Genomic DNA, 69,648 nt, shown 5'->3' with positions numbered 1-69,648 from the left:
TCGGCATTAAGGGCAGGCCTTACGGGGCCTGCTCTACTGTACCTCCTTGCCCGTACTAATAAAATATTGAAATATTGATCATTTATTTGACCGAGACGCGCACCGACAGAAAGATGCATCAATCTCAGATAAAGCATCCGATCATGCAAAACATCGCCCCTCTGTCTCAGTATGTGTAGACCATGTATCTGATGCTGTCTGGACAAAAAGAGTATGGCATGTCATACTATTTCTGGCCAGACAGGATCAGATACATATGCTACAAACAGTGGATTCAGAAAGTATGTAGACCCCTTGACTTTTTCCACATTTTGCTACGTTACAGCCTTATTCTAAAATTGATTTTTTTAAAAAGTGAAAACAGGTTTTTAGACATTTTTGCAAATGTATTAAAAATAAAAAACAGAAATACCTTATTTACATAAAAATTCAGACCCTTTGCTATGAGACTTGAAACTTAGCTCAGGTGCATCCTGTTTCCATTTATCAACCTTGAGATGTTATTACAACTTCATTGGAGTTCACCTGTGGTAAATTAAATTGATTGGGAATGATTTGGAAAGGCACACACCTGTCTATATAAGGTCCCACAGTTGACAGTGCATGCCAGAGCAAAAACCAAGCCATGAGGTCAAAGGAATTGTCCGTAACGCTCCGAGACAGGATTGTGTCGAGTCACAGATCTGGGGAAGTGTACCAAAACATGTCTACAGCATTAAAGGTCCAGAGAACACAGTGGCCTCCATCATTCTTAAATGGAAGAAGTTTGGAATCACTAAGACTCTTCCTAGAGCTGGCTTCCCAGCCAAAGTGATCAATCGGGGGAGAAGGGCCTTGGTCAGAGGGGTGACCAAGAACCCTCTGTGGAGATGGGCGAACCTTCCAGAAGGACAACCATATCTGCAGCACTCCACCAATCAGGATTTTATGGTAGAGTGGCTCGACAGAAGCCAGTCCTCAGTAAAAGGCACATGACAGCCTATTGGAGTTTGGCAAAAGGCACCTAAAGACTCTCAGACCATGAGAAACAAGATTCTCTGGTTTGTTGAAACCAAGATTTAACTCTTTGGCCTGAATGCCAAGCATCAGGTCTGGAGGAAACCTGGTACCATTCCTACTGTGAAGCATTGTGGTAGCAGCATCATGGGAGACTGATCAGGATCAAGGGAAAGATAAACAGAGAAAAGTACACAGAGATCCTTGATGAAAACCTGCTCCAGAACACTCAGGACCTCAGACTGGGGCCAAGGATTCACCTTCCAACAGGACAACGACCCTAAGCACACAGCCAAGACAACTCCGGAATGGCTTTGGGACAAGTCTCTGAATGTCCTTGAGTGGCCCGGCAGGAGCCTGTACGCTCCCCATCCAACCTGACATCACTTGAGAGGATCTTTGTTTTATTTTTATTATTTTGTCATTTTTTATTTCACCTTCATTTAACCAGGTAGGCTAGTTGAGAACAAGTTCTCATTTACAACTGTGACCTGGCCAAGATAAAGCAAAGCAGTGCGACAAAAACAACAACAACAACGGAGTTACACATGAGATAAACAAATATACAGTCAATAACACAATAGAAAAATCTGTGTACAGTGTGTGCTAATGAAGTAAGGAGATAAGGCAATAAATAGGCCATAGTGGCGAAGTAATTACAATTTAGCAATTAACACTGGAGTGATAGATGTGCAGATGAGGATGTGCAAGTATAAATACTGGTCTGCAAAAGAGCAGAAAAACAAATGTGGGGATGAGGCAGGTAGTTGAATGAGCTATTTACAGATGGGCTGTGTACAGCGGTAAGGTGCTCTGACAGTTGATGAATAAAGTTAGTGAGGGAGCTATAAGTCTCCAACTTCAGTGATTTTTGCAATTCGTTCCAATCATTGACCAGTGAAATATACCTGCTGGAGCGCGTGCTATGGGTGGGTGCTGCTATGGTGACCAGTGAGTTGAGATAAGGCGGGGCATTACCCCGCATTTAAGAGCAGTTGGAGGCCATGGAAGGAGTGTATGGCATTGAAGCTCGTTTGGAGGTTTGTTAACACAGTGTCCAAAGAAGGGCCAGATGTATACATAATGATGGTGTCGTCTGCGTTGAGGTGGATCAAAGAATCACCCTCAGCACGAGCAACATCATTGATATATACAGAGAAAAGAGTTGGCCCGAGAAGGGGAGGGGGGGGGGCTTGGGGCTTGGGCCAGTTGCTGCAGGGGTTGCAGAGCTGTTGGCCGGGGTTGGGCTAGCCAGGTGGAAAGCATGGCCAGCCGTAGAGGAATGCTTATTGAAATTCTCGATTATTGTGGATTTATCGGTGGTGACAGTGTTTCCTAACCTCAGTGCAGTGGGCAGCTGGGAGGAGGTGCTCTTATTCTCCATGGACTTTACAGTGTCCCAAAGCTTTTTGGAATTAGTTCTGTAGGATACAAATTTCTGTTTGAAAAAGCTAGCCTTTGCTATCCTAACTAATTGTGTATATTGGTTCCTGACTTCCCTGAAATGTTGCATATCACTGGGACTATTTGATGCTAATGCAGTACACCACAGGATCTGCAAAGAAGAATGGGAAAATCTCCCCAAATGCAGGTGTGCCAAGCTTGTAGCATCATACCCAAGAAGACTCGAGGCTGTAATCGCTGCCAAAGGTGCTTCAACAAAGTACTGAGTAAAGGGTCTAAATACTTATGTAAATATGATATTTCAGTCATTTAAAAAAATGTTTTTGCAGAAAAATACAAAAAAATGTGTTTGTGCTTTGTCATTGTTGGGTATTTTGTGTAGATTGATGAGGGAAAAAATATAGTTAATACATTCTAGAATATTGCTGTAACGTTACAAAATGTGGAAAAGTCAAGGGGTCTGAATACTTTCCAAATGCTCTGTATACTGAGACAGTGGGGCACTGTTTGGCCCGCACGGATACTTTCTCCGGTGATGGTTTCAGCAGAGAGGAAGAGGCGAAGCGAGAGGGCTCACTCTTGCCAAAATCTGCTCAGAATACGCCCAATGCGTTTTTATGGGCATATTATGTAGACCTAAGCTTGTTGCCGGCCTTCCTGCCTTTGGGACAACGACTCCCATTGTTTGGGCGGAGACATGAGCATCTCATCATTATATACAGATCTCTGGTTTTAGCTTCTTGCGAATTGGAAGGGAAATATCCAAATCTGAACCAATCGTAGACGTCTATGTTTGGGCTAAATAAAGGCCGGTCCATCCTAATATTGAGTAGCACCCCCTTTTGCACAGCCTCAGTTTGTTGGGGATGGACTCTACAAGGTGTTGAAAGTGTACCACAGGGATGCTGGCCCATGTTGACTCCAATGCTTCCCACAGTTGTGTTAAGTTGGCTGGATGTCCTTTGGGTGGTGGACCATTCTTGATACACATGGGAAGCTGCTGAGCGTGGAAAAATCCAGCAGCAGCTGTTCTTGACACACTCAAACCATTGCCTGGCTACCATACCCCTTTCAAAGGCAGTTCAATCTTTTGTCTTGCCCAGTCACCCTCTGAATGGCACACATACACAATCCATGTCTCAATTGTCATGACATGGGATCATAGCTTTTTCCTGGATTCACCTGGTCATTTTATGTCATGGAAAGAGCAGTTGTTCCTAATGTTTTGCACACTCAGTGTAGACGTCTATGTTTGGGTCAAATCAAGGCCAATCCAGACCAAAAATGTACGTCCGTGGACGTTGGTATCGAAGCCGGACAGGACCAAAAAAAGACGTCCAAAATACGTCAGTGTCGCTCTGTGCGCACTTCTGCCCTCGGGTGCCCATGCTTTACATTGAAACAGGTCAGATGTAAAGCATTCTGCAGACAGGAAAATCTAGTAGTGAGCAATCCATCCCTAACAATGCTTTTGTTCCTCAGAGAACCCAGGGGATCCAAGGCTTTTCTCAATTGAAGATGGTTCTTCCATTGACATTTTAAGTTAATGCGTCAACAAGTCTGCAAAGTCGCACAAAACTGTTATGGACATTTAAGTTAATGACCACTTCAAGAACAAAATCTCTGCAGAGAGAAAGAAGGCAGGGATAGAAAATGTACACCCCATCCCTCAGTACTTTGGCAGGAGTTACACATAACCAGTGTCATGCCAACACAGCCATGAGAGAGACAGAGATGGAAGCTCAATTAGTGGACTGTAAATGATCATGATAATATCAGAGATGGAAACTCATTAGTAAGTTTGCTTAACACGAGTTAAAGTCCCCATGATATCATTTCCTTATTTTGTGGTCCTGACAGATGATATCATTTCAAATATATTACTGTCCCGTTTTTTTATAATACAGTAATAAGGGTTGTTTTTTTATAATACAGTAATAAGGGTTGTTTTTTTATAATACAGTAATAAGGGTTGTTTTTTTATAATACAGTAATAAGGGTTGTTTTTTTATAATACAGTAATAAGGGTTGTTTTTTTATAATACAGTAATAAGGGTTGTTTTTTTATAATACAGTAATAAGGGTTGTTTTTTTACAATACAGTAATAAGGGTTGTTTTTTTATAATACAGTAATAAGGGTTGTTTTTTTATAATACAGTAATAAGGGTTGTTTTTTTATAATACAGTAATAAGGGTTGTTTTTTTATAATACAGTAATAAGGGTTGTTTTTTTATAATACAGTAATAAGGGTTGTTTTTTTATAATACAGTAATAAGGGTTGTTTTTTTCTACTTGGGTATTTCTTTCCTTCTGAATATTTTTCTTTCTGGCACACAAGGAAAAAGACTCGTTTTTTGAAATCAATTGCTGATGACAGACTATTGTGTGTGTACGGGAACGCTTCTCGTTCTCTCCCACTGTTTTACGACAGTGTCCAGTAATTATCTTATTGCTGCTGAAACAATCTCAGAGGGCTCTTCAAACTCTTTTGATCTTCTCATTCACACACACACATGCAAACCTGCAAATAGATTCTCTCTGACACACACACACACACACACACACACACACACACACACACGTGAAGCTTATTGCAAACCATTTGTACAATGACCAAGAATGGGCTAAAGTTACCATTCAAATACACACCTATTAAATGTCTAGAGCTGCTGCAATGTGGGTGAGGGAAATATAGACCCATAACAATAACAGTGGGTCCCGGGCACAAATAGCTTTCATGTCAAGGTGGTGATAAAGTCCAACCACCCGGAACACCCCCTGCTTGTAAACACGCCAACCGGCTGGCTGAACGTGTGAGTATGTTTGTGTGTCCAGGCATGTATAGTGTGCTTGTGTTTATGCAGATGTGTGTGTGCAGGCATGTATTGTGTGCTTGTGTTTATCCAGTTGTGTGTGTGTGTGTGTGTGTCCAGGCATGTACATCTGTTTACTTGTGTTTACATTGTCTCCATGTGGTGTTGAGGAAGTGTCAGGGCATGGACAATGGTTTATCTTTGTGTGCTGTGTATCTACCTGCATCTCTCTCTCTCTCTACCGTCCTGAGCGAAGACGAGTTTGCAGATGTGTTCTTATGCTTTAGAGTGGGGGTTATGTCATTCTCTATTCACAGCATTCTGCCTGTCTTTATAAGCGCAGACCGGAAAGACCTACATACGTTATATTAAGCACTGTGCTCGTTTAGCCTGTTTCAACATGTAGTATGTTTAGGTCTCTCTAACCTGCCCCCCGAAAAATCGACACGCTCCAGTTATTTTATTCAATTGAGCTTCATTTCACTTTTATTTGACTGGGTCTGGTTGGCTTGGGCTACAGCAGTGGAAACTCTCCATTTATGTAAAGCTGGCTTCCTGATTTACGACTGGCGGTCCAACTTGGCCCGTGTGCGCTGACAGACAGTGTGCGGGAGGGGCACTGTCAGTGTGTGTATGTATGTACAGTGGAGTTTGAAATGATTGACACCCTTTGATAAAGATGAACAATAATGTCTGTATAAAATAAAAAGGTGAAATACTGAGCTATATGGTATGCTCAAAACAGTGGAGACATTACGTTAGCACAGTTGCTCAGAGAAAGAGACTTTGTTTCGCAAGTCATTTTCTTTCTTCAAAACTAATTTAGGGGTCAAGATTGACACCGCTAAAAGACGAAATGAAGTAGTTAAAAGTTCCATAATTCCAGCACGCAATGACATCAAGCTTGTGAATCTACTTGTTGCATGCATTTGCTGTTTGTTTTGGTTGTGTTTCAGATTATTTTGTGCCCAATAGAAATGAATGGTAATTAATGTATTGTGTGATTTTTGGAGTCACTTTTATTATAAATAAGAATATATAATAGGTTTCTCACCATTACCAATAACAGGGGAAGGTTAGCATGTTTGATCTTTGACCCTCTATAACTTTCTCACTCATCGTTATTCACGATTCATTCAGGATAATAATGGTAGCATCCACATTAATGTAGAAGTGTTTTCTGGTCATTGCGTGCTAGGAATATGGGACCAAATACTAAACTTTTGACTACTTTGTTGATAAGAATCTTTAGGGGTGTCATTCATTTTGACACCTACCTTTTTGAGAAAAAAAAGATGACTTGTTTAACAAAATCTATTTCTCTGAGCAATTGTATGAGTATAAAGTCATTTTTTGCATTCAATATAGCTCAGCATTTGAATGATTTGTTTTATACAGTCATTATTGCTCGTCTTCATCAAGGGTGTCAATCATTTCGGACCCCCCTGTGTGTGTGTGTGCGTGCAGGGCCCACGTGTGAGGGGACACACAAACCTCTTGAAAGGCAGAGTCTAGATTTACGCCACCTTGTCCGAGCTGGTGAGTGTGATTTATGCTGTGCGTGCATGAGCCAGTAGTATGAGCACTGAAACAGCACATGTGCTCACTGTTTATATGGGCAGGGAATATGTCCTTGCTTTGTTGTTAAGTGTTGAGCACATGCCCTGGGCATATGTCTGCCCTGTGTGAGCCTACACCGCTTTGTGGGAATGAACATATTCCACACAATAACAGATTGAGTGCTAATGAACATGCAGAGCGTAAAGGATAGCCAAGCCTTCTCCTCGCTGGATGTATAATTCTCCACTGACCCCTGTTAAATGAGGTTTATCATCTCTCACTTGAACATGTGACAGTTATAACCAATTTAAGGACAGCAGAGTTTAAGATGGCTGTTAAATGTCTCTGCGTGTTCACAGCGGCTGTGGAAACAAGGCTACCGCTTGTGTCCTCTGTTGACTTTGACATTTCAGGGCATTTTCTCAAAATTACACCTTGTATCTGAGCCAGCCCGCTACACTGGAATACAGTGGCAACAAGCCTGCACAATAGGACCATTGGCACTGTATTCATGTCACCAGCTCCCCGCTAAAAGCCATCAACGGTCTCAGGAACAATGATCAACAGTCTCAGGAACAATGCGGTTAAATGAACGTCCATAAATGTTTGTTTAACATGTTTGGTATGTGTTGGGAGATGTTATGGAGAAATACGTGTAGGATCATTGTTTTCATCAGAGTTGGTTACACAGGCAAGCTCATCTTGCAATGATTTGGCTGCAATGGGTTTTATGTACACTCTGTGGCCAATATGCTGCCTTCACGGAAGCTACCTCACATCAGCTCTTTGCCCGAGGGCCCGATGCATCAGCCGCCCCAGACGAGCTTTGACCCATAAATCTGTGTATATGTTCTAACTTCAAGCCACAGGTCTGCGCATAATCAAAGCAGTGTGAAGACCACTACCTAACTGGCGTTAGGAGGGAGCGAGAGAGTGCGATTGTATTCTGACACGTGTGTACATAGATCCATGTTGTGTGCATCTGACGTGAATGTGGTAAATGTGTTTTTGATAGGGCTTGACTCCGTAACGCTTGTACAGTAGGAACTGACTGCAGAAGACTTAAGACTAGTAACGTTACGTACGTACTGCTCGGATCGAAGTAAGGTAGCGTTGTGCGAGAGAGCCGAAACGGCTCATATGAACTGGAGCCTATCTCCTTATTCTGTGGCGTGCGGTAGCTTGATGTGCAAGTACACCCCCTGGACAGGACGCTAGTCTATCGCAGCTTGGATCGAAGACTGCATCTGAATTTATCATTGACATAAAAGGGTTTTGGTTACAGTTGTACATGCATTCAAGCATCAAATATGTATATTTGTGTGTGCATGCGCAAAATAATATGCAAAATATATGTAATGGATTGGGCATGCTTGTGTGTTTCATGTCTTTTACTTTGTACTTCATTCACCTCGTGTCTTAACTCAAACCTCAGATTTAAAAAAAGTAATTTACCGGCGCCAATGGTCCCAAACCCGGGAGTCCCGGGTCTACAGGCAGCCGATAATATTAAGAGAGTGCCTTCCTCTCGCTGTCTGGGTATTGTCTCTTCGTCTGTCTCTGTCTGTCATTCAATTTTACCATCAAGAAGCTATTTAACGTCAAAGCAATGAGTTAGATATTATAGCATTATTCTCATCAGTCGAATCAAAACATGTGGCTTGGATTTACTTTGTTCACTTTTTTTTAATCTGTTCTGGCCTGTTTGGATCTGTCCTCCTCCGAGAACCATTCATTTCCTTCACTGGGTGTCCATGTCCCGGTCTTTTTGCCTCTTTCTCTATTTCCTGAATGATAGACACACTACGTGCCACCATTTTGGCTCCAAAGTAATAACCGTCAACTGGGGCTGCTTTGAAAGTGAGACGGACTTCTGTTTCACGGAATGTGTGTGTGCATGTATATACCTGAGTCTGGAGAGCTGGAAATTAGGCAGAGGCTGCTAGGTCCAGGAACCATGCTGGCTCTATTTAAATGGCTCTGCATGGGGACTATGGCAGTAGGCATGTGTCCATCTTGGCTCTAGCGCTTCACGTGTTTTATGTCTTTCCCTGCAGTGGAAAAAGAGCGAGCAGGGGACACAGGGAGGAAGAGAGAGTTACTATAAATGTCCGTTTGGACAATTCAAGCCCAACTTCTAGGGCAATGCCACCTCAGACTATTCAACCTTCTTATTGGGGGGACTTTTTAAAAAAACTTGAAGATTTGCAGAAAAATATTAGCAAAATGGTCATGGTGATTGCGAGAGAGTAAACCAGACAGGGAAATAGAGAAAGAAAAGGATGAGCGCTCTTTTATAGGAACTGTGTGTCAATGCGTTGGTCTTGATTTATGACCTTTAAGTGTTTTGGCAAAGATGGAATATTGCTGTTATAGCCATAAAGTCACTTTTTGAATTTTTGAGAGAGAGAGAGTAGTGGGAGGGAGAAAACGGGGAGAGCGGGTGGAGGGCATACGAGCCTGCATAGAGTCGGCACACTGAACGTGTGCTCGAGTCAAGATGATAAAGAAACTGGAACAAGCCTTTGAATTCATCCAAAATGTTACACTCCATGAGGGCATTTCATTGGAAGCATGGTCCTAAAAATATTGAAGGTTGCTTTTGAGCTTTGAAAAGAGCAGAGGCAGGATAACAAAAGACAGTGCAAATGGACACAATATAAACGTCAATCTACGTTCTGCTGGTCAGTCGTTTTTCAAGCTTCAGACAGCGGGTGCCACCAACTCTGTGGAAAGCATTGGGTGGGAGGAAGAGAGGAGGAATTTGGCTGGTAGGCTACAAAGAGCTATGTCACCATCTGAAACCATAACATCCAGGCCTTTATTGATTCCATAACTTTGCCTTCCGGGTATGATCATTTTCTGATATGTGCAAATCAACTGTCCCACAAGCCAACATTCCGTCTCTAGATTTTTGCTACCATGCAGCCAAAATGGCAAACTTTCTGGAATGGAGAAAGTGTGAAAGGCCCACACCTGCCAGAGTTAGGACAAGTACATGAGGAACTGAGAACGGAGGATGAAAAGGAAGTTTCCCTGTTGCACATAAACTATAATGGAGTGAAAGAATTGGTGAGCTACATATCTCACCGTTGCTGTCACTGCATTGCTCTGCCGTAACCTCAGCATAATGCAGGAAGGTCAAAGGGTAAAAAAAAGAAGAATTTAATTTAAAAAAGGGTAAAACATTTTTTTACAAAAAAATTCCCCATGACAATGACCTGTTAAAAAAAGGGGGCTAAAACACCATGGCACATCAAAACACCTCAGATTGCTGGCCTTTGTGGTAATTAGATTTAAAAATATATTTTTTACGATTGTAAAACAAATGTTTCTCTGTACCCTGTTGATTTTGAGGTTATATTAGACAAGAAGGATGGTCTGATCAGATATCCAAATCCTCAGCCTGAAGGGGACCAAAGTGTCAGTAACAATTGACATAAAACATAATATGTGAACTCCAGGTCTGCAACATGGGCACTCTACAGGTTCAGTGTGCCATATTGCCAGTAATAAAATGTTTGAGCTTCACTGCAATGGGAACAAAATGTGTTCATAGACTGTGTCCATGGATGTGTTCATGGAAATTCGGTAACTGGCCGAGTAAAGGTAAAGTATCTCAGTACTATTTTGCATCATGGGATGGGATTCATAACCCAAAGAGCGGCTTTCATCTAATAGCAATTTGTGTTTATGCAACAGTGCAAAGTTTGCAACTCATTTTTGCAGAAGAACAACACCTTAAAAACATGAAACGATTGTCTATAGTTACTTTACTTTATTGTCTTAATATTTATTTGAACATCTTTTGGGATCTTTTTCTTCTGCCAGTGCCTGTTTCCCTTTACGTTTTTGAAAAGCATCTATCTGAATTAAATATAAGTACTACATTGATTCTTTGCTAGGTTGCTAAGAACTTAAATGGGAATAGCTTTGCATCCATCATTGTTATTCATTGTCACCTTCTCTGCTTCTGTGTTGACCAACTTTCAAATGATTTATTGGGCCGGGACGGAATGTTGATGATGTCATTAAGATCTCGGGCAGTTCGCCGAATGCTGACTATAAACCACACTTGTCTTATTGTAACTTCTAGATGTGAATCTGTCCGCACTGTAAGATAGTAGACTGATTGGAGGTGTTTTCCCCATAGGGAATCATCAGCTGGGACGCTCAACCTTCGGAGTGCATCTATTGGGCAACTTCATCCTGGAACCACCTGACGAGGATTAGTGGTGCGTCTGTCTCATAGCTACCTTGCCTCATTACACCGTCACCCACAGAGCAATGCACGGCTGAGTGCGTCTGGGATGGAGGAACCTGCCGGACCCTGGGTCCCCCAGGGGCCATTCACAGCCTGGTAATGTGGAGATAAGACGGACTGGTTCCAATGTCAACAAGGCTACCGCCGAGAGAGACATATGTAAATGACATGTCAAATGAATGTGGAAATGACGGTGTCATATCGGACTACAGAGAGAACTGCAGAGTGATGAATTAGCAACTGGCGCTCTCGCCAGCAGGGGAGGAGACGGGAAGAGAATGTGTATAAATATAGACGCCTTCACCCTTTCTACAGAAGCTCAGGCGGGCCATTATAAACTCAACACTCACATAGAGAGACGGGAAGCAAAAGAGAGGGAGAAAGAGACACACCTGGAAACCATTAACCTGACAGCTGCGTCTCCAAGGGGGAGGGACTTTGGGGGATGCGTGCAGTCATGTGTCCCCAATAAAAAGGTTTCCCTCCATGGCCAGATGTTTTGCACTGATGGGTTTAACAGCTGCTGTGAAATATGCATCGATAATGTAACACAGGCACACACTTAGCTAAAAAAACAATGTGTGGGAGCTCACAATCAGACAACGGATATTAATTGATATATCTCAAACACATTCTACGATGCTGCTTTCTAGGGTTTATCATTAGCTCATAATGAAAATACAAAACATCTGAAACGGATCGATGTTATTCAATTGCAACTACCTTTGCCCTACTTGGCAAAGGGTCCCATGTGGCTCAGTTGGTAGAGCATGGCATTTGCAATGCAAGGGTTGTGGGTTTGATTCCCATTGGGGACCAGTATGAAAATGTATACTCTCACTACTGTAAGTGGCTCTGGATAAGAGTGTCTGGTAATTGCTAAGAAAATTACTTGGTGTTTTACCTACTACAATGTAGAGATGAAGTAGGCACCTATTACAATGTAAAAAACCCCAACTATATTCTTAATTCAATCACTGCTACGTGACAGCTACAGTATGTTTGGCCAAGGAAACGTCCTTGGATGGAGATACTTTGGCAGGGTTGTTTCTGTTGTGAGTGACGGCTACATAGTCTCAGGAGATGGTGCATGTCACAGTTAGAGGGAGTAAACCAGGAGTGAAATACTTTGCCTCTGGGTCAGTGGTATCCAGCAGCCTTTGCTCTCCACTACAGTGACTAACCAATAATATATGCTAGCTAGGCCACACAGAAACGCAAATACATGTATATGCCAATAAAAACACAAACACATTTACAGTTTGAACAAAGATATATACGTGATCAAAACACATTCTCAAATGCTACATGCTCTCTAGCTTGCTATTAAATGCTTATTAATGAAACACACACGGAAACACTTTTCCAAGGACACATTCTGTTATGTCTCTTACGAGACTAAATTCCTTTTTGGTCAAGTCGCTCATCAAAATTTTACCAACTTTAGGAGTGTATTTTCTGTTAATTATTTTAGTCATTTTTGTCGTTTACTTTTTGGCCAACAATACTGAAGTACCAGTACTGACTCAAGCGCCCCCTCAGATGCAAATCGTTGTGGCATAGAGGTCGGCAAGTGTCAACAGAGATTGGTTGTGTTTTGCTCATTCAAATGACCTACAGTAGCCACAATAGAGCTACTTATAAGGAGCTTGCTGTAACTCACCGGATTGGGTTCAATTCATCAGCTTCACATACAAGCATTGTGTGTTGCAACATCCCTAACAGTCAGGAACAGGAAACGACTTGTTAAGGGCCTTTCTATGTTCTGTTACTACTTCAGTGAAATTAGCATGTTCAAGTTTTTGGGACCAAAGTAACTGGTGGGACAAACACTAGGTGTAGGTGCATAATGAACATAGACAGGGTGAGGAGTGAAGGTAGAAGAGGAGTGCAGGTGGGAGAAAGGGTGAATTACAGTGGGGCAAAAAAAAGTATTTAGTCAGCCACCAATTGTGCAAGTTCTCCCACTTAAAAAGATGGGAGAGGCCTGTCATTTTCATCATATGTACACTTCAACTATGACAGACAAAATGAGAAAAAAAATCCAGAAAATCACATTGTAAGATTTTTTATGAATTTATTTGCAAATTATGGTGGAAAATAAGTATTTGGTCAATAACAAAAGTGTATCTCAATACTTTGTTAGATACCCTTTGTTGGCAATGACAGAGGTCAAACGTTTTCTGTAAGTTTTCACAACGTTTTCACACACTGTTGCTGGTATTTTGACCCATTCCTCCATGCAGATCTCCTCTAGAGCAGTGATGTTTTGGGGCTGTTGCTGGGCAACACAGACTTTTAACTCCCATCTGGTGTCTGGCTAGGCCACTCCAGGACCTTGAAATGCTTCTTACGAAGCCACTCCTTCATTGCCCGGGCGGTGTGTTTGGGATCATTGTCATGCTGAAAGACCCTCCCACGTTTCATCTTCAATGCCCTTGCTGATGGAAGGAGGTTTTCACTCAAAGTCTCACGATACATGGACCCATTCATTCTTTCCTTTACACGGATCAGTCGTCCTGGTTCCTTTGCAGAAAAACAGCCCCAAAGCATGATGTTTCCACCCCCATGCTTCACAGTATGTATGGTGTTCTTTGGATGCAACTCAGCATTCTTTGTCCTCCAAACACGACGAGTTCAGTTTTTACCAAAAAGTTATATTTTGGTTTAATCTGACCATATGACATTCTCCCAATCTTCTTCTGGATCATCCAAATGCTCTCTAGCAAACTTCAGATGGGCCTGGACATGTACTGGCTTAAGCAGGGGGACACGTCTGGCACTGCAGGATTTGAGTCCCTGGCGGCGTAGTGTGTTACTGATGGTAGGCTTTGTTACTTTGGTCCCGGCTTTCTGCAGGTCATTCACTAGGTCCCCCCGTGTGGTTCTGGGATTTTTGATCACCGTCCTTGTGATCATTTTGACCCCACGGGGTGAGATCTTGCGTGGAGCCCCAGATCGAGGGAGATTATCAGTGGTCTTGTATGTCTTCCATTTCCTAATAATTGCTCCCACAGTTGATTTCTTCAAACCAAGCTGCTTACCTATTGCAGATTCAGTCTTCTCAGCCTGGTGTAGGTCTACAATTTTGTTTCTGGTGTCCTTTGACAGCTCTTTAGTCTTGGCCATAGTGGAGGTTGGAGTGTGACTGTTTGAGGTTGTGGACAGGTGTCTTTTATACTGATAACAAGTTCAAACAGGTGCCATTAATACAGGTAACGAGTGGAGGACAGAGGAGCCTCTTAAAGAAGAAGTTACAGGTCTGTGAGAGACAGAAATCTTGCTTGTTTGTAGGTGACCAAATACTTATTTTTTTATTTTTGCAAATAAATTCATTAAAAATCCTACAATGTGATTTTCTGGATTTATTTTTCTGATTTTGTTTGTCATAGTTGAAGTGTACCTATGATAAAAATTACAGGCCTCTCTCATCTTTTTAAGTGGGAAAACTTGCACAATTGGTGGCTGACTAAATACTTTTTTGCCCCACTGTATATTATTTTAATGCCAGTGGCAGTTGGAGTGGGGCTCCAATACAAGCATGGTCCAACAGCACAGTTTCAATGGCCCTACTGTGTCTAACATCATGTTAACCCTGTCATTAGCTCTGAGTCAACAGCCAGGTAAACCATCCTCCAAAGCACTGATGTTCAAAAAAGTTCAAATAAACGCTCCCCCTCTCTTGTCTCATTTTTCCTGCCCCAGCTCTGATATTTATTTAATGTTTCTGCATCCCTTGATTTCCCCTCTCTCTCTCACAGCATTACTCAGATTCTTCAGTTCCTTTTTTCTGAATGGTCGGCTTTGAGTTTGTGAAGAAAAAAATCTCACTTTTCCTCTATTCCTTGTTACAATGGTGCCCTTTCAGGTCCCTGAGAGACAGAAATGTATTTTTCAAGGACATTTTTTCTGTTTCCAAATTTCCCTTCGCCAAATGCCCAACCTCTGCCACCTTGTCTGTTTAATGACAATGATAGTCGCCAATTATTGCCCATACTGGATGTCATGTGAATAATATCTAGTGAGCTTTCCCAGAGTCTTAGTCAGCTGAAACATATTCCATTCCTGGCTTACATCCAATTGCGAAGACACGCCTAAATCAATGGGAAACTTTTACCCTTTAAGATGCTAATGAAATGCTTCCTCAAGAGCCAGTCCACTGACAAATCCATGCTCTGAGCTAGACCAGTTGCAAATTCCAGGGTGGCTTGGAGAGACGAGAGAAATTACCAGAGATCTTGAGCTTATTAGGCAAAGACATGGATTTGAATCATAAATCCGAACCCTATCCCTACAGTGAGGTCATAGAATAGGTGCCTTAATAATGTGGTTTCTACACCAATATTAGTGTCCGGTTAGCGAAGCAGATACAGATGCAGGATCTTAATTTGATCACCCTGTTACAGGAGAACTTTCCTGCAATGCAGGAAATGTAACACTTGTAGTGTATTTGAGGTTTACAAAGGCTTCAGAAGTTTGTAATTTCCACTTTGAAATTTGACTTGATTTTCCCCTACGAAAAATGTATCAATCCTTACAAAAATGTCAGTTAATTATAATCAAAATAATATATTTTTTAAATTTGATTTAACTAGGCAAGTCATTTAAGAGCAAATTCTTATTTACAATGACGGCCTACAGGATTGCAGGATTATTTTCCTGCTGTAGCAAACTGGCTCCAATTAAGGTCCTACATCTGAAGCAAGGTATTATAGTATCTAATAGAAATGTTTGAAAAGGATATTCAGTAGAACTGGCAAAGCCTCTATCCTGACTAAAATCCAGCAAATCCAGTAGTTACCTCACAGTCTCTAGTTCTGTTGAACATTAATGCAAAAATCCAGTAAATCCAGTAGTTACTTCATAGTCTCCAGTTCTGTTGAACATGATGGCAAACAAATCACTGGTAAAAAAGGATTCAGTCAGAGGGGAACTTAACACACTTGACACCATTCTAAAAATCAGTGAGTAGCCTTGGTATAAGAGCTAGGCCCCTTTCAGACTGTCTGCTCTTTCTCTTACAGATGTAGGATCTTGGTTTCTTCCCTCTTTTGTTGCTGAGAATTTTACTGCACAGCAGGAAATGCAAAGTTGTAGTGTATTTCATGTTTAAAAAAAGCTTCTAAAGTTGGTCATTTCTACATACATTTTGTTGACTTGATTTGCCGTTTTCTTTATCAACACTTACAAAAACTTTCCATTCATTATAATCCACATAATAATTCACATGTCCTGCTGTAGCAATCTGGCTCAAATTAAGATCCTACATCTGTAAAATCACGGATTATGACTTAAATATAGAGATGTTGTAACCCCACCACAGTGTGAATGTCTCAAGACTCACTTCTATTTGTAAAAGGACCATGTTTTCCTGCTCCATGTTCCCTGTCCTCCAGGCTTTCATAGGAGAAAGAGCACCCTGTGCCAATTAAAAAAACTCTGAATGAGAGAGATAGTGGCTTGTCTTGTAGTCTGCCTCCATGTCTCTCTCTCTCTCTTTCTCTCTTTCCCTCTCTGAGGAGTGATAGCTGTCTCAGTTTCTTGATGTTCTTCCAGTCCCTGCTCTGACTTCTGAAGATGGACAAAACAGAATTTTCCTACCAAACCCCCTCTTAGTGTAACATATGGGATTCACTGTTCAGTTTGGATTTCCATAGAAGGGAGCATCCCGATTGCCCCGTAAAATGTATACAGCACTTCTTGTGTGCATCTGTTTCTGTATCCAACAGTGTATTACGTGTGCAGCAGCCAATCATATAATTCAAGGCAAATCCTCCATTTGTGAACAACAATCAGAATTCATGGTGACTTGAAGTCACAAAGCTCTACGATTGACTCTCACGTCACAGCTGCTTGAAGCTTCAGGATGTGTGTGCGGCGTGTTTGTGTATGTGCACTCACATTCCGTTTACCTACCTGGAGCGGTGCAAGTTTGGATTGCGCCAGTGGAAAGTCTGAGTCGGGACACAGCGGATGGCGCTTCCATCTCTATGTGTGGCCAGTAAGCTCTGACCCCTGAAAAGAGCCTGGGTACATCGGATCACAGAGGGCAGGCAGGTCACGTCTGTATGGCACGTGTGGACGGATATGTGGATGTTTTGTTAGTGCTTGCATAGGTGGGAGCCCATTTCTTTCAGAAAAGGGGTGCTACAATGAGTGTCCAGTAATGCAAACACAAAGTGGTGCTACAAGTACCAAACGACCAGCTCTAGTATTTCGACTCGGCTTCAGAGACCAGTGAGGTCTCTATCGTCCAGTGGGCCATGAAGTCAATGGACTGACCCGCCATTGTGTCAATCAGCAATATTACGGCCCGTGAGTAGAGAGCGCGTAGAGAGCGAGTAGAGAGCGCGTAGAGAGCGAGTAGAGCGCGCGTAGAGCGCTTGCCTGGTAAAGGAGTCCTACTATTAAGGGTTTCACGTGGGCTCAAAACCAGACAGCCAAGTCCTGATAGTACAGTGAAACAGAAAAGTAACACACGTATAAAAATATAATCCTCTGTGACGTAAGGCATCCAGTCACTTGTTATTTACATGAGACCCCAATCCAGAAAACAGCATGGATGGCCATTATGCGATACGTGCTGAGAATACTTCAACAGATGGGACCAGTAAACTTTCTGAATATGAAACTTGCAACTATAAATTCCTTAAATGACATGTGATAATGCATTTTGAACTATGGGTAAACTCGTAGAGCCTGATATACCCGTCGTTATTACCTTCCCTTCATGTTCACCTCACATTTGAGTGATTTCTGAAGGGAAAAAAAGTCACCTTTACCTATTGTTTGGGGGAACCGGAGAGAAGACAAGGTGAGCGCTACCATCAGTCCTGTGTCGTGCCAACAGTAAAGCATGCCAGGGCGGATTGCAGAGGTCTTGAAAAAGAAGGGTCAACACTGCAAATATTGACTCTTTGCATCAACTTCATGTAATTGTCAATAAAAGCCGTTGACACTTATGAAATGCTTGTATATACTTCAGTATTCCATAGTACACCGTAAATAACATAGTACATATCTAAAGACACTGAAGCAGCAAACTTTGTGAAAATTAATATTTATGTCATTCTCAAAACTTTTGGCCACGACTGTACAGTATGTGTGGCCCAATGTCCATTGCATAAATATGTATGTCGTTAATGTGCCTGCCAATCATTGATGGGGCATCATGCTAATGGCATCATGCTCCTCCTGTATGTATTAGCATGGAAAACTGTGAATACAGAGTGAGCTTAACTTACCATTGACCTGGAGGCTCTGTGATGTGGTTTTGCGGGACGGGTGGAAGTGGCAGTTTCATGTGGCCTGAGACTCACTGCCATAGGTGAACAACGTCACAGAGGCACATCTATGACACCCCCAAGACGTCTAGGACTGCCGCCCCACTCAGAGTCAGCCACAGAGTCGACTTTCAGTTACACTAGGCTACGAGCTTTAAGGCCACAAGCTTTCAGGCCACAAGCTCTATTCTGATGAATGGAAGTGAGACACTGATCTAGGATCAGTAAGTTTATCTGTGCTAATGTCAAAAAAAGACCATGTTTTTCATGACGTTCATTTCTAAATCTCTAACCGTACACCGTCCATGGTAGACTCACTGTAAATTCACGAGGGGTATGCAATGGAAGGATGCAGATAGCGTAGCACATGGTCCAATTGTGAAACTGTTCAATTACAGATGCTCTGATTATTTGGAGTAATACGGTAGTTGAAGTTGGAGACTTTTATTTCCCTCAACCAACTTTAAACATCAACTATCTGAGCAGCTAACCGATCACTGCAGCTGTACATAGTCCATCTGTAAATAGCCCATCCAATCTACCTACCTCATCCCCATACTGTTTTTATTTGATTTACTTTTCTGCTCTTTTGCACACCAGTATCTCTACTTGCACATCATCATCTGCTCATTTATCACTCCAGTGTTAATCTGCTAAATTGTAATCATTCGCTCATATGGCCTATTTACTGCCTACCTCCTCATGCCTTTTGCACACACTGTATATAATACTTAATTTTTTTCTACTGTGTCATTGACTTGTTTATTGTGTTATTGGCTTGTTTATTGTTTACTCCTCCATGTGTAACTCTGTGTTGTTGTCTGTGTCACACTGCTTTGCTTTATCTTGGCCAGGTTGCAGTTGCAAATGAGAACTTGTTCTCAACTAGCCTACCTGGTTAATTAAAGGTGAAATAAAAAAAAATATGTAAACAAAAATACTATGAATAAAGAGCACAATGCTAGATGCAGATGTCATTGACGTGATAGACATGAACGCAGCGGTTGACGGACAACCACTGATAAATTAACAGGATGCACTGTACAGCTCAGCCAGACACATTCATACAGGCTAGCCAGGACACAGAGATTCAGGATTTCTCAAACCTCCTGAGCATACTGTCTTCAGTGCCTTACCTGCAGTCGATTGACACACCCTGTGGTCAACCACAGCAAAAACATTCAATGACACATTGCCCACAACAAGCCATGCTGAAAACTTCAAAAGATATGCACCCGATTAGTGTGAGTAACCTAAGTCCCTCTTGACATGCACCACGGCCGCCTTGTCTTACGGTCCAACCCTTCGAGTCTAAACAGAGGGGCTGTTTACAATGTGTTTGAATCGTTTCACTTGATTGATTGCCCTCGCCAATGGTGCTCACACATACGGTACATTCATCAAAAGCTGGCCTGGACAGCTGAACATGAAACGAGCGTAACAGATTCCCCCCACCCCACCCCTCATCTCCTAAATTTTGCTTCTCTGTGACGAAGTAAAAACATGCAGGGTTTGGTTTTTTTAACAGGACCCTGGGGAAATAGCCTGGAGGGAAACATGTTTTGAAAATACAGGAAACAGACTGGTAGTGAGGGTGAAAAAGAAAAGAAAATACGCTTGGCTGCTGAAAATACTTAAGAGGACTACATCTGTGCATTAGTGGTGTATTAGCTGACCTGTTTTGACTATGAGCAGCACTAAGCGGATCTCTGGGCATTGCTGGAAAACATCAGGAGCACCTCTCCTTCCTTCCTCCGATCCCTGGCTCTTGAACTGGACGATTTCAGCTTGTGACGGTAGTCTGTTGAGGAAACTACACTGAACAAGAATCTGAACGCAACATGCAACAGTTTCAAAGATTTGCTGTTTAATCAGCTTCTTGATATGCCAAACCTGTCAGGTGGATGGATTCATTTGGCAAAGGAGAAATGCTCACTAACAGAGATGTAAACACGTTTGTGCAAAACATTTGAGGGAAGTAAGCTTTTTTTGCACATGGGAACCTTTCTGGAATCTTTTCTTTCAGCTCATGACACATGGGACCAACATTTTACATGTTGTGTTTATATTTTTGTTCAGTATACTTCAGTTAGTAGTAGAGTTGAGCTGAACCAGAATGTATTCCTGTGTCCCTTCACTAAGCCGCACAGCTGGCCATTTGTAGGTCAAATCATTGAGAAGAAAATGAATGATACAATTAAAGGTGCAGTTATAAAATGTGATTTTCCTTTTCTTTTTTAAATGATAATTCCCACATCATCACAATGTGATCGGATTATAATAGACCAATGACTGTTCATCTGGGTAAGGGAGTGGGCTCTAGACCATCCTAACAACCAATCAGGGCTGTGTTTGTAAATATCTTCAAATTTGTGTCCTAATGTCCACACGGTCAGACTGAGCATTTAAAGGGCCAAAGGAAGCTCAGGGAAATAAATGACTAAATATATATTTTGGAGTTATTTTCATTAAGTAAACAAGCTTTGATGGAGCGATTGCAATTAGCATGTTGACTGCAGGAATGTCCACCAGAGCTGTTGTCAAAGAATTGAATGTCAATTTCTCTATCATAATTCTCCAACTTCATTTTAGAGAATTTGGAAGTACGTCCAAAAGGAACACCTGTGCCGATGACATAACAGTGGTATGCCTGATCACCAACAACAACAAGACAGCATATAGGGAAGAGGTCAGAGACCTGGCCGTGTGGTGCCAGGACAACAACCTCTCCCTCAACGTGATCAAGACAAAGGAGATAATTGTGGACTACAGGAAAAGGAGGACCGAGCACGCCCCCATTCTCATCGACGCGGCTGTAATGGAGCAGGTTGAGAGCTTCAAGTTCTATGGTGTTCACATCACCAAAAAACTAACATGGTCCAAGCACACCAAGACAGTCATGAAGAGGGCACGACAAAACCTATTCCCCCTCAGGAGACTGAAAATATTTGGCATGGGTCCTCAGATCCTCAAAAGGTTTTACAACTGCACCATCGAGAGCATCCTGGTTGCATCACTGCCTGGTATGGCAACTGCTCGGCCTCCGACTGCAAGGCACTACAGAGGTTAGTGCGTACGGCCCAGTACATCACTGGGGCCAAGCTTTCTGTCATCCAGGACCTCTATACCAGGCGGTGTCAGAGGAAAAATTGTCAGACTTAGCAGACTATTCCCTCTGCTACCACACAACAAGCGGTATCGGAGTGCCAAGTCTAGGTCCAAGAGGCTTCTAAACAGCTTCTACCCCCAAGCCATCAGACTCCTGAACATTTAATCAAATTGCTAACCAGACCCCTCTTTTACGCTGCTGCTACTCTCTGTTTAATATCTATGCATAGTCACTTTCATAACTCTACCCACATGTATATATTACCTCAATTACCTCGACTAACCGGTGCCCTCCGCACATCGACTCTGTACCGATACCCCCTGTATATAGCCTCGCTATTGTTATTTTACTGCTGCTCTTTAATTAGTTGTTACTTTATTTCTTCTTTTTTTTTAGGTATTTTTTTAAAAACAGCATTGTTGGTTAAGGGCTTGTAAGTAAGCATTTCACTGTAAGGTCTACTACTCCTGTTGTATTCGGTGCATGTGACAAATACAATTTGATTTGATACATTGATTTAGAAAAAAGAATGAAGGGAAATGCTCCAAGGATGCAATAGTGGGTCTTTGTAGATAGAAGGTGCTCTTTGTTAAAAGAAAGGAGGACCAAGGCACTCTTTATATAATTTATTAAAATGCCTTTATTTGTATGGCATGTTCAATGGAACAGATTTTAATACTCCAATGAGTTTCGGCCGCATGGCCTTCGTCAGGGAGAACAAAGATAGTCTTTTTTTCAGCAAAGCATTTTCCAATCAAACCTGATTGAAGAGGGAATGGTTACAGAATAGTTAATAGTCAATGTTCATTGGTCAACACCTAGTAAACAATACCATACATTCAGAAATGAAATAGATATGTCATCAAAATGCATATTAAGAGTAAAAGTTTTCTAACTATTAGAAAATACAAATTATTTTTGAATAGGAGTGGGCAGAATGGCGAGAGTAGGAGAGCACACTAGATCACAGCAAACATATATTGATTTATTACACATACAGTGATGATTTGAAAATGCCATTAGAATGACTGCATGGGGGGTTTTTAAAAAGCCACGTGTTTCCTTTTTTCACACATTTCAAAGATCCAGTCTTGTCATTGATAGTGACCATAAAGAAGTGTTGAGGACCAACCATCCGTTTGAGCTCAATAATAAACTGAATTGCCCTTAAGCCTGTATCACTAGGCCTGAAACGACTCAAACTTCTATCCCACGCCAAATATGCAGTGGCCTGTAAACATCTTCAGTACTTATAATCCATGGACTAAAAGGTGCCAATTCGACACATACTGAGTTTGATCCAATGGAATGAATATGCACACTATGAACCAAAATAGACTTAGTGCCATGTAAATTGTGTTTTTGTGACTACTTGTCACTCTTTGTCCCCATTATCGATGTACAAACATGGCTGGTGAAAGTGTTGCCATGGTGACCCCAGAAAACTGACATGAATATCAAAGGAACATCTGTAACTCTTCTGGTACACTTGACACAGTATGCCTGTTATAAGCTTGTGAACAAAGGGCACTGTGTGCCTTGGATCAGACTGATGCCTGTGCATTTGAAAAGGTCTTCAAATGACAGAGGATGGTGAATTATGTGAGGTAAGGGATCTGAAGTGAAACAATTGAAAAGCAGATGAAAGATGAAGAGGCCTGACCATGTAGACGAAAGAAAGGTCTGACCACCATGGCTGCGTTTAGACAGGCAGTCCAGTTTAGATTTTTTTTTAAACACATTTTTCAGTAATACAGTTTGACCAATCAGATCAGCTCTGAAAATGTGAAAAGATCTGATGCGATTGGTCAAATGACCAATTAGTGGAAAAAAATATCAGAATTGGGCTGTCTGCGTAAACGCAGCCCATGAATGATACTGTATAATGTATCCAGATGGAAAATGAGAAACATGGGTGTCATTCATCAGAGACCAATTAGAAAGTGAAGGATGACTGTCAGAGGATGATCATGTTGATAATGATCATGAGTGGTGGTATTGCATAATATTGATCATTAGGATAACAACAAAAAGACTGTATGATGATATTGAGGGGAAGATATGTTTATGCCTATGTCCACAATACTTTCTTTTCTAAATGATGGAACAAGGTGAATAGATGACAAATTGAGAAACGTGTTTTGTTAAGGAAATGTTGAACAGGTCACAACAAACACAATTTAGCTGTGCTACAGTAGCTCTTGCTTTTGTCACATGCTAACACACTGGCAACAAGTTGTTTTTTCCCCAAACATTGTCAATTCACTATCAGCACTTCATTCCTCATCTCTTGCCTTATCTATTGAGCTGTAATGTATCATCATTAAACAGAAATGTCACCTGCAAAGTTGAGCTTTTCCATCAGCTGTTCTATACTTGCATAAAGTATATCAATTGACTCAAATTAGACTCCTGTACCTGAGTGGGACGCCCAAATTACATTTAAATTAAATGTCCATTCCATCCTAAACTCAACCATAAATTGAGGTGAAACACCACGGGTTCCACTGGAACACACCTCTGACATAACCACTTTGATTGGCTGCCTGGCACCCTCTGGTGTTGTCAAAGATGATTGATTATATAGACGAGTGACCGCTCTAACAATGGAAATACATGTCCTCAAAGATGGAAGGCAGGCGGGAGGAGGTCAGATCAGGTGGGACTATTCTAGCCAATGAGAGGGCAGATAAGCGTGTGAACAACAGTCACATCTCCGATATAAAGTCGTTTTTTTCTAAGTACCCGAAATGCCACATGCTTCCACTTATATCCGTGCATTCATAACAACCTAACCATTACAAAACTTCTATTTGTTCAAATAAGCCTCATATAGCAAATTAGCAATGACATTTTTTCGTTGACCACATTCTAAGCTCTCATTGAACTCCACTTGTTTTCATGAGCAGATTTTGGGTGGAGTAAACCCTCTTGCTTTGCCTCTTCCTCTCTGGTTTTGTGTCCCAGGGTGCCCTTCGACCCCAGTCTTCAGTCTCTGTGAACTTGATGGGGTCAGGCGAGGCGGGGAGGGTGGGCCAGGCGGGTAGCAGGAGGAGGAAGGTTGGGAAAGAGACAAACACTCAAATAAATGTCTAATTCAATTCAATTGATTGCTACAAATCAAAAATGTTAAAAAGGAATGACCCCTACCCTGGTAGATGGTTTTAACCACAACAGAATATCTTGCCAATGGAGATCTTCAATTGTAGGCTACTCAGATAGCAAGGGAACATTTATCACATGGGAGTGGTAACAACAAGCGAGAAAAACGGCATCTGTAAAAACTAGAAGCTACTTTGGGGTGAGAATGTGGATGATACTGCAGGTGGGAAAGTATGGAGGACAATGATGAATGGATGGATGAAGAATTGCACTATTGTCAAATCAAATTTGATTGGTCACATACACATATTTAGCAGATGTTATTGTGGGTGTAGTGAAACGCTTGTGTTCCTAGCTCCAACAGCGCAGTAGCATCTAACAATTCACAACAAAACACAAAAATAAAAGTATAAGAATGGAATTAAAAATATATCAATATTAGGACAAGCAATGTTGGAGTGGCATTGACTAAAATACAGTAGAAAAGAATACAGTATATACATATGAGATGAGTAAAGTAAAGTAGTATGTAAACATTATTAAAGTGCCCAGATTCCATGTCTATGTATATAGGGCAGCAGCCTCTAAGGTGCTGGGTTGAGTATCCATATGGTAGCCAGCTTGTGATTACTATTTAACAGTCTGATGGCCTTGAGATAGAAGCTGTTTTCCAGTCTCTCTGTCCCAGCTTTGATGCACCTGTGCTCAAATCAAATCAAATGGTATTGGTCACATACAATAATGTCTGCTAACCATGTGTGAGTGTAGCGAAATGCTTATGCTTCTAGATCCGACAGTGCAGCAGTATCTAACAGGTAATATCTAACAATTCCACAACAAAAACGAATATCTAACAAAACCTAATACACACAATTGAGTAAAGGAATGGGATAAGAATAATATAAATATATGGATGAGAAGTAACAGAGCGGCTAAGATGCAATAGATAGTATAGAATATATAGTGTAGTTTACTGTATACAGTATATACATATGAGATAAGTAATGCGAGATATGTAAACATTATTAAAGTGGCATTATTAAAGTGACTAGTATTCCATTTATTAAAGAGTACTGACCTCGCCTTCTGGATGATTGCGGGGTGAACAAGTAGTGGCTCGGGTGGTTGATGTCCTTCCTGTGACTTCGGGTGCTGTAGGTGTTCTTAAAGGCAGGCAGTGTGCCCCCGGTGATGCGTTGGGCAGACCACGCCACCCTCTGGAGAGCCCTGCGGTTGTGGGCAGGGCAGTTACCATACCAGGCATACAGTCTAACAGGATTCTCTCAATTTTGCATCTGTAAAAGTTTGTGAGGGTCTTAGGGGCCAAGCCAAATTCCTTCAGCCTGTTGCGCCTTCTTCACCACACTGTCTGTGTGGCCGGGTCATTTCAGATCGTCAGTGATGTGTACGCTGAGGAACTTGAAGCTTTCCGCCTTCTCCATTGTGGTCCCATCGATGTGGATAGGGGGGTGCTCCCGCTGCTGTTTCCTGAAGTCCACGATCAGCTCCTTTGTTTTGTTGATGTTGAGGGAGGGTTATTTTCCTGGCACCACTCCACCAGGGCCCTCACCTCCTCCCTGTAGGCGGTCTCATCATTGTTGGTAATCAGGCCTACCACTGTTGTGTCATCTGCAAACTTGATGATTGATTTGGAGACGTGCGTGGCCATGAACAGGGAGTACAGGAGGGGGCTGAGCACGCACCCTTGTGGGGCCCCTGTGTTGATGATTAGCGAAGTGGTTGTGTTGTTTCCTACCTTCACCACCTGGGGGCAGCCCGTCAGGAAGTCCAGGACCCAGTTGCACAGGGCGGGGTTCAGACCCAGGGCCCTGAGCTTAATGATGAGCTTGGTGGGTACTATGGCATTGAACACTGACCTATAGTCAATGAACAGCATTCTTACATAGGTATTCCTCTTGGGATAGGGCAGTGTGCAGTGCGATTGCATCATCTGTAGATCTATTGGGGCGGTAAGCAAATTGAAGTGGGTCTAGTTTGCCAGGTAAAGTAGAGTTGATCTGATCCTTAACTTGCCTCTCAAAGCACTTCATGATGACAGAAGTGAGTGCGGCGGTAAGGCCTATTGTGGGACTAAAGATGCGTTTCAATGGTTTCGGAGTTGGAAAAGAGGGTAGTCTACTATGCGAGGGTAGGGCTGGATACTAGCCCAGCTAGGGTGAGATACTTTTGTAAGACGAGAGTGCTTACTATGAGAATAACAGAAGGAAGTTGGGGATGTGCTATGGGTTGGTAGATAGACGCTTCATGGTGCTATCTGTAAATGCCATCTGACTTGACTTTACCGTGAGCTTTTCATTCATTTAACAATGCATCTATAAAATACATCAAGTTAGAGATGGCTTCCCTTTTCTCACAACAGATATCAGACAATTCCATATTTTCACTTCCCAGAATCCCTCAATACCCCAAAAGCCTAAAACCGCATTTCATCCACAGCACAAATGTAATATATTACGACTGTTTTTATTACGGCCATACAGGGTACGGGGAATACAGCGACGATGCATATTGCAAAAGTCTGAGAAAAATATGCACTCACAAGCCCTACGTGCAAATGTGGTGTCTGAAGAAACAAATATGACTGATATGTAACTGTATGTTTTGTCAACTGTCAAAAAAAGGACAAAGGGAAGATAATGAGGAACGTCTCACTAACATCTCATAAAGTGTCTAAGGAGAGGACAAAGGGAAGATAATGAGGAACGTGTCACTAACATCTCATGAAGTGTCTAAGGAGAGGACAAAGACGAGTTCAAACGATATTGAGGATTGGTCCCAGTCGTTCAAAACATCAAACAATTCAGATGTTTTCCATCGAAATCCACCGCCCAAAAGGGACCCGTAAAGCACATAGAATTACATCAGAGAAAAAGAGGTAGAAGAGAGAAAGAGAGAGAGGGAAAATTCTTGAGGTATGAGAAAATGTTACTTGCTCTCCTCCTCTCTCTCTCTCTCTCTCTCTCTCTCTTTCCTTCTCTCTCCCACTCTCCTATCCCCCCTCCCTTTCTCTTGGTCAGTCAAATCAGAGCTTTCCAAGAGCAGGGAGAGGGAGCTTTGGACTGACTGACTGACAGACATTGGTCAGGGAAAAGGGTACAGTCTATCCAGGTAAGCCTTATGCATTTGTATTTTCATTGCCAGTTCTTTAATTCTATAATTAATATTGACAATAAATGCCTATCAATAAGAATAAATCCATAAATAATGAGTTAAATTAATAAAAAGTAGAGCAGAGTACATTATTATCTGATCACCCTATATGTAGATTTGTACAGTTGTAAGCGATGCATATTCGTGTAAGTACTGAATAATGGTTGTAAATATGTTATAGGTAGGATAGAATCCAAATGACCTTGGCCTGTAAACATTTTATATATATGTACTGAATTTCACAGTTTCTATGTAGACATCAATGGAAGATTGTGCGGGACTAGTGCCAATATACAAAATAATGCAATCCCCATCCATTATACAATCCAAAACCAATACAATACCCTGGTGTATTGACAGGCATTTAAAAAATATATATTTCATTGTACATTTTAATGTGTGTATGAGTGTGCTTGAATGTGAGAGAGCTGGAGAGGGGAGGGAGGTGGGTTGTGGGAAGATGGTGCAAAATCCCAAAAAGGACGCAAAGCAACTGGAAAACACTTGACAGTGCATTTGACACAGATTTCTGCAGACAGAAGTCCTATAAAATATATTGCTTTATTTTGTGACTATAGTGTTATTACCAGCTGTGACAGGTATTAATAAGGAAACTGTTGGCTGATGTCAGGATTTTGAGTCTACTACTGAGTTTCAGACCAGGATGGAAATCCCAGAGAATTGGAAACAGCAGCTTCACTGTTAAAATCACCATTCTACCTATCACTCAGAGAGATGGCAGTAGGCGCAGTAGTAGCTGACTAAATTCAACTCCATAGTGAAGGAAATTTCTGATGAACTCCACCAATGGAGTTGAGCAGTGACGAGGCATTATGGAATTCACCTCCGGCTACATCGATTCGCCACCGTCAAATTCTGAAAATGATGAAATGCTTACCTTGTACCTGTTTGTCCTCTGTAGTTTTGTGCCTTTCTTTGTTTGCTGAAATCCATACTTTTTCAATAAACGTTCATCAAATACAACCACAGACTGTTTGCTCGTTTCTGTTTCTCGAAGATGGCAACTCAGTGTGAATGTGCATGTGCCAATTCAATCTCAGATGATTTAGGCCTAGATTGTGTGATTTAATTGGACAATGGGTATTTGGAGATCTTGGCATTTGCGCTGAGTTGCCATCTCCGAGAAACAGAAACAAGCAAACAGTCTGTGGTTGTATTTGATGAACGTTTATTGAAAAAGTATGGATTTCAGCAAACAAAGAAAGGCACAAAACTACAGAGGACAAACACAGATACAAGGTAAGCGTTTCATAAATGAAATGTTTTGAAGTATTGACCTTGGGCCGATGTAGTCGGAGCTGAATTCCACAAAGCCTGGTCTCTGCTCAACTCCGTTGGTGGAGTTCATCAGAACTTCCTTCACCATGGAGTTGAGTTTAATCAACTAGCGCAGTAGCAACCATCACTGTAGAACCTAGGTGCACTTCAGTGTTTTTTCCTCTGCCTAATCCTCCTCTTCCTACCTTCCTTCCTCCCTCCTTCTGTGATGTTAGCCATATGTTGTGACCGTGAGTAAGGCTGTTGTGAAGTTTTGGTATTCCCGTGCCAAAGATATTATACGATTGTAAACCCTGAGATTCATAGCCTCGCGGGATTGGAGGCAGTGTAGCTCTGAGGGACTGAGTGAATCTATCCCTGAGTGATGAGTGTCTGTGAGTCTCCTCATGCTGACAAGATACTTGCCCTCCGAGGGCCTCGATTTATGAGGTTTTTGCAGGCTGCCGAAAATGGAATAACCTGTTGTCGTTTCCCGCTGCTACTTTGTTTCCTGTTCTCCTTAACTACCATTTCACCCCCTCATTTTTTTGTCTCTATATATTTATCTTTATCCCTCACTCAACTCTCTAGGTGCTATGACGTTATGCTGCTCTTGAATGGTCCTGCATTTCCAGGTTGAGAAAGGCAGGGCCTGGTTTATGCATTGAGAGGAATGTTACTTGGGCTGTACTGTTTGTGCACATAGATAATTTGAACAGGATCCACTTTTGTGCTTATCAATTCTGGGGAATTTAGGTAGGTTGTGACAACCTGGTTAATTTAGAAAATACATAGTACAGGTTACTGGACATATAGTAGGTCGAGGCATTAGGCTGGTGATAGGGCAGCCATGGCTTTCCTTATTGTGATACACAGAAGGTATGAAAAATGCCATTACTGAGAGGACTGAGGATAGGCTGGTTAGGGTTCAGTCAGGTGAGAGAGGGAGGGATTGTGGGTACACTGCCTCTGGCCTAAGTGGCACGGATTGAGACTCTGGTTCCAGTTCAGACCATTGCATCCAAACCCCCTACTTTAATGAGGATAGTGACCTTATTGGGTCCCACCGGTAAACCACATTATCGTGCATGGCTGTACATTGTCCAAACACAAGCCTAACACACACCAACTGGGCCTTGGGATGAATCCCATCCTTATAATGGGCTGTTAGTGAATGGCAAACTGTTCAGAACCAGTCCGTGGTTCGACACGTGCCACAACCACGTTGCTGTAGGAAAATAGGAACGCTGGTCGCAGAGTATATTGAATTAGTCTTCAAGACAAACATGTTTTGACAGGGCCATAAACAACTACAATTATATTCCAGCTCATTATAGCCACTGTGATAGTTGTTGTTCTTACATAAATTCAGGGGAATGTTTATTCTTAACTGTCTTGTTTCCTAGGGAAATTCTTTGAGTCTTTGAATATCCTCCACTTTGAGGCAACGGTTCTACAGATTCCCATGAATAAGACAACCTCTTGATGAGAAAACCCCTTGACCTGTAGGCACCGCCACAGCAGAGAGTTAATCCGTCTGCCCCGGGCCTTTCCTGGAAAACTGTCATTTTTTGAAGTGATCTACTCTCAGTTTCTCATCAACCAACAAAGACAATTGCCCTCCCCCTCCACCTGAAGGCAGCTTCCAGCCAAAAATGCCTCTTGTCCCATCCTTCCTCATCCTGCTCCTCACCTGCCCTGCCCTCCTGACCCCATCAGGTTCCCAGGGCCTGCAGCCTGGGGGTCAAAGGGCACCCAGGGACACAAAGCCAGGGGGTGGCGGGCAGCCAATCAAAGTAGTGATCTCTGAGGCGTGTGTTCAGGGGGACTCCAGTCAGACCCAGGGCAAGGAACTGGACCTTGAGCCTGGTTCTGCTCTAGTCCTTACCCATCGGATCCGACTGGTTCCGGGGTCATGCGCAGGCGGGTGCGAGGCCGAGTTTGCTGCCCTGCGAGACCGTCTGGAGAGGCTGGAGAAGGAGGTGTCATCATTGAGGGAGAAGTGTGGAGGCCCAGAGGGGGGCTGCTGCACGTCCCAGCAGAGTAAAGGTACAGTAGTACTGCTGCCAGGTTACTCACTGATCAACTGGGTCTGGTTTTGACCATCACACGGCATCACCTCATAGCTCCTCCCATCTCACTGAATCACCCAACTTTTTCTCATTTGAGCACACACACATACGCAGGTTGCACACACACACAACTCTCACGTGAATATAACAAACTTTCAATCACTTACCTCAATAATGATCACATTTTGAACTGGCAGACTACCGCCATGCACATATGATCTAACTAACCTGAGTAATGAGGACTCTGATAACAGGCTCAACCAATCAAAGCAAGTATAGGACAAGGTCCAGCTCTAACTTGCTGCCCAATGTGATCTCAGACAATCCTCCTTATCTAGCTCTCCACCCTTCTCTCAATGCGGAACACTTTCAGCGGCAGCACCGATAGTGTATCCACTAATCAGTTCAAAATATCAATACGCTGTAGTGTCTTACCGCTTTACTCTGCGTCTGTCCGAACCACCTCTCTAGGTGCAGAGTGCTACATCAAGCCGGAGGGAGACGAGTGTCCTAATGAGTGCAGTGACCAGGGACGCTGTGAAGATGGCAAGTGTGTCTGCTTCCCAGGGTTCAGTGGGCCCGACTGCAGTTTGTCTGACTGCCCCGGCAACTGCAATGACAAGGGGAAGTGTGTGAGCGGCCAGTGTGTGTGCGACCCAGGTTTCACAGGGCCAGACTGCTCTTCAGAGTCCTGTCCTGGAAACTGTAACAACAAGGGTCGATGTGTGAACGGGCAGTGTGTGTGCGACCCAGGTTTCACAGGGCCAGACTGCTCTTCAGAGTCCTGTCCTGGAAACTGTAACAACAAGGGCCGATGTGTGAACGGGCAGTGTGTGTGCAACTCAGGTTTCACGGGGCCAGACTGTTCTTCAGAGTCCTGTCCTGGAAACTGCAACAACAAGGGGCGATGTGTGAACGGGCAGTGTGTGTGCGACCCAGGTTTCACAGGGCCAGACTGCTCTTCAGAGTCCTGTCCTGGAAACTGCAACAACAAGGGGCGATGTGTGAACGGGCAGTGTGTGTGCGACTCAGGTTTCACAGGGCCAGACTGCTCCACCAAGGCATGTCCTGGAAACTGCAAAAACGGGGGGAAATGTGTGAACGGTAAGTGTGTGTGTGATAGCGGTTTTACAGGCCCAGACTGTTCCACCAAGTCCTGCCCTGGCAACTGCAGCAACCGTGGAAAGTGTGTGAACGGCCAATGTGTCTGCGATAGCGGCTTTACGGGGCCGGACTGTTCCGCCAAAGCATGTCCCAATAACTGCAGCAACAAGGGAAGGTGCGTGAACGGGAAGTGCGTGTGTGAAGTGGGCTTCAGCGGACAGGACTGCGCCGCTAAGGGCTGTCCCAATAACTGCAGCAACAAAGGGCGCTGCGTGAAGGGGAGGTGTGTGTGTCGCCGTGGTTTCGCCCCCCCGGACTGCAGCCAGTGTGAAGCTGGGTTCACTGGAGCTGACTGTGGCACCGGTGAGTCATCCAAATATTCTCTATAAAACTCTCTCAAGGCTGCAATAGCCTTTTATATTGTCCAGTGAAAAAGAGTGCGTACTGTATTAGCCACAGGGCAGTGTTAATATATCATAGTGTGTGGAATATAGTATTCCCTTCTATCCAATTCCACATACTGTTATATTTGCCACGCTATGCTTTCAAGTACTGTATGGACTTACAGTGTGTGGACCACTACCATGTGTTGCAGCTTGAGACGCTGGGTAAAAGGGTAAATCCCTTTAGCTAATGCAAGGAAACATTGTATGGCATTGCTGGCTTGAATGACTGGAATTAAGCACAAAACCCCTCCCCTGTCTCTAGCCATGTCTGGTGTGTCCCAGCTCAACACCAAGGACATCACTGAATCCTCTGTTACCCTCTACTGGACACCACCTCCAGTCCAGTATGACACCTACCACGTCACCTTCGCCAGCCAGGTAACAACACCCGACACACCCTACTCACAATTTCTTAAGAGGTTGTGAGTTGTGAATCTGGGTCCTAACTAAAGTACAAAGTAATCTGAACTTGAGAAATAACTGTTAGACAACAGATGTACATTATTGGGGCAGTGACATATGTTTTGTTGGTTTTGGCTCTGTTCTCAAGCACTTTGGATTTGAAATGATACAATGACTATGGGAGGTTAAAGTACAGACTGTCAGCTGTTATCCATATCGCGTGAACCGTTTAGAAATGACAGCACTTTTTGTACATAGTCCCCCGATATTAGGGGATCAAAGGAATTGGGACAAATTCACTTATATACACACTAAACTTTTGACTACTTTAAGACTGAGATCCCGCTAACGGGATCGATATGGCAACAGCCAGTGAAAGTGCAGGGCGCCAAATTCAAAACAACAGAAATCTCATAATTACAATTCCTCAAACATAAGTATTTTACACCATTTTAAAGATAAACTTGTTGTTAATCCAACCACAGTGTCCGATTTCAAAAAGGCTTTATGACGAAAGCACACCAAACAATTATGTTAGGTCTGCACCTAATCACAGAAAAACACAGCCATTTTTCCAGCCAAAGAGAGGTGTCTCAAAAGCAGAAATAGAGATAAAATGAATCACTAAGCTTTGATGATCTTCATCAGATGACACTCATAGGACTTCATGTTACACAATACATGTAAGTTTTGTTCGATAAAGTTCATATTTATATGAAACTTGTTGATGAGAATACAAGTGTTATGTATGGAACTTTAGATAAACTTCTCCTTAATGCAACCGCTGTGTCAGATTTCATAAAAGCTTTACCGAAAAAGCACACCATGCAATAATCTGAGTACAGCGCTCAGACAACAAAACAAGCCATACAGATATCCGCCATGTTGTGGAGTCAACAGAAGTCAGAAATAGGATTATAAATATTTGCTTACCTTTGGTGATCTTCATCAGAATGCACTCCCAGGAATCCCAGTTCCACAATAAATGTTTGATTTGTTCGATAAAGTCCATAATTTACATCCAAATACCTTCTTTTGGTTAGCGCGTTTAGTACACAATCCAAACTCACGACGCGCGGGCAAGTCCAGGCAAAAACTAACTCTCATGTGAGCGCGCGTGCTCAGCTCATGCCACTCTGGCAAACCTCTGACTCATTCAGCTCCCAATCCCCCCTCCTTCACAGTATAAGCATCAAACAAGGTTCTAAAGACTGTTGACATCTAGTGGAAGCCTTAGGAAGTGCAATATGACCCCATAGAAACTGTATATTCGATAGGCAATGAGTTGAAAAACTATAAACCTCAGATTTCCCACTTCCTGGTTGGATTTTTCTCAGGTTTTTGCCTGCCATATGAGCTCTGTTACACTCACATTCAAACAGTTTTAGAAACTTCAGAGTGTTTTCTATCAAAATCAACTAATATTAGCATATATTAGCAACTTGGCCTGAGTAGTAGGCAGATTACTCTGGGAACCTTATTAATTCAAGCTAAACAATACTGCCCCCAGCCATAACAAGTTAATATAAACACAAGTGATTTTTTAAAATTCGTAGCACACAATGATTACATTAAGCTTGTGACTCTACGAACTTGTTGGATACATTTGCTGTTTCTTTTGGATGTGTTTTAGACGATTTTGTGCCCAATAGAAATGAATGGTAAATAATGTATTGTGTGTCATTTTGGAGTCAATTTTATTGTAAATAAGAATAGAATATATTTTTAAGAACTTCTACATTAATGTGGATGCTACCATGATTGTGGAAAGTCCTGAATTAATCGGCCTAGGAACAGTGGGTTAACTGCCTTGTTCAGGGGCAGAATGACAGATTTTTACCTTGTCAGCTCAGGAATTCGATCTAGCAACAGTTACTGGTCCAACGCTCTAACAATTAGGCTATCTGCCACCCCAACTCCCCCAAAATGGGGGGACTGTGTACAAAAAGTAATGTCATTTCTAAACGTACAGAGCAAAAAAACAGAGTACAGAGCAAAAAAACAACAACAAATGTGTCATTGTTCCAATACTTTTGGAGCTCACTATATTAGCTGAGAATGGTCTCATGGCATGAAGCCCAGTTCTCATTCCAGGTTTTAAGACTTGTTTTGGGGGCAAATTTAAGGTCATGTTGAAAAGTCATGGTGCTGCGTTATTTCCATTACAAATCCCCAAAATGTTTGCCTAACATTTCCCTGAGAGCCCAAGGGAATTCAATGATGACATACAGTAGATTAAAACATGCCAGGTAAAAAAAACATGGACTCCTTTGCCTTCAAAACAAATCAAATGTATTTGTCACACGCTTCATGAACAACAGGTGCCGACTAACAGTGAAATGCTAACCTGTGTGGCCTTCCCAAAAACGCAGAGAGAAAAAAAGAGAAATCATAGAAAAAAAGAACACAAGGAATAAATACACAATGAGTAATGTTAACTTTGCTATATACACACATGGGCTAACAGTACCGAGTCGATGTGCAGGGGTACGAGGTAATTGAGGTAGATATGTACATATACAGGGCATTTGGAAAGTATTCATACCCCTTGACTTTTCCCACATTTTGTTACATTACAGCCTTATTCTAAAATATATTAAATAAAACATTTTCCTCATCAATCTACACACAATACCCTATAATGACCAAGTGAAAAATATATAGTGTAAAAAAATAAATAAAATACCTTATTTACATAAGTATTCAGACCCTTTGCTATGAGACTAGAAATTGAGCTCAGGTGCATCCTGTTTCTATTGATCATCCTTGAGATGTTTCTACAGCTGCATTGGAGTCCCCCTGTTGTAAATTCAATTGATTGGACATGATTTGGAAAGGCACACATCTGTCTATATAAGGTCCCACAGTTGAAAGTGCATATCAGAGCAAAAACCAAGCCATGACGTCTAAGGAATTGTTCATAGAGCTCCGAGACAGGATTGTGTCAAGGCACAGATCAGGGGAAGGGAACCAAAACATTTCTGTAGCATTGAAGGTCCAAGAACACAGTGGCTTCCATCATTCTGAAAAATAGAAGAAGTTTGGAACCACCAAGACCCTTCCTAGAGCTGGCTGCCCGACCAAACTGAGCAATCGGGGGAGAAGGGCCTTGGTCAGGGAGGTGAGCAAGAACCCAATGGTCACTCTGACAGAGCTCCAGAGTTCCTCTTTGGAGATGGGAGAACATTCCAGAAGGACAACCATCTCTGCAGCACTCCACCAATCAGGCCTTTATGGTAGAATGGACAGACAGAAGCCACTCCTCAGTAAAAGGAACATGACAGCCCACTTGGACTTTGCCAAAAGGCACCCCAAGGACTCAGATCATGAGAAACAAGATTCTCTGGTCTGATGAAACCAAGATTGAACTCTTTGGCCTGAATGCCAAGCGTCACGTCTGGAGATAACCTGGCACCATCCCTACAGTGAAGCATGGTGGTAGCAGCATCATGCTGTGGGGATGTTTTTCAGCGGCAGGGACTGGGAGACTAGGCAGGATCGAGGGAAAGATGAGCGGAGCAAAGTACAGAGAGATCCTTGATGAAAACCTGCTCCAGAGTGCTCAGGACCTCAGAATGGTGCAAAGGTTCATCTTCCAACAGGACAGTTACCCTAAGCACACAACTAAGACAAAGCAGGAGTGGCTTCCCGGACAGGTCCCTGAATGTCCTTGAGTGGCCCAGCCAGAGCCCGGACTTGAACCCGATCAAAAATCTCTGGAGAGACCTAAAAATAGCTGTGCAGCGACGCTCTCCATCCAAACTGACAGAGCTTATAGCATCATACTCAAGAAGACTTGAGGCTGTAATCGCTGCCAAAAGGTGCTTCAACAAAGCACAGAGTAAAGGGTCTGAATACTTATGTAAATGTGATATTTCATTATGGTGTATTGTGTGTCGATTGATGAGAAAAAACAAACAACTTAATCCATTTTAGAATAAGGCTGTAACATAAAATCTTGAAAAAGTTGAAGGGTCTGAATACTTTCAGAATGCACAAAACATTAAGAACACCTTCCGAATACACCTTCCAATTCAGTGGGGCATGGACTCTACAAGATGTCGAAAGTGTTCCACAGGGATGCTGGTCCATGTTGACTCCAATGCTTCCCACAGTTGTCAAGTTGGCCTGATGGTGGACCATTCTTCATACACAAGGGAAACTGTTGAGCGTGAAAAACTCAGCACTGTTGCAGGTCTTGATACAAACCAGTGCGCCTGGTACCTACTACCATACCCCGCTCAAAGCCACTTCTTTTGTCTTGCCCATCCACCCTCTGAATGGCACACATACACAATCCATGTCTCATTTGTTTCAAGGCTTTAAAATCCTTCTTTGTCTCCTCCCCTTCATCTACTCTGATTGAATGGGATTTAACAAGTGACCTCAATAAGGGATCATAGCTTTCACCCAGATTCACCTAGTCAGTCTATGTCATGGAAAGAGCTATGTCAGTGTGTGCTGCGTTTACCGTGAATGCAGTCTCCGCTAACGGCGGAACATTGCAGAGAAATTATAATCATGTTGTTACCTTGAACCTCCACGATACGGATTCAATAGAGCCCTTAATTTTCTATACCAAAGAGTGGAAATCATGCCAGAATAAATAAATCCAAAAAGTTTGACCCTGAGAACAGTAGCACACCACAGTTTGACAGCTGAGCAGCAGAGGTCCATCACACAAACGAAAGGTGAGTCCATACGCAACACTTACCAGCAGGGGATCCTCAGGCCATGTCAGAAACAGATTATTATGTTTTTCAATTTCAATTCAGTTATTAATTTCACTAAGCCTTTGAAGGCTTTCAAATGGCAAAACATGACTTTCACTGAGCAAAACCCATTAGTGGACTATTGGAGTACATAACATGGTTTATAGATGCTGTAAATGTGCAGATATTCAAACGCTTTGCCAAAAGAATTAGCAGTGGAGATTTTTGGCAGTTTCTACTTAATGACGTTTGGCGTTAACAAACGGTCACCTCAGTAAATACTGGTTTGCTTCTACTGGTTCAACATATATAATTATATACTGGATCAACTTATATCATTATATATTGGTTCAACTGTATATGGTTGGATTCACAGCCATAGTAACCACAGAATGGAGGACATCATATTTTATGTGTGTTGTTGTATTCAATTTGTTCAGCAGCTCATGGTATCAATAAGTGGATTGAAGAGATCAAATCCAGTTTCCAATATCCAAGGTAGCTCATGGATGAAGTAAATTAATTCCAGTGAATTCACAGAGACATATGCTACCAATTGCATTCAAAGCTGCCTTTGTACTCTTTATTTTGAGTATAGGATGTTTGTAGTGTTTCAATGATTTGCACTACATGAATGATGTAATGTTGTACTGAACGCTTTACTTCCTATTGAGTTTCAGTTCAGTTAACAGACAGTAGCCTGGACACTGTGTATTAAAAAAAAGCGTACATTCTTATGATCTAATAGAATATCCGGGACATGTGTGCAAATGTCCCACTGTAATTGTCCCTTAAAGGCCTAGTGTAGTCAAAAACGTGATATTCCTGTGTTTTATATACTGTATATTTCCACACTATGAGGTTGGTATAATAATAATGATGATAATGCTCTTTTAGTGTAAGAGCTGTTTGAAAAAACTGCCTTAAATTTCAACCTGTTTTTGGTCCTCCTGTGTTGCTCAGTTGGTAGAGCATGGTGCTTGCAATGCTAAGGTCGTGGGTTTGAGTCCCACGGGGGACCAGCATGAAAAAGTACAAAAAATGTATGCGCTCACTACTTACTGTAAGTCGCTCTGGGTAAGAATGTCTGCTAAATTACTCAAATGTGGGATGGAGTTTGAGATATCACCTGGTGGTAAATTAGTTAATAGACCAATAAGAAAGAGGTCCAAACCTCTCTGGCAATAACAGCTAGTTCTCAATTCTCCTCAGACAGTCCTAGCAAAATTCTTGCTTGAGAAATTGTATATTTAACCATGGAAATTTAAAAGAATCACTGAAAGGTACTTTCATTTGATTGATTTGAGATTTAAAAAAGAAAATGGCTGCATTGGAGCTTTAATAAAACATATGCTCCCAATCTGCACAGAGAGGTGATGTCAGACTTACACAATGACAAACCGGATTGGTACTCATCATACACATGTTGTTGGACCTTGCTATTAGAGCAGACACAAGCACTCTCGAGAAGCAGTGTCTATGTCATTAAAAGACAAATCTACAACCCTGTAACAAAGAGAAACAGCTTAATGGCAACCAAAAGGACCAGAGGGAAAAAGGTAGGGAAACGGTAACAAGATTAAACAACCTAGCACAAATCCCACTCCCCTCTTTTTCCGACTTAATGTAATTCTTTCAATGTGTGAATGAGATTATTGTTCTTCATAAAAGGGTTCCAGATGAAAAAGAGAGAAAAACAGTAAATAGAGACTATTGTCGGTTAGTAGAGTGACGTTTGGCCACAGCATCAGTACCAGGACGCATTCCCTAAACTCATCTCAAAACAACAACAGGGGAAACAGCCTATTTTTCCATACAATGACAGGGGTAGGTGTCAGATGAAATATGGCGTTAGGGAGAACATCCTTGTACAGGGAACGCATAAAACTGAACAGAGGAGAGAAAATTAGGGATGAGGACAATTGAGCAAAGGAGAAAGTCAAGGGAAGAATAATGGGAGTAAGAGCGAGTGGGCAGCAAGGAAGAAGAAAAGATGCAGATGGGGGATGCTTGTTGCTAGGGCAACCATAAACACTGTCAAAAACATGGCCCTGGCCAGAAAAATGACTTCATTGGTCGGCAGCTGTGACACATAGCAGAAGAGAATGAATAAGGGAGACATACATTCATCTCATGTTTACAGATAACAACAGAAATACACAAAACGGGGAGCAAACCCCACATTGTGCAAGGTAAAGCACAGCAACACACTCATCTCTTGAAATAACTGCTGAAAGAATTAGAGGCGTATGACACACAGACACTGAAGATCAATGCTGGGCAACCTGGCAACCCAGCTGGGTCCGATTTCCCATATGAGAAAATATATTACACAACGGAGAAAAACTTGGAGAGCACCCCCACATTGGAGTAATTGGGTAAACCCTTAAACTACTGCTTTTAAATGAATGGAAATACTGGCGTTTTCCAATACATAGATTGAAGAATAACAACCTGATACTGTTTTTGTTTTAATAGCATCTTTTATAAGTTGGTTTTTCAAATGATCACATACCAATAAAGGATATTGTGAAAGTTGGAACGTGAATGGTTGACTATAGTTGAGTGGGGTTGCCAGATGCTTTGTGAGCTACTGGATTTCCCATATATGTTAATAATGAAATAGTTTCACAATACTACTATTACATCATTGGAATATGAGGCTGTTTATCTCATTGCCAAGAAAATAATAATATAAAGAAAAGCTGCCCAACCAAGTTATAATTCTCAACAGAGACATCATTCTATTTTGTCTGAGGATGTTGTACTGCATAGCTGTTGAGTTCTGTAGTAATGTGATTGTGAGGCCCCATTGTGGACAATACATTTGAGTCCAGTTGCTAATTTAGAGTTGGCTTGGTTGACGTTTCCAAAATATCTGAATATAGGCTTCGGCATGACAGAATATGTAAATTACTACTCCCCCTGCTGGTAAGCATACGGTACATGCACCCATTCAAAATAATATTTAACACAGGTTCTGACTACCATTACTTTAGAAAATTAACTGAAATACCAGTAGGCATTTTCATCATAATTATTGATAATCCTCCTGATGTCCGTTCTAACATTAACTTTATCGTTTTCTGTGCCACACAGAAAGAGGGCGATCAACAGATAACATCTCAAGTTGGAGGGAAGCTCACGACCTACACCCAAACAGGACTGGCGGCCGGGCAGGAGTACACGGTGACAATCAAGGGAGAAATAAATAAGAGAATGGGCACCGAGAGCACAGTAGAATTCACAACCCGTGAGTCAGGAAACCACATTTTGTATCCCCTTATTAACATATGTTATTTTGGTTATCGATATAAATGCTAAGTCGTTTTTTCCCCCTCCATTGCTTTTCCCCGACCCACCACCCAGTTATCTCTGGACCCACAAACCTTCGAGTTGTGAAGACAACCACAACATCTGCAGTTGTCCAATGGGAACAATCGCAAGGACACGTCGACAGGTATCGCTTAACTGTTGCACCCAATCAGACAGACGGAACAGCCAAGGGAAGACAAGACCTGACCCTGCCCCCTGAGAGGGACTCTGCCCAGATTGACGGTTTGGACCCGGGACATTTGTATGACATCACACTAGTGGCTGAAAAGGGCGGGATCAAGAGCAAGCCAACAACAGTCCAAGTCACTCCTGGTGAGTTTAATTGGATGGCTTACTTTAGTTACTACATTGCATATGAAAAAATCCAGGGACTAGATTGTATAAGAAGCAATCTTGATTCATTAGGCCATATTCTTTATTTGTTTATTTGGAATTGAAGACCATAAATATAGTAAAATATTTTAAGATAAGAGTTATACAGTCATGAAATAACAAATAAATGGTGAACTAAGGAGAAGAAGCAGGGGAGAAAGAGAAGGACATCATTATGTTTAAAAGAGAGAGAAATCTCTGAAACAAATTGGATTCCCTGGCAATGTGAATGAATATGCAAGAGAGGCCAGTCCTGCTCCTGTGAACTGTTATCCCACTAAAGTTAACGTGTCTAGACACGTCATTATTCAATAGAGCAGGTCATTGGAAGTGAAATTAAAATAGCTTGAAATGAATCGAGGTACAGTATAAAAACTGCTCCTGGAGCTAACCTGATCTCTCTTTGTAAAATATATTTTATTTTTCATTTTTCATTCTCTCTTTCTCGACAGTAGCGGCACACACTTAACTCACAACATTGAATATTTCAGCACCCGAACAATGAATGGCAAGGTTGTTTTGATGACCAAATGTAGTACTCTTTCCACTTCTCCCTGCAGGTTTGGACAGCACATAGGGCAACTATTTATTGCACTAATGTCAATGCAGGTGTTGTTGGAAAACAGGATAATTCAAAGTGTTCAGTTGAAAGATAATATTTTTTGATTTTTCCATTTGGATCTAACAGTGCTTCCCTCTTGTAGTCGGATCAAAAAAAACATATTGTTTTCTTTGGTTCCAAATGATCGCTTCATGCAATATCCAACAATATCCAGGGTGACCATGGACACTGTAACCATGCAGGTAGCACCAGGAGTAGCAAGCCAGGAAGACCCAGCAGGGAATACAAAGCCTGTGAAGGCCATTTACTACTCAAAAGCCAAGGGTGAAGAACCAGAGAGTGGAAAGAATAGGAGTGGACCGGGCTCTGTAACAGTCAAAGGCTCCAATGGAACCAAACAGGACCCATCTGTCACAACCAGTACAAGACCACTTGTCAACACAAAATACAGGGTTGTACATAAACCAGGTGATAGAATAACCTTGCCCAGGAAGCCATACATTGGAGACTCTATCCGTTTTAATGGTACAAGTGTAAGCAAGGGTAGGAGCAGAGTGGGTCACAGTCTTCTGAAAAAGCCTTCAAGCAGAAACTCATTAGTGGGGCCAAAGGTCACGGATGCCTTAAAAACTGACACTAAAACAGAAAATCCCATTGTTGGGGACAGGACTATAGTTATAACTGTGAAAAACACTAAGCTGAAGAGATGTCCTCTTGGAGAAAAAGATAGAACTTCGACAAAGACATATCCTGTTGGAATCCTTCCTGAAAATGCCACTCCGAGTTCTGGTTCTGAACAACCAAAAGTGATTCCCGGCTTAAAGGACCTACCTGATAGCTTGGAGACTACAACCACATCAGAAACAAATACTACTGTTCACCTGAACGTGAAGAAATGTGTCAACAAGATTAAATTGACACACAGGAAAGTCAATGCGACCTGTAGAGAGAGAGTCATTGGGGGAGGGTGAATGGCACAATAGTTCATAGTACACCCACAACAGGGCAGGGTTTTGCTGAAAATGAGGACAGTGCCCAGTGTCTGAAACAGGACATTCAAAAACAGCATACTCATACTCAGATAAAGATAATGTTGCAGAAGTGGGTATCAACAGAGATGGAGAGAAAACAACTGATGTGGGATTGTTTGGAACCAAACAAAACGAGACAAAGACTGAGAGTGGGCGGCTCACCACCTCTTCGCCGCCTCACTCCAAAGGGCCCCTAACCAACACCGCCCATACCTAAATATGAGACCATTCCTAAACAGGACACGTTCACCTTCTTCAGCTCCCACAAAACTAAATGAATCAAAGACCGGTATGGGTCAACCCAAAACTGACAAACAAGTGGTGTTTGCAAAGACATTGCCTGTTTCCCAATCCTCAACCCTCCATCCAGATGCTCAGCCAGAGAAGGCACCAAAATCATCCATTGAATCAGAACAGAGTGGCAAAGAAGGCTATTCATCATCGTCCTCCACTTCAGAGGAATCAGACTCTACTAAAGAAAATGCTGCAGTGGCAGAGAATGGTATTGCAGTAACAGTGGACGGTATGAACACAGACGCAGACAGGGCCACTGACGTGGTGTCGTCTGGAACTGAACGAAACAAGTCAAAGACTCGGACATTGGGAAGCACACCACCCTTACGCCGTCTACCTCCAAAGGGGACCCAAGAACGCCGCTCACACCCAAATATGGGACCATTCCAAAACAGGACACGAACCAACCTGAGACCCCCTCGGCATCCATCAAGAGGTCCCATAAGCAGACCTTTCCCACCTAAACTGACAAACAGGGACAACGGCATCGTCGTTCACACCCCTCAACCGGAGGAGCAGGGCACCTACAGCACCAGCCAGAATGACACAAACACAGACCTTAGGCCCGAAACTCTCATCAAGAGAACAAATACCACAGCTAGTAAAATAGCAGGAGGTCATGCATACAGTGCCTTGCGAAAGTATTCGGCCCCCTTGAACTTTGCGACCTTTTGCCACATTTCAGGCTTCAAACATAAAGATGTAAAACTGTATTTTTTTGTGAAGAATCAACAACAAGTGGTGCACAATCATGAAGTGGAAAGACATTTATTGGATATTTCAAACTTTTTTAACAAATCAAAAACTGAAAAATTGGGCGTGCAAAATTATTCAGCCCCTTTACTTTCAGTGCAGCAAACTCTCTCCAGAAGTTCAGTGAGGATCTCTGAATGATCCAATGTTGACCTAAATGACTAATGATGATAAATACAATCCACCTGTGTGTAATCAAGTCTCCGTATAAATGCACCTGCACTGTGATAGTCTCAGAGGTCCGTCAAAAGCGCAGAGAGCATCATGAAGAACAAGGAACACACCAGGCAGGTCCGAGATACTGTTGTGAAGAATTTTAAAGCCGGATTTGGATACAAAAATATTTCCCAAGCTTTAAACATCCCAAGGAGCACTTTGCAAGCGATAATATTGAAATGGAAGAAGTATCAGACCACTGCAAATCTACCAAGACCTGGCCGTCCCTCTAAACTTTCAGCTCATACAAGGAGAAGACTGATCAGAGATGCAGCCAAGAGGCCCATGATCACTCTGGATGAACTGCAGAGATCTACAGCTGAGGTGGGAGACTCTGTCCATGGGACAACAATCAGTCGTATATTGCACAAATCTGGCCTTTATGGAAGAGTGGCAAGAAGAAAGCCATTTCTTAAAGATATCCATAAAAAGTGTTGTTTAAAGTTTGCCACAAGCCACCTGGGAGACACACCAAACATGTGGAAGAAGGTGCTCTGGTCAGATGAAACCAAAATGGAACTTTTTGGCAACAATGCAAAACGTTATGTTTGGCGTAAAAGCAACACAGCTGAACACACCATCCCCACTGTCAAACATGGTGGTGGCAGCATCATGGTTTGGGCCTGCTTTTCTTCAGCAGGGACAGGGAAGATGGTTAAAATTGATGGGAAGATGGATGGAGCCAAATACAGGACGTTTCTGGAAGAAAACCTGATGGAGTCTGCAAAAGACCTGAGACTGGGACGGAGATTTGTCTTCCAACAAGACAATGATCCAAAACATAAAGCAAAATCTATAATGGAATGGTTCAAAAATAAACATATCCAGGTGTTAGAATGGCCAAGTCAAAGTCCAGACCTGAATCCAATCGAGAATCTGTGGAAAGAACTGAAAACTGCTGTTCACAAATGCTCTCCATCCAACCTCACTGAGCTCGAGCTGTTTTGCAAGGAGGAATGGGAAAAAATGTCAGTCTCTCGATGTGCAAAACTGATAGAGACATACCCCAAGCGACTTACAGCTGTAATCGCAGCAAAAGGTGGCGCTACAAAGTATTAACTTAAGGGGGCTGAATAATTTTGCACGCCCAATTTTTCAGTTTTTGATTTGTTAAAAAAGTTTGAAATATCCAATAAATGTCGTTCCACTTCATGATTGTGTCCCACTTGTTGTTGATTCTTCACAAAAAAATACAGTTTTATATCTTTATGTTTGAAGCCTGAAATGTGGCTAAAGGTCGCAAAGTTCAAGGGGGCCGAATACTTTCGCAAGGCACTGTATATTAGAAATAACGGTAGCTTGAGCGAAAGGAGCCAAGATTCAAAAACAGGTCATCATGACAAAGGGAGCCAAGTGAGTAAGACTGCTGATTCAACAGACAGAGCAAACCAGATAAATGGATCAGATGCCACTACTACTGGAAAAACAGGCCAGCCTCTAAACTCAGTGGGGGTTCAGAGCATAACCTCGGGAGGGTTCGTACTTGTTTGGGGAGCGCCAGAGGGGATGTACAGAAATGTCATAGTAACCCGGGAAGAGCATGGAAGTAAGAACGAGGCGGAGGAAGAGGAGGAAGAAGAAGTGGAGGAGGGGAGAGTGAGTCAGAGGAGGATAGTGAGGAGGAAAATGTCATGGGGGTGAGTCAAGGTAAGGAGGGAGGGGAGGAGAACCCTGTTACCAATAGCAAAAGTGACAACCAGAGACAGAACAGCAACAGTAATACTACGGCTAAAGTTGGTGACGGGGGTACAATCAAGTTCTCCAAAGTCCTTTCAGGGTCGGCTCGCTCATTCCCATTCCAGAATCTCCATCCACAGACACGCTATTCCCTGTCCGTATTTGGGAAGGGTCCCGGAACTACGCTCCAAAATTCACAGACTCATCGTCAGCACAGGTACTGGCCATAGTTAAAATCTCTACCAACTACTACAAGGGTTCATTGGCTCATTGTTCAAGCACAGGACTTCTCTTTTCTTGAACAATGCAAGTTATTCCAGACACCCAGTTAGATGCCGATACATCCTCACACCATTTTAGGTGACTTGCACAGCTGCTTGATCCATGTCCATTTCAAGAGCCGTCACACTCTTGATACTGTAACTTCCTGAATTCCAGTACCTCATCATGTCTGTCGTTAATTTGCCTCATCTGCTTATTGATACCGTGAGCTGTGTTTCTTTTGGTTTGTCCTTGACAACCAAGAGCTTTTAATTAAAATAAATGGTAAATAAATCCAAAACTTTAATTACAAATTATAAACTGGGTGGTTTGAGCCCTGAATGCTGATTGGCTGAAAGCCGCGGTATATCAGACCGTATACCATGGGTATGACAAAATATAGATTTTTACTGTTGTAATTATGTTGGTAACCCGTTTATAATAGCAATAAGGCACCTCTGGGGTTTGTGGTATATGGCCAATATTCCACGGTTAATGGCTGTATCCAGACACTCTGTGTTGCGTCGTGCCAAAGAACAGCCCTTAGCTGTAGTATATTGGCCATATGCACCACACCTCCTCGAGCCTTATTGCTTAAATATACAATGATCAAATAAACATGGATCTGTGCTAATCATTTGTATTTCGTGTTAACCCCTTGCTTATACCATGCTGTGCAGTGATTAGTGCAACTGTGATGTGTGTTGTTCATACTGGGTGCATTGTGGAAAAACAGGTATGATTGCCAAAACACCCAGAGAAAATGGGCTGTTGCTAACTGGGAAACTATCTGAAGCGCATCCCATCAACGAAATGTGAGCATGAGTTCATCATCTTCAAAATGTAGGTTATGCAGAGGGATACTCTCTAATATATAACCATTACAGTGCTAAATCTTACACAATAAACACGGGATTACATAGCCTCCCTGGTCTATATACGACATGTCATATACAGCCTGTTGTTTTCCATTTTGTACATGGACAGTATGTCAGCCCAGACACATCCATGTGTTAAGCACGTACTGTGCCTTCAGTATTAATTCCCCTTGACTTATTCCACATGGTGTGTTACAACCTGAATTCAAAATTTATTAAATATATGTTTTTAGAAATTTGACCAGATTTATTGGAAATGAAATACAGAAATATCTCTTTTACATAAGTAAAATCAATACTTTGTAGAAGCACCTTTGACGGCGATTACAACTGAGTCTTTTTGTCCAGCACCTGGATTGTACAATACTTGCCCATTATTCTTTTAAAAATTCTTCAAGCTCTGCCAAGTTGATTGTTGATCATTATTACAGTAGACTGACATTTTCAAGTCTTGCCATAGATTTTCAAACTGATTTAGGTCAAAAATGGTAACTAGGCCACTCAATATTCACATTCGTCTTGGTAAGCAACTCCAGTGTAGATTTGGCCTTGTGTTTTCAGTTATTGTCCTACTGAAAGGTGATTTTGTCTCAAAGTGTCTGTTGGAAAACAGACAACCAGGTTTTCCTCCAGGATTTTGCCTGTTCTTATAGTTGTATTCTGTTTATTTTTGGCCTAAAAAACTCCCCTAGTCCTTGCCGTTGAAAAGCATACTCATAAAATGATGCAGACACCACCCAGCTTGAAAATATGAAGAGTGGTAATAATGTCTTGGATTTACCCCACATATTTTGCAGTATTACTTAAGTGTCTTGTTGCAAACAGGATGCATGTTTTGGAATTTGTACAGGCTTCCTTCTTTTCACTCTGTCATTTAGGTTAGTATTGTGGAGTAACTACAATGTTGTTGATCCAACCTCAGTTTTCTCATATCGCAACCATTAAATACCTCTAACTGTTTTAAAATCACCATTGGCCTCATGATCAAATCCCTTCCTCTCCGGCAACTGAGTTAGGAAGGACGCCTGTATCTTTGTGGTGACTGGGTGTATTGACACTCCATCCAAAGCCTAATTAATAATGCCACCATGCACAAAGGGATATACAGTGCCTTGCGAAAGTATTCGCCCCCCTTGAACTTTGCGACCTTTTGCCACATTTCAGGCTTCAAACATAAATATATAAAACTGTATTTTTTTGTGAAGAATCAACAACAAGTGGGACACAATCATGAAGTGGAACGACATTTATTGGATATTTCAAACTTTTTTAACAAATCAAAAACTGAAAAATTGGGCATGCAAAATTATTCAGCCCCCTTCAGTTAATACTTTGTAGCGCCACCTTTTGCTGCGATTACAGCTGTAAGTCGCTTGGGGTATGTCTATCAGTTTTGCACATCGAGAGACTGAATTTTTTTCCCATTCCTCCTTGCAAAACAGCTCGAGCTCAGTGAGGTTGGATGGAGAGCATTTGTGAACAGCAGTTTTCAGTTCTTTCCACAGATTCTCGATTGGATTCAGGTCTGGACTTTGACTTGGCCATTCTAACACCTGGATATGTTTATTTTTGAACCATTCCATTGTAGATTTTGCTTCATGTTTTGGATCATTGTCTTGTTGGAAGACAAATCTCCGTCCCAGTCTCAGGTCTTTTGCAGACTCCATCAGGTTTTCTGCCAGAATGGTCCTGTATTTGTCTCCATCCATCTTCCCATCAATTTGAACCATCTTCCCTGTCCCTGCTGAAGAAAAGCAGGCCCAAACCATGATGCTGCCACCACCATGTTTGACAGTGGGGATGGTGTGTGTTCAGGGTGATGAGCTGTGTTGCTTTTACGCCAAACATAACGTTTTGCATTGTTGCCAAAAAGTTCCATTTTGGTTTCATCTGACCAGAGCACCTTCTTCCACATGTTTGGTGTGTCTCCCAGGTGGCTTGTGGCAAAGTTTAATTGACACTTTTTATGGATATCTTTAAGAAATGGCTTTCTTCTTGCCACTCTTCCATAAAGGCCAGATTTGTGCAATATACGACTGATTGTTGTCCTATGGACAGAGTCTCCCACCTCAGCTGTAGATCTCTGCAGTTCATCCAGAGTGATCATGGGCCTCTTGGCTGCATCTCTGATCAGTCTTCTCCTTGTATGAGCTGAAAGTTTAGAGGGACGGCCAGGTCTTGGTAGATTTGCAGTGGTCTGATACTCCTTCCATTTCAATATTATCGCTTGCACAGTGCTCCTTGGGATGTTTAAAGCTTGGGAAATCTTTTTGTATCCAAATCCGGCTTTAAACTTCTTCACAACAGTATCTCGGACCTGCCTGGTGTGTTCCTTGTTCTTCATGATGCTCTCTGCGCTTTTAACGGACCTCTGAGACTATCACAGTGCAGGTGCATTTATACGGAGACTTGATTACACACAGGTGGATTGTATTTATCATCATTAGTCATTTAGGTCAACATTGGATCATTCCGAGATCCTCACTGAACTTCTGGAGAGAGTTTGCTGCACTGAAAGTAAAGGGGCTGAATACTTTTGCACGCCCAATTTTTCAGTTTTTGATTTGTTAAAAAAGTTTGAAATATCCAATAAATGTCGTTCCACTTCATGATTGTGTCCCACTTGTTGTTGATTCTTCACAAAAAAAATACAGTTTTATATCTTTATGTTTGAAGCCTGAAATGTGGCAAAAGGTCGCAAAGTTCAAGGGGGCCGAATACTTTCGCAAGGCACTGTATACAGTGCCTTTGGAATGTATTCTGACCGCTTGACCTTTTCCACATTTTGTTAGGTTACAGCCTTATTCTAAAATTGATGAAATAATTTTTGTCCCTCGTCAATCAACACACAATACCCCATAATGACAAAGCAAAAACAGGTTTTTAGATTTTTTTTCTAATTTATTGAAAATAAAAACTGAAATATAAAATGTACATAAGTATTCAGACCCTCTATTCAGTACTTTGTTGAAGTACCTTCGGCAGTGATTACAGCCTTGAGTCTTCTTGGGTATGATGCTACAAGCTTGGCACACCAGTATTTGGGGAGTTTCTCCCATTCTTCTCTGCAGATCCTCTCAAGCTCTGTCAGATTGGATGGAGAGCGTTGCTGCACAGCTATTTTCAGGTCTCTCCAGAGATGTTCGATCAAGTTTAAGTCCGGGCTCTGACTGGGCCACTCAAGGACATTCAGAGACTTGTCCCGAAGCCACTCCTGTGTTGTCTTGGCTGTGTGCTTAGGGTCATTGTCCTGTTGGAAGGTGAACCTTCGCCCAGTCTGAGCTCTGGAGCAGGTTTTCATCAAGGATCTCCCTGTACTTTGCTACGTTCATCTTTCCCTCTATCCTGACTTTTCCCAGTCCCTGCCGCTGAAAAACATCCCCACAGCATGATGTTGCCACCACCATTCTTCACCGTAGGGATGGTGCCAGGTTTCCTCCAGACATGATGCTTGGCATTCAGGCCAAAGAGTTAAATCTTGGTTTCATCAGACCAGATAATCTTGTTTCTCATGGGCTGAGAGTCTTTAGGTGCCTTTTTGGCAAATTCCAAGCGAGCTGTCATGTGCCTTTTACTGAGGAGTGTCTTCTATCTGGCCACTCTATCATAAAGGCCCGATTGGTGGAATGCTGCAGAGATTGTTGTCCTTCTGGAAGGTTCTCCCATCTCCACAGAGGAACTCTAGAGCTCTGTCAGAGTAACCATTGGGTTCTTGACAAAGGCCCTTCTCCCCCAATTGCTCAGTTTGGCCGGGTGGCCAGCTCTAGGAAGGGTCTTGGTGGTTCCAAACTTCTTCCATTTAAGAATGATGGAGGCCACTGTGTTCTTGGGGACCTTCAGTGCTGCAGAAATGTTTTGGTACCCTTTCCCATATCTGTGCCTCGACACCATCCTGTCTCGGAGCTCTACGGACAATTCCTTTGACCTCATTGCTTGGATTTTGCTCTGACGTGCACTGTCAACTGTGGGACCTTATATAGACAGGTGTGTGCCTTTCCAAATCATGTCCAATCAATTGAATTTAACACAGGTGTACTCCGATCAAGTTGTAGAAACATCTCAAGGATGATCAATGGAAACAGGATGCATCTAAGCTAAATTTTGAGTCTCATAACAAAGGGTCTGAAAACCTATGTAAATCTTATGTATATATATATATATATATATATACACAGTGCCTTGCGAAAGTATTTTTTTTTGTTGCCACATTTCAGGCTTCAAACATAAAGATATAAAACTGTATTTTTTTGTGAAGAATCAACAACAAGTGGGACACAATCATGAAGTGGAACGACATTTATTGGATATTTTAAACTTTTTTAACAAATCAAAAACTGAAAAATTGGGCGTGCAAAATTATTCAGCCCCTTTACTTTCAGTGCAGCAAACTCTCTCCAGAAGTTCAGTGAGGATCTCTGAATGATCCAATGTTGACCTAAATGACTAATGATGATAAATACAATCCACCTGTGTGTAATCAAGTCTCCGTATAAATGCACCTGCACTGTGATAGTCTCAGAGGTCCGTTAAAAGCGCAGAGAGCATCATGAAGAACAAGGAACACACCAGGCAGGTCCGAGATACTGTTGTGAAGAAGTTTAAAGCCGGATTTGGATACAAAAAGATTTCCCAAGCTTTAAACATCCCAAGGAGCACTGTGCAAGCGATAATATTGAAATGGAAGGAGTATCAGACCACTGCAAATCTACCAAGACCTGGCCGTCCCTCTAAACTTTCAGCTCATACAAGGAGAAGACTGATCAGAGATGCAGCCAAGAGGCCCATGATCACTCTGGATGAACTGCAGAAATCTACAGCTGAGGTGGGAGACTCTGTCCATAGGACAACAATCAGTCGTATATTGCACAAATCTGGCCTTTATGGAAGAGTGGCAAGAAGAAAGCCATTTCTTAAAGATATCCATAAAAAGTGTTGTTTAAAATTTGCCACAAGCCACCTGGGAGACACACCAAACATGTGGAAGAAGGTGCTCTGGTCAGATGAAACCAAAATTGAACTTTTTGGCAACAATGCAAAACGTTATGTTTGGCGTAAATGCAACACAGCTGAACACACCATCCCCACTGTCAAACATGGTGGTGGCAGCATCATGGTTTGGGCCTGCTTTTCTTCAGCAGGGACAGGGAAGATGGTTCAAATTGATGGGAAGATGGATGGAGACAAATACAGGACCATTCTGGCAGAAAACCTGATGGAGTCTGCAAAAGACCTGAGACTGGGACGGAGATTTGTCTTCCAACAAGACAATGATCCAAAACATAAAGCAAAATCTACAATGGAATGGTTCAAAAATAAACATATCCAGGTGTTAGAATGGCCAAGTCAAAGTCCAGACCTGAATCCAATCGAGAATCTGTGGAAAGAACTGAAAACTGCTGTTCACAAATGCTCTCCATCCAACCTCACTGAGCTCGAGCTGTTTTGCAAGGAGGAATGGGAAAAAAATTCAGTCTCTCGATGTGCAAAACTGATAGACATACCCCAAGCGACTTACAGCTGTAATCGCAGCAAAAGGTGGCGCTACAAAGTATTAACTGAAGGGGGCCGAATACTTTCGCAAGGCACTGTATATATATATATATATATTTTTTTTAAATACATTTACAAACATTTCTAAAAACCTGTTTTTGCTTTGTCATTATGGGTTATTGTGTGTAGATTGCTGATAATAATTGTTTTATTTAAGCAATTTTAGAATAAGGCTGTAACGTACTAAAATGTGGAAAAAGTCATATACTTTCTGAAGACACTGTATATATATATTTTTTTACACATCTACCAATCGGTGCCCTGCTTTGTGTGGTTGAATCTGTGCCCTGCTTTGTGTGGTTTAATTAAAATGCACTACTTGATTGAGGGACCTTATAGATAATTATATGTGTGGAGTACAGCAACTGGGGTAGTTACACAAAAATCATGTTAACCACTATTATTGAACACGAAATGAGTCCATGCAACTTTTTATGTGATGTGTTAAGCACATTTTTACTCCTGAACTTATTTAAGCTTGCCATAACAACGGGGTTGAATACTTATTAACTCAAGACATTTCAGATGATTTATTTTGATCAATTTCAAAGATTTTCTACAAAAAAAAATCCACTTTGACATTATTGTGTGTAGATCAGTGACACAAAATCTCAATTTAATCAATCCAAATCCACGCTGTAACACAACAAAATGTGGAAAAAGTAAAGGGGTATGAAAACTTTCTGAAGGCACTGTACCCATGAAATTTACTCTGATATTCATGAGACCATTCAGCTACAACCGCCATTCACTGCTGGTCTGATCTTCTCTCACTAGGGTAAGCTTTAAGTCAGCAACCTTCATTGGCTCCCTTCATCACTCACAAATCCCAGGGTAAGACCACGGTTGGTCCCTATGGTTTTTCCTGATCTTAAGCGTGAAATGTACAGATTTTAATCCTATGAGTCTTTTTTAAATGTATTTGTAAAAAAATAAATAAAAAAAAGAACAAAATTCTACAAGGTTTTAACGATTAGCTAGTTTTTTTTTTTTTTTTTTTTTTTTTTTTTTTTTACAGAGGGTGAGGTCTCAAATGGTATTTGGAATCATTATGGCAGGATTCTGCTCACTCATGGTTGAAAATCTGTTGGTCAACACATTTCTTATTCCTTAGAAATGATCTTTCTCTTGCTTTATCTCTCCTATTCTTGTATTAAAATGATTTGGGGTATGTATTTGTTATCAACATCTCTTCAATTTTTCCTGTCTTCTGTTATAACCATTTAAACTTCTCTTTCCTGCCAACTTTTTTTTTTTTTTTTTCAGGATCAAAAGACCAGCTCAACATTAATATCTCATCCTTTTCCCTTGCTGCTTTCCAGGGTCCAACATCTGCATTTAACAGTGACACCTTTGTCTGTTTTAGTATATGCTGTACTGTGTATACTGTATATATGGTTGCACTGTACATATATACCCAAACTCAATGGAGCACTAATAATAACAGCGTGAGTAAACAAGAAAAGTATGAGTGCACCTACATTTTAAGGTATATTGATCTTTCTTCTCCTCACATGTAGTATGACTTACCTCAAGTCTCCATTTTCTCTTTCTCAAATATATTCTAGCTCTGTTTCCATGTCCATCATTTTTCTCTCTTGATACTTTTTTCTTTCTTTCTTACAGTTTTTATTTGTTTTCATGCGTCTTTCAGTCTATGTTCGTCTTTCTATCTTTTGTTTCTCTTTTTCGCTCTCAATCACAATTAATATTCCCGTGTCACGCCCAGGTCCAGAGCCTCCCTCAGGTCTGGTCTTCAGTGAAGTGACTGAGACGTCTTTCTCCGTGTCCTGGACCAAGCCAAAAGGTCCCGTGAGTGGCTTCAAGGTCACCTACACTAACACACAGGAAGGTAGGTGCTTACACTAAGGTTCTGGGGGTCAAAATCCTGGCTGTTGAGTCACGTCAGTTCATTGTGCATTCACATCGCAAGTTGCCCGTTCTATTCCAGGGGAGCCTCTCTCCGCAACGGTGGACTCTGGGGATTCCACTCTGGCACTGTCAAAGCTCTCTCCAGGGTCCTCCTATGAGGTCAGTGTGATATCCGTCCTTGGACTGGACGAGAGCGATGCAATCAAAGACCTGGTTATGACACGTACGTTTACTTCAGTCATACTGTTGACTTTCAGTTTTAGGATGAATACTAATTTACAGGAAGTTGTCAGATTGTAATTTATAGGAAGTTAGACTATCAACAGCCACTTTTTTTTGGTCCTTGGTGGTGTCTTGGTCAACGAAATTAAGTTAAGCATTTAAAGCCACATGTATTTTTTGTTTTGTTTCTTACTGTCGTGTTTTCTCTGCATTTATACGGGTCTGTGTTCAGAATTGTTCTAGCAGGTGTAGGATCTGGGAAAGATCTGTGCATTTTCAAATTTTCTCAAAGGGTCTATTCTGGAGCTGTTTCAACTTCAATTTCTTTAGCAAGAATGAGATTCAAATCTAATGATGTATCGAAAGGATTTGATTTCACGTTGTGATAACTAATGCTCCCTTTCTCTTGCCTTCATTTTTTTCAAACCCAAACCGATCTCAGTCCCTGACCCTCCGAGGGATCTCCGGGCCATTAATGTCACAGACACCAAGGCCTTGCTGCTATGGCGACCAGCACTGGCAACAGTCGACCGTTACGTCATAGTTTATGGCTCTGAAAAAGGTAAAGGGGTATCAGAAGTTGGATATCCATTACAACAATACCCCGTGGGGCTTTTAAAAGCCCGAGCCGTATTAGAGCTTTTCCTTTCCAGTTGGAGCTTTCACACAGGCCACAGGCAAGATGAGATCATAGTATTTGTATTGGACAGTCAGTTTATGACCACCCCAACAGCATTACAATATAAACACTGAGAAATAAATTAAATCCTGCTGCCTACCTCTCTCCGCTGCCAATCACCTGCTCTCTCTCTCCACTGCTAACTTGTTTCTGTGTCAACCAAGGGTCAGATGATGCCAAGATCACTGTATCGGGCAATGCGGCGGAGCAGCAGCTGAAAGGCCTGCAGGGCTCCACTAGGTACACCGTCACAGTCACCAGTCAGCTGGGCAACCTGGACAGCTCTGCCGCCATCACCGTCTTCACCACCACCGGTGGTCAGTCCGCACAGACACCTTCTCAAGCTACCTTAATGCTTAAACCAATCAACTCACCCGAGACCGAGCAGAAAAGGAAGGCTGATGTCTTCGTTTAATTTTACAACTGAGCTTCTTGTGATTGTGTCCATGTCCATCTGGCAGGATCCAGGGGAGACGGGGAAGTTCCGCGTGACCTGAAGGCCAGTCAGGTGACTCCTCGCTCAGCGCTGTTGACGTGGAAAGCACCCTCTGCCGCCGTGGGAAGCTACAAGCTGACCTATCAAACGGAGGGACAGGAGTTGCAGGTGAGGAACACTGATTAAAAGGTGGAGACAGACACACATTCTATTTTATTCAGGACAGTAAATTAGGACAAAATGCAACAAACTCTGGTCTACTAGACAGATGACCTATTTCTTCTCAACAGGAGGTTACCATTGACTCCACAGTAACAGAGTTCAAATTGACCAGGCTGCATCCCATGTCCAAGTACACCGTGCATCTACAGGGGGAGAGGGGAGGGAGCTATACTGCTACAATTTCCACTGAGTTCACCACAGGTAAGTGGTCAAATATATTTGACTTTATGAAGAAACTTAACAAAACGAAATACATACATCGAAAGCACAGTTTCATAAAGTTAGGCTCTCTCTTTGATTTTGTCTGTCAGGGAATCTCCGATACCCCTTCCCAAGTGACTGTTCCCAGGAGCTGCTAAACGGGATACACGAGTCTGGAGAGGTGGAGATCTTCCCCAGGGGAAGGCAGGGAAAACCAGTGTTGGTCTACTGCGACCAGGTGACTGATGGAGGTGGCTGGACGGTAAGAGAAGATGACTGTGTGAGGGACCATGTGTCTATACTGTTGGTGAAGAGAGAGATTGCTATTTAAAATGTATTCAGATGTAGACAATAGATTTAGCATAAGTAGTGGCAAATGTAATACATTTGACTGCATAATAACTATGTCCCTTAAAGGAAAATACCACTCAAAAACTCTCTTTTGCTATTTGGTATTTCATTAGTCAACAGTTGATACAGTCCCAAAATGTTTTGCATGTCAGCAATCGAGTTTTCAAGATATGGAACTTTCAAAATAAGTTTATCTTGAAGACATGATTGCTGACATGCAAAACATGTTGGGACTGGATCAACACTGGACTAATCAAATACCAAATACCAAAATAGTTTTGGAGTGGTATTTTCCTTTAACTGACATGAGAGGGAGTTAACAGTTGATTAAGGATGGTATATGTCCGCTGTATGAGCGTGTGTGCTTTACAGGTTTTCCAGAGAAGGATGGATGGGAAAACGGACTTCTTCAGAGGCTGGAAAAACTACAGCAAAGGTTTTGGAGAACTGAGTGGGGAATTTTGGCTGGGTGAGAGTCATTCGTCACGCTAAGTTTGTTTTCACCCACTTCAGCAGCAGTGCACCAGCATTACATCAAACAGAACTGCTATATTAACGACGCAAAAGCTAAACTATGTCACTTTTACGTAAACAGTGCAAGCCCTCGTGACAGATCAACTCTGTAAATAGACCCGTTGCTGGGCAGATTAATTAAACAGTATACCGCCAGATGAGAAGGATCAATTTAATGTGGAAATTTAATGGCAAGACGGTAGAAAAAAGTGACTACTGGCACTATTGGTGCACAAACAGAAGGACAACCAAGAGCAGTAGCAGAGGGCCTATCACTCTTCAAAACCCTTTAACTTTTTTGGAGCGATTGGCTGAGCATTAACGCCGGTAGCGCACTATCCACTATCCATTCTAACATTGAGGGGCATCATGCTCATTTCTACTGTGTAGATCTGATGAAAATAAGTCTTCAGCGCCCCCTAGAGCCAGTGCATATAGTTTACTTCAGGAGCTCGGCAGTAAGCAGTTTTTTGTGTGCTATAACACCTTGTTTCCCACTCATCTCTGTCCATATATAGGCAATGAGAACCTACACAATCTAACCAGCATGGCACCAATGACCCTACGTGTGGACCTCCGTGCAGGGGACGAATCAGTGTTTGCCAAGTACTCTGCATTCACAGTGGATACTGTTAGAAGGAACTATGCTCTCAAAGTGTCTGGGTACAGCGGTACAGCAGGTATGAACAGATTCTGTCCACTGAAAATGATGGACCTCTTATTGTGCATACTTCCACATAATCATTAAACCCGTCGCTTATTGTTTTCTCGTTATCCCTCTATTCCACACCTACTGTTTCCCTCCTCACGCCTGCCATCTGCCTTTCCACTCTACTTCCCTTTTCCCCTTCCCTCTTGACTTTTTCGTCCCGGTAGGTGACTCTATGAGTTACCACAACGCGCGCATGTTCTCTACCAGAGACAGAGACCCCGCGCCTTTCATCACCCGCTGCGCCATGTCCTACAGGGGGGGTTGGTGGTACAAGAACTGCCACGAGGCCAACCTTAATGGCCTCTACGACACCAGTGTCAATCACCAGGTAGTGCCAGCCGACTTCATACCTCATTTCACTATTTCAGAGTCTATATCACCAAAGTAATCCAAGGCAACTATTTCAGAACAATCAATTACATGTTCGGGGTGGTCTGCTAACTGAATCGTCTCTGTGTCTCAGGGTGTGATCTGGACTGCCTGGAAAGGCAAGGACTTGTCCATCCCTTTCACCGAGATGAAGCTCCGACCAACATCTTTCACCCCTCCAACTCAGGGATAATGACAAAGTGGTGGACGGAAAATGAGAAGTGGGGAGAGGCACAGTTTATGAACACACACACACACACACACACACACACACACACACACACACACACACACACACACACACACACACACATCCAGGTAACTGCTGAAATAAAGGAAACACCAACATAAAGTGTCTCGATAGGGCGTTGGGTCACCACGAGCCAGAACAGCTTCAATGCACCTTCGCGTAGATTCTACAAGTGTCTGAAACTCTATTGGAGGGAGGTGACACCATTCTTCCATGATAAATTCCATAATTTGGTGTTTTGTTGATGGTGGTGGAAACACTGTCTCAGGCACCGCTCCAGAATCTCCCATCTCCCCAAGTGTTCAATTGGGTTGAGATCTGGTGACTGAGACACACACACACACCCTTTAAACCCACTATTCTCCTTTGAGACCCCTCTTTCAAAGTCACTGAGATCTCTTCTTCTAGCAATGGTCTCCAAAATAATGGGCAACTGGCTATTTTTATACATGACCCTAAGCATGATGGGATGTTAATTGCTTAATTAACTCAGGAACCATACCTGTGTGGAAGTACTTGCTTTCAATATACTTTGTATCCCTCATTTACTCAAGTGTTTGCTTTATTTTGGCAGTTACCTGTACATAAGCACACACGCAAACCCACGGTCAGTCATGCATGCATACACAGTACATGCACCTATTAGCTACAGTTTGAAAATCTCCCAATGCCTTGCTCTCCAGACTAAAGCAATTTGATTTTTTCAAATGTATAGAGGACAGTTATCTGTATGTTATATTGTACAGTTCCTAGATTATTATTTCTTTGAGATTTCCATTTCTTTTTTTTACTCTAAGTGTTGTGGCACCCCTTGCGTAAGCTGTAAAAATGTATGCACTGTCCCCTGGCTATGAGGTACAACCGTGGAAATGAGCGGTGAATAACTGACATTTCTGTTTGTACTTTGACTGGCAATTATCGAGTTTTGGTGTTTGTCCTTTGTTTGTCTTATTTGTGGTTATATGTCTTGTATTTTCGGTTGCCCCAATTCTCAAATTGTAGTTGCTACAATAATAAAATAATGGTGGAACATGGGCGGCAGAAGCACTGGGTGTTCCGTTGTATGAGCAAGTACATGTACGTGAGTGAGGTTTTCACTGATATAAGCTAGGTGATAGATTTGGAGGCCTTGAAGATAAACTGTGCAGTGACAAGGAGTGACAATACAGAGTTATTTTTGACGTTGAATACCCAACACTCTACCAAACTCCCCAAATAGTCCCAATGCATTCCCACTGGTCCTTACTCATTGCCAAAGATGACACCTACTGCACTTTTACTCAAATGAAACAGTACCACTACTACAAGGCAATTCATGTCCACAATCTGATCTATTTGAACATTCTATTACTACATATACACTGAGTGTACAAAACATTAGGTACGCCTGCTCTTTCCATGACATAGACTTTCCAGGTCACTTGTAAAAATCCACTTCAATCAGTGTAGATGAAGGGGAGGAGACGGTTAAAGAAGGATTTTTAAGCCTTGAGACATGGATTGTGTATGTGTGCTATTCAGAGAGAGAATGGGAGAGACAAAATATTTACCTGCCTTGAACAGGGAATGGTAATAGGTGCCAGGCGCACTGGTTTGAGTGTGTCAAGAACTGCAACGCTGCTGGGTTTTTCACGCTCAAGCTTCCCGTGTGTACCAAGAATGGTCCACCACCAAAAAAGACATCCAGCCAACTTGACGCTAAATGCAACGCAATTAGGAAGGTGTTCTTAATGTTTTGTACATACAGTATATACAGTTGATGTCTTTTACATACACCTTAGCCAAATACATTTAAACTCAGTTTTTCACAATTCCTGACATTTATTCCTTGTAAAAATTCCCTGTTTTAGGTCAGTTAGGATCACTCACCACTTTATTTTAAGAATGTGAAATGTCACAATAATAGTAGAGAGAATGATTTATTTCAGCATTCATTTTTTTCATCACATTCCCAGTAGGTCAGAAGTTTACATACACTCAATTAGTATTTGGTAGCATTGCCTTTAAATTGTTTAACTTGGGTCAAACGTTTTGGGTAGCCTTCCACAAGCTTCCCACAATAAGTTGGGTGAATTTTGGCCCATTCCTCCTGACAGAGCTGGTGTAACTGAGTCAGGTTTGTAGGCCTCCTTGCTCGCACACGCTTTTTCAGTTCTGACCACAAATGTTCTATAGGTTTGAGGTCAGGGCTTTGTGATGGCCACTCCAATACCTTACCTTGTCCTTAAGCTATTTTGCCACAACTTTGGAAGTATGCTTGGGGTCATTGTCCATTTGGAAGACCCATTTGAGATGTTGCATCAATATATCCACATAATTTTCCTGCCTCATGATGCCATCTACTTTGTGAAGTGCATCAGTCCCTCCTGCAGCAATGTACCCCCACAACATGATGCTGCCACCCCCATGCTTCACGGTTGGGATGGTGTTCTTCAGGTTGCAAGCCTCCCCCTTTTTCCTCCAAAAAGTACGATCTTTGTCCCCATGTGCAGTTGCAAACCGTAGTCTGGCTTTTTTATGGTGGTTTTGGAGCAGTGGCTTCTTCCTTGCTGAGTGGCCTTTCAAGTTATGTCGATATAGGACTCGTTTTACTGTGGATATATATACTGTTGTACCGGTTTCCTCCAGCATCTTCAACAGGTTCTTTGCTGTTGTTCTGGGATTGATTTGCACTTTTTTCACCGAAGTACATTAATCTCTAGGAGACCGAATGCTTCTCCTTCCTGAGCTGTATGGCGGCTGCGTGGTCCCATGGTGTTTATACTTGCGTACTATTGTTTGTACAGATGAACGTGGTACCTTCAGGCGTTTGGAAATTGCTCCCAAGGATGAACAAGACTTGTGGAGGTCTACAATTTTTTTTGAGGTCTTGGCTGATTTCTTTCGAATTTCCCATGAAATTTCCCACGAATTTCCCACAAAGAGGCACTGAGTTTGAAGGTAGGCCTTGAAATACATCCACAGGTACACCTCCAATTGACTCGAATGTTGTCAATTAGCCTATTAGAAGCCTCTAAAGCCATGACATAATTTTCTGGAATTTTCCAAGCTGTTTAAAGGCACAGTCAACTTAGTGTATGTAAACCTCTGACCCACTGGAATTGTGATACAGTGGATTATAAGTGAAATTGTCACAATGCCTGGAGTGGTGGGTGCGGAGTCAAACGCAGAGAGCAGAGGATACTGGGAAAACCGGACTTTATTTTGGTTTCCAATGCGAACGCTCAAAACAACAGGCGAAAATTATCACAAAATGTCCAACCCAACACAGGGCACAAACGGACAGGAACACTACACGCACAACCTGACTAACAGAAAACAAGCTCGCACAAAAACAGGCGGGCCTAAAATGCTTAAATAGTACTGAATCAAAAAACAAAATAAAAGACAGGTGCAACCAATAAGACAAAACAAACAGAAAAGGGGATCGGTGGCAGCTAGTAGACCGGCGCCGACGACCGCCGAGCGCCGCCCGAACAGGCAGGGGAGCCACCTTCAGTGGGGGTCGTGACAGAAATAATCTGTCTGTAAACAATTGTTGTTAAAATTACTTGTGTCATGCACAAAGTAGATGTTCTAACCGACTTGCCAAAACTGTAGTTTGTTAACAAGTCATTTGTGGAGTAGTTGAAAAACGAGCTTTAATGACTCCAACCTAAGTGTATGTAAAATCCGACTTCAACTGTATGTACTGTGTTCCATTTAATTCTGTAGACTGAGTTTTAATATTTCATTCCATCGGATTGATACCATTAGACCTTCCATTTTTTACTTCATGCATCACTACATGCAAAGTTCCAAGCACACACATTTCCTCAAACAGGTACACATTTCCTCAAACAGGTACACATTCCTCAAACAGGTACACATTTCCTTCAGATCCACCATGCTGAGGAGGGGGAGAAAGGTATGATTTTTAGGTTGTAGAATTATCAAATAAGAAAATTGTAGAAAACATTGACATTACAGATTATTCTTAAACTTTTATCGTTTATTTATGTACTGCTAATGTAAATACGATAAACTGTGTTTACGTGTACACATTTCTCACAATACACAGAAGAGAACAAGAATCCCGGCTAAATCTACTGAGACTCCCAGGTAATGACCTCTATTTCTACCTAACACACACACAGACAGAGTCCATCTTACCTGGTTATATGGCCAACTCTTCACAGGGATGTTGTAACACACCAGGTGGAGGTTCCTGTATCAAACCAGGTTTCTGATCACGTTTCAGATCAGATTAAATAGTTTGGATGGCCCAGCCAGAGCCCGGACTTGAACCCGAGCGAACAACTCTGGAGAGACCTGAAAATAGCTGTGCAGTGATGCTCCCCATCCAACCTGACAGACCTTGAGAGGATCTGCAGAGAAGAATGGGAGAAACTTCCCAAATACAGGTGTGCCAAGTTTATAGCGTCCTGTCCAAGAAGACTCTAGGATGTAATCGCTGCCAAAGGTGCTTCAACAAAGTATTAAGTAAAGGGTCTGAATACTTATGTAAATGTGATTTCTGGTTTTTTTATATACCTGTTTTTTCATTGTAATTATGGGGCATTGTGTGTAAAACAATCTATTTAATCCATTTTAGAATAAGTCTGTAACGTATCGCACTAGGTCATTTAAGAGTCTAATGTGTTACATAAGAATAATATGTTAACAGAGTGACATAGGACATTCATTCGTATAGCAAATGACAAAATGACTTTCAAAATCCCTGTCAGTTATTTAATTAATTGCAGCAAGCCGTTGCCAAACCATTTGAAGCTGCTAGGCGACAAGGCTACAACGTGGACAAATTTGAACAAGTAACCAGCATAACACCCTTCTGGCTCAATGTGGCAGAGAGATTCATCAATGATGTATGCAGGATTACAAGTCTAAAAGGATCCCTGTAGATCTCTCTCATTTCGCTTCAATTCAAGATGCTGGCGATCAGAGAAGCTTTAAGCAGTGGGAGGACAACACAACGGACGAGTTTACCTTGATTGTTGGCTGTCTGACTGGGCTCGTCCTCAATAACCTCATGAATAATTTCATGAAGGAGTGCAGGGGGACATCAGTAAGCACGAGTGTCTGACAGACCTGGGTGTCAACATGGACGTTTGCAATTTTCTTTGTGGATGGGCGAATTTCGTAGTTAGCATGACCGTAGTAAACGAGCAGGAGATCAGTCGCACTCCGAGACCACTGCCTGTTGGCCAAAGCACCATCGACGACCAATGCCGTCGCCTGAGAGTGCTCTCACATCCACAAAGAGGTTTAGAGGAGTACTTGGGGGCCCTTAGTCTCCAAGAGCCACAGTCAGGTAGCCAGTAGCATACAGAGATGCCCCAAACTGCAGCAGGGACAGAAAGAGATCACAGGTTTATGGTTCCATTACCAATTAGTCCCGTAACAGTATGGGTGTTAAGATTTGCAGTAGGCCTAAATATTGCAAATTGTCCATTCTGGAAGCTTTTTTTTGTCATGCTACTGTTATATTACTACATTAGAAAAATGTGGTATTTTGTGTTGATTGGAAATGGTTGCCCTCAATGTAGTTGCACAATGGCCTAGTGGAATCCCTCTTTCACATGTTTTTCAACTAAACAGTAGCCTATGAATACTGTGGACACGACACTGTTGCACATGGACAGCTCCCAGTGCTGAATTGCCAAACTCAGAACTTAGGCCTGCTTCAACATTAATGAGCTGCTAATTGTAATTCTGGAGCAGGGGAAGGAACTGAACATAAAGAGACATACATCAGTGTGGTGTCTTCTGCTTCACGTTCCTTATCAAGCCACTAGAGCAGGGGTACTCAACTACTATTTGAGAAGGTTCAGTGATACACATTTCCTAGGTGGCAAATGTCCGGATGGATATCGGCCTTTATCGGCGCTGTGGTACAGCATGCTCGATGGACGTCCTGTGGACCCTTAGGGGACAGGCTGAATTTCTTCAGCTTCCTGAGGTTGAAGAGTCGCTGTCGTGCCTTCACATTTCAGCTCCCAGCTGATGTGTACGCTGAGGAACTTTATGTTTTTGACAGTCTCCACGGTGGCCCCATTGATGAGAATGGGGCGCGCCCAGCCTGGTTCCTCCTGAAGTCCACAATCAGCTCCTTTGATTTGCAGTTGTTGAGGGAGGGGTTGTTTACCTGGCACCACGCCATCAGTGCCTACCTCCTCTCTGTAGGCCGTCTCGTTGGTAATCAGGCCTACTACTGTTGTGTCATCAGCGAACTTGATGATGGAGTTGGAACTGTGTGAGGCCATGGAGTCATGGATATACAGGAGGGGACTGAGGATGCACCCCTGTGGGGCCCCCGTTTTGAGGATCAGTGTTGAGGAGGTAATGTTGCCTACCTTCACCACCTGGGGACGGCCCGTCATGAAGTCTAGGACCCAGTTGCATAGGTAGAAGTTCAGACCCGCAAGCTTTGTGGTGAGCTTAGAAGGCACAATTGTATTGAAGGCCAAGACGTAGTTTATGAACAGCATCCTCACATGCATTCCTTTTTTTCCAGGTGGGTGACGGTAGTGTGCAGTGCAATGGCGATACCGTGGATCTGTCGGTGCGGTAGGCGAATTGGAGAAGGTCTAGTGAGTCAGGGATGGAGAAGGTGATGTAGTCTTTGACTAGCCTCTCGAAGCACAGCCAGACAATTCTGATCTTTTTTTTCACCAATTGGTCTTTTGACCAATCAGATCAGCTCTGAATAAGATCTGATGTGATTGGTCAAAAGACCAATTTGTGGAAAAATATCAGCATTTGGTTACGCAGCACACAATTTCCAATTTGACCAGTAGTGGGGTATTGTCCCCACTACTGGTCAAATAAACCACACCCTAGCTACACATACAGTGCTTTCAGAAAGTGTTCATAGCCCTTGACTTATTACACGTGTTACAGACAGAATTCAAAATGGATTAAATAGATTTTTTTCTCAACCATCTACACACAATACCCCATATTTTTGTAAATGTATTGAAAATGAAATACAGATGTCTAATTTACATAAGTATTCACACCCCTGAGTCAATACATGGTAGAATCACCTTTGGCAGAGTCTTTCTGGGGAAGTCTCTAAGAGCTTTGTACACTTGGATTGTACAATATTTTCCCATTCTTTTCAAAATTCTTAAACTGCTGTCAAATTGGTTGATCATTGCTAGACAACCATTTTCAAGTCTTGCCATAGATTTAAGTCAAAACTGTAACACGGCCACTCCGGGACATTCACCGTCTTCTTGGTAAGCAAATCCAGTGTAGATTTGGCGTTGTGTTTGAGGTTCTTGTCTTGCTGACGGGTGAATTTTTCTCTCAGTGTCTGGTGGAAAGCAGACTGAACCAGATTGTCCTCTAGGATTTTGCCTGTGATTAGCTCAATTCTGTTTATTTTCTTAGCTTGAAGAACTCTCCAGTCCTTAATGATTACAAGCTCACCCATAACAGATTCAGAGGGGTTGGGTTAAATGCGGAAGACACATTTCACTTGAGTGCATTCAGTTGTACAACTGACTAGGTATCGCCCTTTCCCATGATGAAGCCACCACTATGCATGAAAATATGGAGAATGGTACTCTAATGTGTTGTATTGAATTTTCTCCAAACATTACATTTTTTGTTTGTTTTTTGTTTGAATTTTACCCCTTTTCTCCCCAATTTCGTGGTATCCAATTGTTTTAGTAGCTACTATCTTGTCTCATCGCTACAACTCCCGTACGGGCTCGGGAGAGTCGAAAGTTGAAAGTCATGCGTCCTCCGATACACAACCCAGCTGCACTACTTCTTAACACAGAGCGCATCCAACCCGGAAGTCAGCCGCACCAATGTGTCGGAGGAAACACCGTGCACCTGGCAACCTTGGTTAGCGTGCACTGCGCCCGGCCCGCCAAATCAAATCAAATTTTTATTTGTCACATACACATGGTTAGCAGATGTTAATGCGAGTGTAGCGAAATGCTTGTGCTTCTAGTTCCGACAATGCAGTAATAACCAACAAGTAATCTAACTAACAATTCCAAAACTACTGTCTTATACACAGTGTAAGGGGATAAATAATATGTACATAAGGATATATTAATGAGTGATGGTACAGAGCAGCATAGGCAAGATACAGTAGATGGTATCGAGTACAGTATATACATATGAGATGAGTATGTAAACAAAGTGGCATAGTTAAAGTGGCTAGTGATACATGTATTACATAAGGACGCAGTCGATGATATAGAGTACAGTATATACGTATGCATATGAGATTAATAATGTAGGGTAAGTAACATTATATAAGGTAGCATTGTTTAAAGTGGCTAGTGATATATTTACATCATTTCCCATCAATTCCCATTATTAAAGTGGCTGGAGTTGAGTCAGTGTCAGTGTGTTGGCAGCAGCCACTCAATGTTAGTGGTAGCTGTTTAACAGTCTGATGGCCTTGAGATAGAAGCTGTTTTTCAGTCTCTCGGTCCCAGCTTTGATGCACCTGTACTGACCTCGCCTTCTGGATGATAGCGGGGTGAACAGGCAGTGGCTCGGGTGGTTGATGTCCTTGATGATCTTTATGGCCTTCCTGTAACATCGGGTGGTGTAGGTGTCCTGGAGGGCAGGTAGTTTGCCCCCGGTGATGCGTTGTGCAGACCTCACTACCCTCTGGAGAGCCTTACGGTTGAGGGCGGAGCAGTTGCCGTACTAGGCGGTGATACAGCCCGCCAGGATGCTCTCGATTGTGCATTTGTAGAAGTTTGTGAGTGCTTTTGGTGACAAGCGCTGCTGCGCCTTCTTCACGATGCTGTCTGTGTGAGTGGAGCAATTCAGTTTGTCTGTGATGTGTATGCCGAGGAACTTAAAACTTGCTACCCTCTCCACTACTGTTCCATCGATGTGGATAGGGGGGTGTTCCCTCTGCTGTTTCCTGAAGTCCACAATCATCTCCTTAGTTTTGTTGACGTTGAGTGTGAGGTTATTTTCCTGACACCACACTCCGAGGGCCCTCACCTCCTCCCTGTAGGCCGTCTCGTCGTTGTTGGTAATCAAGCCTACCACTGTTGTGTCGTCCGCAAACTTGATGATTGAGTTGGAGGCGTGCGTGGCCACGCAGTCGTGGGTGAACAGGGAGTACAGGAGAGGGCTCAGAACGCACCCTTGTGGGACCCCAGTGTTGAGGATCAGCGGGGAGGAGATGTTGTTGCCTACCCTAACCACCTGGGGGCGGCCCGTCAGGAAGTCTAGTACCCAGTTGCACAGGGCGGGGTCGAGACCCAGGGTCTCGAGCTTGATGACGAGCTTGGAGGGTACTATGGTGTTGAATGCCGAGCTGTAGTCGATGAACAGCATTCTCACATAGGTATTCCTCTTGTCCAGATGGGTTAGGGCAGTGTGCAGTGTGGTTGAGATTGCATCGTCTGTGGACCTATTTGGGCGGTAAGCAAATTGGAGTGGGTCTAGGGTGTCAGGTAGGGTGGAGGTGATATGGTCCTTGACTAGTCTCTCAAAGCACTTCATGATGACGGAAGTGAGTGCTATGGGGCGGTAGTCGTTTAGCTCAGTTACCTTAGCTTTCTTGGGAACAGGAACAATGGTGGCCCTCTTGAAGCATGTGGGAACAGCAGACTGGTATAGGGATTGATTGAATATGTCCGTAAACACACCGGCCAGCTGGCCTGCGCATGCTCTGAGGGCGCGGCTGGGGATGCCATCTGGGCCTGCAGCCTTGCGAGGGTTAACACGTTTAAATGTCTTACTCACCTCGGCTGCAGTGAAGGAGAGACCGCATGTTTTCGTTGCAGGCCGTGTCAGTGGCACTGTATTGTCCTCAAAGCGGGCAAAAAAGTTATTTAGTCTGCCAGCAAGACATCCTGGTCCGTGACTGGGCTGGATTTCTTCCTGTAGTCCGTGATTGACTGTAGACCCTGCCACATGCCTCGTGTGTCTGAGCCGTTGAATTGAGATTCTAATTTGTCTCTGTACTGACGCTTAGCTTGTTTGATAGCCTTGCGGAGGGAATAGCTGCACTGTTTGTATTCGGTCATGTTACCAGACACCTTGCCCTGATTAAAACCAGTGGTTCGCGCTTCCAGTTTCACGCGAATGCTGCCATCAATCCACTGTTTCTGGTTGGGGAATGTTTTAATCATTGCTATGGGAACGACATCTTCAACGCACGTTCTAATGAACTCGCACACCGAATCAGCGTATTCGTCAATATTGTTATCTGACGCAATACGAAACATATCCCAGTCCACGTGATGGAAGCAGTCTTGGAGTGTGGAGTCAGCTTGGTCGGACCAGCGTTGGACAGACCTCAGCGTGGGAGCCTCTTGTTTTAGTTTCTGTCTGTAGGCAGGGATCAACAAAATGGAGTCGTGGTCAGCTTTTCCGAAAGGGGGGCGGGGCAGGGCCTTATATGCATCGCGGAAGTTAGAGTAACAATGGTCCAAGGTCTTTCCACCCCTGGTTGCGCAATCGATATGCTGATAAAATTTAGGGAGTCTTGTTTTCAGATTAGCCTTGTTAAAATCCCCAGCTACAATGAATGCAGCCTCCGGATGAATGGTTTCCAGTTTGCAAAGAGTTAAATAAAGTTCGTTCAGAGCCATCGATGTGTCTGCTTGGGGGGGAATATATACGGCTGTGATTATAATCGAAGAGAATTCTCTTGGTAGATAATGCGGTCTACATTTGATTGTGAGGAATTCTAAATCAGGTGAACAGAAGGATTTGAGTTCCTGTATGTTTCTTTCATCACACCATGTCTCGTTAGCCATAAGGCATACGCCCCCGCCCCTCTTCTTACCAGAAAGATGTTTGTTTCTGTCGGCGCGATGCGTGGAGAAACCCGTTGGCTGCACCGCCTCGGATAGCGTCTCTCCAGTGAGCCATGTTTCCGTGAAGCAAAGAACGTTACAGTCTCTGATGTCCCTCTGGAATGCTACCCTTGCTCGGATTTCATCAACCTTGTTGTCGAGAGACTGGACATTGGCAAGAAGAATGCTAGGGAGTGGTGCACAGTGTGCCTGTCTCCGGAGTCTGACCAGAAGACCGCCTCGTTTCCCTCTTTTTCGGAGTCGTTTTTTTTCCGCGTCGCGAAAAACATATTCTTGGTCGTACTGATGGTGAGTTGACGCTGATCTTATATTCAGTAGTTCTTCTCGACTGTATGTAATGAAACCTAAGATGACCTGGG

General features: G+C 42.6%; 3 protein-coding genes and 1 pseudogene across 4 annotated transcripts; all 4 read left to right on the top strand.

Annotated features, from left to right (window-relative positions):
- The first annotated feature begins 27,554 nt into the window (after nt 1–27,554).
- On the top strand, nt 27,555–59,510 carry LOC110487591 (tenascin-R). Of its 2 annotated transcripts, XM_090228441.1 has the most exons (17): nt 27,555–27,662; nt 30,389–31,031; nt 31,526–32,521; nt 32,867–32,982; nt 40,818–40,971; nt 41,088–41,366; nt 54,378–54,500; nt 54,600–54,743; nt 55,185–55,304; nt 55,586–55,738; nt 55,883–56,025; nt 56,148–56,280; nt 56,391–56,542; nt 57,004–57,100; nt 57,663–57,824; nt 58,021–58,184; nt 58,320–59,510. In XM_090228441.1, the coding sequence occupies exons 2-17, from the start codon at nt 30,638–30,640 to the stop codon at nt 58,416–58,418; spliced, it is 3,429 nt and encodes a 1,142-aa protein (XP_090084567.1). In that variant the 5' UTR covers nt 27,555–27,662; nt 30,389–30,637; the 3' UTR covers nt 58,419–59,510. The 2 variants fall into 2 exon arrangements, with proteins under 2 accessions (XP_090084567.1, XP_090084568.1); XM_090228442.1 differs by lacking the exons at nt 54,378–54,500; nt 54,600–54,743; nt 55,185–55,304; ... (6 more) ...; nt 58,021–58,184; nt 58,320–59,510 and adding an exon at nt 53,426–53,475.
- Nucleotides 42,180–42,959, top strand: LOC110488333 (uncharacterized). The gene has a single exon (XM_090228478.1). The coding sequence runs from the start codon at nt 42,180–42,182 to the stop codon at nt 42,957–42,959; it is 780 nt and encodes a 259-aa protein (XP_090084604.1).
- Nucleotides 43,239–44,337, top strand: LOC149970269 (uncharacterized). Its single transcript, XM_090228475.1, has one exon. It carries the CDS (start codon nt 43,239–43,241, stop codon nt 44,205–44,207), a length of 969 nt encoding a protein of 322 aa, XP_090084601.1. The 3' UTR covers nt 44,208–44,337.
- Nucleotides 45,387–46,327, top strand: LOC149970268 (uncharacterized; annotated as a pseudogene).
- Nucleotides 59,511–69,648: the final 10,138 nt, after the last annotated feature.

The sequence above is a fragment of the Oncorhynchus mykiss genome, chromosome 30, assembly GCF_057628025.1.
Source record: "Oncorhynchus mykiss isolate SJ-2025 chromosome 30, ASM5762802v1, whole genome shotgun sequence".
Lineage (NCBI taxonomy): Eukaryota > Metazoa > Chordata > Actinopteri > Salmoniformes > Salmonidae > Oncorhynchus > Oncorhynchus mykiss.
The sequence above is the reverse complement of the archived record's forward strand: the minus strand, read 5'-3'. Positions and strand labels throughout refer to the sequence as shown.

What these genes read in the sequence shown, in the direction of transcription:
- LOC110487591 (XM_090228441.1), top strand. Translation starts at nt 30,638, where the DNA reads ATGCCTCTTGTCCCATCCTTCCTCATCCTGCTCCTCACCTGCCCTGCC. An exon ending in TGGAGCTGACTGTGGCACCG is followed by an intron (nt 32,522 to 32,866) that starts GTGAGTCATCCA and finishes CCCTGTCTCTAG; the next exon opens with CCATGTCTGGTGTGTCCCAG. An exon ending in CGTCTTCACCACCACCGGTG is followed by an intron (nt 55,739 to 55,882) that starts GTCAGTCCGCAC and finishes TCCATCTGGCAG; the next exon opens with GATCCAGGGGAGACGGGGAA.
- LOC110488333 (XM_090228478.1), top strand. Translation starts at nt 42,180, where the DNA reads ATGCAATATCCAACAATATCCAGGGTGACCATGGACACTGTAACCATG.
- LOC149970269 (XM_090228475.1), top strand. Translation starts at nt 43,239, where the DNA reads ATGAGACCATTCCTAAACAGGACACGTTCACCTTCTTCAGCTCCCACA.